We start from the raw sequence: 72,089 nt of genomic DNA on the forward strand, positions 1-72,089 counted from the left end.
ACCTTAAATTGAGCAGCTGGGGTCTGGTGTTTTCGCCCAGATTAACAGATGAAGAGTTGTGTTAAAAGAGCTTGTGGTTTTTATGCACTGAGATGAGAGGTGCGGTGAGAACGGAATGCCGGTCTTCCTGTAGTGCAGGGTGCTCGTCTTCAGCAGAGACAGAGAATGATGCATGTTAGGCCCCTTATCGTCAACCCCCCCTTCCTCAAATCATCTACGCAGTTACACTTACATACTTAAATATTTTGCCCATTTAAAAAAAAAGAGATTCAACTACTAGATGCTTCACCAACTAGACAATCTGTTGGCAGGTGGACAGGAAATCTGTCAAGACATACTGAGAGAGAGAGAGGGAGAGAGAGAGAGAGAGAGAGAGAGAGAGAGAGAGAGAGAGAGAGAGAGAGAGAGAGAGACATGAGGTCTGTGAGAGGCCCAGGGATGTTCACCTCAGCAGGTCTCATGCAACACTGAGCTGCTCCTCCACACTGGCCCCTCCTCTATCTCTGACCTATATCACATTCTCTTTAAAAGGCGACTAGCTGCTTCTCAGAATAGGGGGCTGTGATCAGTGCAAAGTAAAAACAGGAAATACTTAAGGGACGAATAACATCATGAGAATGACAATTTTGATTTAACTTTGTCTTTATAAGTGACCCCTACAATACAATACAATACAATCATCAACTGCCTGGTGTTTTGCCCTTTAAGGCCACCTTATTAGAAATGACCAAATCGCTAATATACACAACAGAGATCTAAGTTAAAAGAGGCCAAAAGAGGCAACTACTCTTCTGCGGCCATTAAACAGTTGTGTTTTGACTTCTAACTCCTCCATTCTAACCACACCCTTACTAGCTAGCTAGCTAGCTAGCTAAACAATTAATCATAATTACCCTGCATGAATCTATAGGTAGCTAAAGTTAACCAACTAGTTAGGTTTAATGCAAATGGGTCTGAGATACGAATAATATTACCACACAGATCATACACATAACAATAGTTAGCCAGCCAGCTAACATTAGCTAGCTAGCTAACAGTACGCTTTAATTTGCAATGAAAACTACTTTCTGACAAATTTAGAAATGTATAATATCAGAAAATGTAGCTAGCTAGACTATCTTACCCAGTCCCCAATCACTGCCCTGGGAAATTAGAATATTTTATTTTAGACCAGAGGAAAGAGTGCCCCCTCCAACACCACTTCTGGCTGCATCTGGTCTCCCATCCAAAGACCGACCAGGACCAACTCTGCTTAGCTTCAGAGGCAAGCCAGTAGTGGGATGCAGGGTGGTATGCTCTAGTCCTTAATCAAAACATATTTGCCGGATAATTGTTTGGTTCTCTTTGAGAATGTATTTGAGCCTACTGTATCATCAGTCCTGCTTCGAACAGTGACATGTGAAGTTATATGAAATTCCTGAATAAACCCTATAGGTGTACCTTGACTCAAATGTATGAAAAGATCCTCTGTAGGTGTCAGCTTCCGCTCCTTTTTTGCAGTTTGTACTTAATTTTCTGACTGACATTATAAATGTGATATGTGCATCAACCACAGTGAGACAGTGATGACCTGATATGATTTGTTATTGGCTCTGACACCCAGACAGATCTGCAGGCTTTGATCATGAGCTAAAATGGTTAGGGCAACGGCTATGGTTAATGTTAGGGCTATGGTTAACGTTAGGGGTAGGGAGAATAGGATTGGGCTCTGGGGTAGAGGATGGACCAGTGAGCAACACATCACTGGGCCTCTCATAGATTAACAACGGGGAATGACATGGTCCTCTCTCTCTCTCTCTCTCTCTCTCTCTCTCTCTCTCTCTCTCTCTCTCTCTCTCTCTCTCTCTCTCTCTCTCTCTCTCTCTCTCTCCAGATTTACAGTCCACCTGCCACCACATCAGTGAGGTTGGTTAAGCATTTGAGTGTACATGTGTGGGCGATTTCTTTTGGGGGGGGGGCGATAAGGGGATGTGAGACAGAGACACTGACCAACCGTCAGTTTCCATTGCGGTAGACTTAACATGCATCATTCTCTCTCTCTCTCTCTGCTAAAGACAAAAATACCTGCACCACAGGAAGACTGGCCTTCAGTTCTCAATGCTCACCACACCTCTCAGTGCATCAAAACCACACATGTTCTTTTCACACCTCCCTTCATCTGTTCATCTGGATGATAAACACTAGAGCAGACCCCTGCTGCTCAATTAGATGTTCAAAATATAAATGTAAAAAATACCAACAAGATAAAAGTATTTCCCGTACTATAAAGCATTCAAAAAGACCACAAAGTACAGATACCTTGTAACTTAACAACAACAAAAAGTATAATTAATTTATTGATTTGCCAACTCTTTCCCTTCATGAAAAACAACTTCAGTCAGTATCAATGTTCACAGTGATATTTATTCATGCTTATACACTGTGCTTAAGTTGTAAATCGGGACATGCCGGGGCTCTGAAGTACAGGAACGGATAAAAGTAAAGCATCTTTGTAGTAAAGCAGTGCATGCATATCATCACATTTGCGCAGTGGCATAGAGCAAGTAGAGGTACTAACAGAAGTTGTAAACATGGGTAGAATTTAGCCTTTTATACAGGTAACCACATTTCATGCAATTCTATGTCAAATGTATATGATTGGAGAGTTTAGCAGAATCTTTTTTAATACCACACAAATTATTGAAATTACAGGATACTTTGACACCGAAAAACTGAGAATCTAAGTGTCACGTTCTGACCTTTATTTCTGTTGTTTTTGTCATTATTTAGTATGGTCAGGGCGTGAGTTGGGGTGGGCAGTCTATGTTTGTTTTTCTATGATTTTGGGCCTTGTCACGCCCTGGTCAAAGTATTTTGTGTTTATCTTTATGTATTTGGTCAGGCCAGGGTGTGGCATGGGTTTTTTGTAATTGTGGTGTGTTTGTCTTGGGGTTTTGGTGGTGGTATTGGGATTGTTGCTTAGTGGGTTATCTAGCAAAGTCTATGGCTGTCTGGAGTGGTTCTCAATCAGAGGCAGGTGCTTATCGTTGTCTCTGATTGGGAACCATATTTAGGCAGCCATATTCTTTGAGTTTGTCGTGGGTGATTGTCCTTAGTGTCTTTGTTCCTGTCACTGTGTTAGTTGACAAGTATAGGCTGTTTCGGTTTTCGTTACGTTTATTGTTTTGTAGTGTTTGTGTTATTTCGTGTTTACGTTTGTTTGATTAAAATATGGATCGCAATCTACACGCTGCGTTTTGGTCCGACTCTTCTTCATCACCACTAGAAAACCGTAACAGGCCTAGTATGGTTCTCAATCAGAGGCAGGTGTCATTAGTTGTCTCTGATTGAGAATCATACTTAGGTAGCCTGGGTTTCACTGTTTGTTTGTGGGTGATTGTCTATGTTAGTTGCTTGTGTCAGCACAGGGCTCATTTATAGCTTCACAGTCGTTATTTGTCTGTTTTTCTATAGTTTGTATTCAGTGTTCAGCGCTTTCTTTTATTAAATATTCATCATGAACACATACCACGCCGCATTTTGGTCCTCCGATTCTTCTCGCCTCTCCTCTTCAGATGAGGAGGACGACGGTGACACTGAGGTCAATAAAAACGACCTTGTCTTGAATCCATCAATAGCTTAGACCTAGGTGTGTGGTGACATGTATTGTACAATATGAGGAGGAAATTATAGTCTTAGAAAAGCTTTCCACTTCCACTGACTCACCCAATGATGCACAGCTCACTGCTGGTGATAGGCTTTAGGCACGAGAGTATTGGCTATCTCTCTTGTTTGCTCAATAGGCCAATTTGGAAGTTGATCAAATATTTTGGTAGTCTACAGTCAGATTAGAGTCTGCTCTTTTAAGAAGGAGCCATTTGCTTTCCAACCTGTGTTTTCCTGGGGATTGTATTCAAAATACTGCAAATGGCTTGTTCTAGCTGCATGCTGTTAACTGACGGATTTTCAGGGCGATCCCGGGCTATATACCTTGTGATTGGGCTACATAAACACAATCCACAGCTAGGCCATTTTTTAAAGGAGTCCTCTGTGGCTAAATTATAGGCTTACCCCTGGAGTATTGTTCTGAATTATTTGATTTCTGTCTGAACAGCCAGCAGTAATTATATACCATTGGCAAAAAAAAATTGGTGAATCAGAGTTGCTGCATCTCCTCCAACACCCTTACCGATTCTATAAGGAAATAAATAATGAAGAGCAATGCAGGAGAGATGAGAGTTGCAGGCTCATGTCTATCAGAGCAGAGAGAAGTAGAGAGACCATAGAAAGTGAATCTCATTCTAGTTCTGAGAGAGATACAGGTGCACTTCTCTCTCTCACCACAATAACTGTCACGCGTTGGTCTCAAACATAGGCTATAATGCGCTAACCATAAACTCGGGCCGACCTAACACTAATTCATTCTTGAATAAATTCTTAGAATATCAGGTGCGAGCTGAAAATCTACGTTTTCACATTACGTATTTTTTTAGAGGGCAGGAGAATTACTTTGATCGCTCTTATTAAAAAAAAAATGTTTTCATCATGTAGAGGTACCAGATCAGCCAAATAGGTTCTGAGTGAAACAGTCCACAACTGAGAGGTGTTTAATTTGAGCCGGATCCTGCTGCTTATTAACACTGCTTATTCAATAGGTGCAAACACATGCAGTGGCGTCAGTTCAGCTAAACCTGGGGAATGGCAAAATGGGGGGGGGGGGGGGGGGGTTGGAAGTTGACGCTCATTTACTGCATTTCAACACAATTTATAAACTCTAAAATGTTATTTGGAAAACAGCAAAAACAAAAACAAATGACCCAGGGAATTAATTATCACTGCAAATGATCAATGATAAATTGATGTTCACTGATCATGAAAAGCATGCAGTGTACTTGTTGTATAACTCTGATGATAGAGCTAAATGTGCATGGAATAATCAAACATTTGTAAGTCTGACTATGCTCTTTAAGAGGTGATGATTTTACAACCAAATAATTAGCATTTATATAACAATCCCTTTAAAACAGCATGCAGTTGTCATTGGTTTTAGTGGAGCTGTGGGCCTCCTTGCCAACCAGCAGGTTAAATCAAGCACTGTACACCTTATTGTGATGTTTTATTGAAAGCGACCTATACAATGTCAAACACTGTATTATATACTCAATCTCATCATAAATTGACTTAAACCTTGTGGAACAGCACATACAGTGCAATGTGAAATAGATGCATAATGCACGCTATCAAGTCACAACAAGGCCGACATCCATAGTTTGGAGAAGATATATTTTCACCATAAAATTGCACCTTTATATTTAAAGGATTTCATGCATCTAGAATCGCATTTCGCAACCACTCTTAGCAAAACACACAGTTCTGAACAATGCGAGCCTGAGCGTGAAGGCCTAATCAGAGACGTTTCTTCTCCATTTGCACAGGAAAAATGTGGCCTTTTATAAACACATTTCATGCAATTCTACTACATTTTATACGACTGAAGACATAAGCAAATTTTTTTTTAAACGAAACACATTAGTAGCCTATTCTGCTGACACTGACAACAGATCATTAAAAATGACCTTGCCTTGAATGCCTCTAATCCGGCCTGCAAGAAAAGGGAGACACAAATTGTACAATATGATGTCCATCTAGCCTGAAGGAGGAAATTATTGTCCCCAAACAACTTTCTAGTGGTACTGATCCAATGATAAAAACAGTGAATATGCTCGTGCTCACCGAGGATATGGCCTCCGCTAGTGCCAATAACATAAACTACTGTTCGCTCAATTGGTAGAGACAGATTAGTCTTTTAATGTGTTCTCTTTTCAGCAATAGCCATTTTCTTTCTGAACTATGTATTTCTTATGATTGTATTTAAAAATAACGCGATAGGCCTAGGCCTATATATCAGCTTTTCACTGAGTGCCACAACTCAACTCAACAATAAGCAATTTGTTAGGCTGTTTGTCTTGCCACGTGCACTGCTCAAATGACAGGCTTAAAACAATCTACAGCCCATTTTTTAAATAAGATGATTCTCTCTGACCAAATCATGCTCTCTGGTGTTGTATTTTGAAAGATTTTATTATGTCTGTTTTATGAGTAATTATATCGATAATTATGCCAACATCAATTTGGAAGCAACCGGTGCATAAAACAGATGGTGGCAAGGCTTAAATGGCCGAGTTCAAATGCGACATCAAATTCAAAGAAATGGCTGACCAGCAAAGGAAACTGTCTGGCACTGTCTCTGCTTTCTTAAAGTGAGAGAAAGGCACACATGCTGGCAGCTTCTCCCCTAGCAATGATCCGCATGGTCTGAAAGCCAGCCAGGCAATATGCTAAACATCCCTTGTATTTTAATCGGAATTAGAATGATTTTAGTCCACTTTTTTGTAGCCTACTTTTACATGTTTAACGCGATACCCACTACTCTACCCGCGAACTGCGCCGTTCTTTGATATCTACATTGCGCGCGAGGTTGATGGAAACTCTACATTTTCACTTTGTCACACTAGCCTAGGGTTGACAAATCAGAAGTCTTTGCTGTACGATTGGGCCAATGGCCAAATAACAAGTATCCTGCTCCCGACTCAATGTACAGAACATAGAACACGTAGTTCAGGAGTGACATTCCACAGATTCTAAATAGATGTTGAACTGAAACCCAACTCCTATTTACAATTCCCTATTGACCATTAGTACCATATTTAGTTTAGTACTCTCGTCCTCTCAAACTCTCAAACTGCGTTGTGTATTTATCTTCAAAATATTCTTATACATGTATTTCAATCGCTGTGTTAAAATATACATAACACTACATTTACATTACACTTTAGTCATTTAGCAGATGCTCCGATCACATATTACTACATTACATAATACAGTAAATAATACAATGCAAAATACAATACAAAATATGAAAATCTCTGTGTCTCTCACAGTACCCGTAGTGCTGTAAGTTCTTTTTTCTTCTTCTGGTTTTTGAATCTGTTTTTGGTACATGAGGTGGCTAAGAGTTCCCTGCAGTCATTACTCTAATACTCTGTTCTGAACCTGGGGACTGCGAAAATAACTCTGGTTGCATCTCTTGTGTGGTACCAATGAGAGTTTGAACTGTCTGCCAACTGCTTGGTACCTTCAATATATCAACACCTCGCGCAAAGACCAATAGTGATGCAGTTAATCTCTCCTCAACTTTGAGCCAGGGGAGACTGACATGCATGTTGTTGACATTAATTCTCTGTGTACATCTAAGTACAATATGTGCTGCTCTGTTGTGGACCAACTGCAATTGACCTTTGTCCTTCTTTGCTGCACATGACCACACAACTGGTCAGTAATCCAGGTTCAACAAAACTAGGGCCTATAGGACCTGTCTGGTTGAGATGTGAAGAAAGCAGAGCAATGTCTTATCATTGACAGACCTCTTTCCCCTTTTAAGCAACCATTGAGTCTATATGTTTTGACCATGACAGCTTGCTATCTAGGGATTCATTTTTTATTTAACTATGCAAGTCAGTTAAGAACAAATTCTTATTTACAATGACGGCCTAAACCAGCCAAACCCAGACAGCGCTGGGCCAATTGTGTGCTGTCCTATGTGACTCCCAATCACAGCGGATTTTGATACAGCCTGGATTCGAACCTGGGTGTCTGTAGTGATACCTGTAGCACCGATATGCCTTAGACCACTGCACCACTCGGGAGCCATGACCAATATGACCAATATACACTGCTCAAAAAAAGAAAGGGAACACTAAAATAACACATCCTAGATCTGAATGAATGAAATATTCTTATTAAATACTTTTTTCTTTACATAGTTGAATGTGCTGACAACAAAATCACACAAAATGTATCAATGGAAATCAAATTTATCAACCCATGGAGGTCTGGATTTGGAGTCACACTCAAAATTAAAGTGGAAAACCACACTACAGGCTGATCCAACTTTGATGTAATGTCCTTAAAACAAAATGAGGCTCAGTAGTGTGTGTGGCCTCCACGTGCCTGAATGACCTCCCTACAATGCCTGGGCATGCTCCTGATGAGGTGGCGGATAGTCTCCTGAGGGATCTCCTCCCAGACCTAGACTAAAGCATCCGCCAACTCCTGGACAGTCTGTGGTGCAACGTGGCATTGGTGGATGGAGCGAGACATGATGCCCAGATGTGCTCAATTGGATTCAGGTCTGGGGAACTGGCGGCCACATGAGGTCTAGCATTGTCTTGCATTAGGAGGAACCAACCGCACCAGCATATGGTCTCATAAGGGGTCTGAGGATCTCATCTCGGTACCTAATGGCAGTCAGGCTACCTCTGGCGAGCACATGGAGGGCTGTGCGGCCCCCCCAAAGAAATGCCACCCCACACCATGACTGACCCACCGCCAAACCGGTCATGCTGGAGGATGTTGCAGGCAGCAGAATGAAATTGAAATTCAATTTTGATGTTGTGCACTATTATCAGTTTCTATTTGGTTGATTTTGCCCATTCATTGTCACATTACTGCCCTGGGACCAAAAAGCATAATCAGTGCTCGAACTTCCCGTTGCGCTGGTCTGGAGCAATGAAGCAGTGACGCAGGGTACTGTACTAAACCACAAATTACCTCTAAGTCCCGCAGCATAATCTCAAAACTTTTAGTTGAGCAACCACTGTATAGGATGTTTAGGGTTGAGTGAGTGATTTGTCCCAAAAACAAGGCTTTTAGTTTTGGAGATATTTAGCACCAGCCTATTGCTAGTTACCCACTAAAATATTTACTGGAACTCTATGTTAAGGGTGGCAGTAATTTATTTTTACTGTCGTAGCAAACGTGTATACTGTTGAGTTGTCAGCATACATAAACAAGCAGGCTATATTTAAGGTCAGTGAAAGGTCATTATTAAAAACAGAAAAAAATAATGGACCTAGCCGGCTGCCCTGTGGTACACCATACTCAAACGGATTTGCATTAGAGAGAGTTCCATTTTTAAAAATTATATAGGTAACGCTCAATCCATGATAGGGCTGTAAATGAATAACACCTACGTTTTTTCAGCAATAGGTTATGGTCAATGATATCAAAATCTGCACCGAAGTTTACCCAACAGCTGCCACAATCTTCTTATTTTCAATTTCTTTCAGCCAATCATTAGTAATTTGTGTCAGTGTTGAGTGCCCTTCCCTATAAGCATGCTGAAAGTCTGTTGTTTATCTGTTTTCTGTCAAATAAAATAGTATTTTTTTTTTTTATAGTTTGCATCAACACCAGTAACATGCTGATTGTTTGAACCATTAATGGGTGTTTTTCTATTCTTGAGCAGTGGAATTACCTTTTCCTCTCTCCAGGCCTAAGGGCACACAACGTCTGCTAGGCTTAGTTGAAGATGAGGCAAATAGGATTTGTAATGTATTCTGCTACCAACCTCAGTAATTACCATCCAGGTTGTTGGAATCAGGTAAATAGTCATGATTACACTAACTACAGTGCTTGTCTCATTATTTGGTCCGTTATGCATGAATATGAAGGCTCAGTGTCTGTTGTTTGCATGTCATGCTTAAGTTTGTAAATATTGTCAACAAAAAAGCTATTTAACCTCTATGGGATATGTGGGATGCTAGCGTCCCACCTGGCCAAAAGCCAGGGAAAATGCAGAGCGCCAAATTCAAATTAATTACTATAAATATCAAACTTTCATTAAATCAGACATGCAAGATAGCAAATTAAAGCTACACTTGTTGTGAATCCAGCCAACATGTCAGATTTCAAAAAGGCTTTCTGGCAAAAGCAAACGATGCGATTATCTGAGGATAGCACTTCCGTAAACAAAGAGAGAAACCATATTTTAACCCTGCAGGCGCGACACAAAACGCAGAAATAAAAATATAATTCATGCCTTTGACGAGCTTCTTTTGTTGGCACTCCAATATGTCCCATAAACATCACAAAAATTGTCATTTTGTTAGATTAATTCCGTCGATATATATATCCAAAATGTAAATTTATTTGGCACGTTTGATCCAGAAAACACCAGTTCCAACTTGCGCAACGTGACTACAAAATATCGCAAAAGTTACCTGTAAACTTTGCCAAAACATTTCAAACTACTTTTGTAATACAACTTTAGGTATTTTTTAACGTAAATAATCAATAAAATTGAAGATGGGATGATCTGTGTTCAATACAGGAGGAAAACAAACTGTAGCTAGCTTTCTGGTCACGGACCTCTATCTAACAGTACACTTCAAGTGACCCTCGTTCAAGATGGCCGTACTTCTCCCTTACACAAAGGACAAACCTCAACCAATTTCTAAAGACTGTTGACATCCAGTGGAAGCAATAGGAACTGCAAGAAGGTCCCTTAGAAATCTGGATTCCCAATGAACACCCACTGAAAAGAGAGTGACCTCAAAAAAAAGAAATCTGAATGGTTTGTCCTCTGGGTTTCGCCTGCTAAATAAGTTCTGTTATACTCACAGACATAAATAAACAGTTTTAGAAACTTCAGAGTGTTTTCTATCCAAATCTACTAATAATATGCATATCTTATCTTGGGGATGAGTTGCAGGCAGTTGAATTAGGGCAAGCATTTCACCCGGATGTGAAAATACTGCCCCCTGTCACCAAGAAGTTAAGTGGTATCAAAGGGCTTTGTGATGAACAAGCCATCTGCCTCAATTAAGCATTCTTTATATAATTAATCTTTGTTCCATATTACAGTATAGTTTCTTTCTTCTTTATGTTTAGCTTAGTTAAATGCTTTCTCAATTTACTGAATGTTTGCCAATCTGCTATGTTGTCAGACTTATTTGCTCTTCCCTTTGCCTCATCCCTCTCAGCCATACAGTTTGGGGAGTTGGCAATTCTAATAGTCAGTTTCCTGATGGGTGTATGCCTATCAGTAACCGGAAGAAGCAATTTCATAAATGCAGCATCAGGTTGTCCCTCATTACACACATCAAACCAACAAAAAAAGCTCTTGTACACTCAGAAAATAAGGAACTATCTAGAACCTAAAATTGTTCTTCGGCTGTCCCCATAGGATAACCCTTTGAAGAACCCTTTTTGGTTCCAGGTAAAACTCTTTTGAGTTTCAAGTAGAACCCTTTACACAGAGGATTCTTCATGGAACCCAAAAGAGTTCTCCCTGGAACCAAAATGGGTTCTCCTATGGCGACAGCTGAAGAACCCTTTTCATCACTTACACCCAATTTTAGTCCCAGTTGTCACGATTGCTGTCATCGTGGAAATGACCGGACCAAGGTGCAGTATGGTGAGCGTACATTTCTTTTATTGATAAATGTTGCCAACAAGACAAAGAACAAGGAAACGACCGTGATGCTTACTTAAGCTATAATGCCACTAACAAAGACAACTACCCATCAATACAAAAGGAAAAAAGGCTGCCTAAGTATTATTCCCAATCAGAGACAACGATAGACAGCTGTCCCTGATTGAGAACCATACCCGGCCAACACATAGAAACAAAGAACATAGAGTTTCCCACCCGAGTCACATCCTGACCAACCAAACATAGAGAATAAAAAGATCTCTACGGTCAGGGCGTGACACCAGTCTACATATGGCTGTTGTATTCTGATCACTAGATCCGATGGGTGTGGATACTGCTTCAGAGCAGATTTCTGCCAAATGAGTAAATATGTGGATAATACACGTGTAGGATTTAGTTCCTCTTCTGTTTGTAATTACATTGGTAGGTTGACAGACAACCTGAACAAAATTGCAGGCTTCGGTTACAGCTTGAAGCTTATTTTTGAGTGGACAGCTTGAAGACAACCAGTCAATATTTAGGTCACCCAGAAAATATAACTCTCTGTTGATATCGCATGCATTATCGAGCATTTCACAAATATAGTCCAAATACTGATTTTTTGCACTCTGTGGTTTATTGCATCTTCCTAAGAAAATAAGCTTTAGGTGAGGAAAATGAACCTGTAGCCATATTACTTCCACATCATCTCAGCCTAACAGGAATATTTGACTCGTTTCAGGAAACTAGACATATTTCATGTGTCACTACTTACCAGTAGAGCCATTTGAGCCTAGTTGGTTTAGCCACAGAAAAAGTAATCAACCTTCCCGCTAGCCAGTATTGGCTGAGATAATGAGTGGGTTGGATTTGCCGAGAGATGAGTTTGGATTGGTCAGCCATGTAGCACACTTCTGTCTATAACGTGAGCTGGTCAGTATGTGTAGGTAATTATTTCTTATGCTGCTTTTTTGGCAGACATCACGTAGTAGAACTGCGTAGTAGAAGTTTTGCTCTCCACTTTCTGGAGGACAGCGTTTTGAAATCAGCGGAATTAGAGTTCCAACATTTGATTGCAAATATGCAGACAGATTCGAAAAGAGAACACATAGAAGGCTGTTGTATTACATCTTCAAACTAAGGGCAACCATGGCATCTGTGACAGAGAGGGAGAAGCGTCCATTCATGTATAGTAAGATAGTCTAGTTAGCTACATTTTCAGATATTACACAGCGACAGGTAGCCTAGTGGTTAGAGCATTTGGCCAAACCTGTTGTTCTGTCCCTGAGCAAGGCAGTTAACCCACTTTTCCCCGGGCGCTGAAGACATGGATGTTGATTATGGAAGCCCCCCCCCCCGCCGCACCTCTCTGATTCAGGGGGGTTGAGTTAAATACTCAAAACACATTTCAGTTGAATGCATTCAGTTGTACAACTTTCTAATTTTGTCAGAAAATTGTTTTCATTCCAATTAAAGTGTACTGTTAGCTAGCTAATGTTAGTTGGCTGGGTTGCTAGCTAACATTACTGTGGTGTATTAGCGACACTTAGTGGTGCAATACCAGCGGAGCACGAGGAGTCACAGGAGGAGCAGAGGAAGGCTATGCTTGAGTCAAGTCGATACATTACAACTGGCGACGAAGATATGGAAATAAAATAAACCTTATCCACTCAAGAAGCTGGGTTAGCGCAGGAAAAGTGAATTTGTAAAGGGACTTTTCATGAAAACCTAGCCGTTCAGTTAACACAGCTAACCAGCAAACAAGTGTGCTAGGTAACAAAAGAAGCTAAGAATAATGGCACTGAGTTTACCTTCTCTCTCACCATTTGATCTGCATTCCGACCCAGCCAGTGTTGGTTTGCGATGGGCGAAATGTATTAATAGTTTCAAACTGTTCATCACTGCTTCAGGAGTCAACGATGCAGCACGAACACGAGCTCTTTTATTGCACTTGGGAGGTTAGGATGTGCAGGATATATTCACCACATTAGATGGCGCGGGGGAAGACAAGGACTACGAGATCGCGTTGACTAAGCTAAACGAGTACTTCACTACACAAAAAAACATTCCCTACGAGAGACATTTGTTTAGGCAAGCTGAACAAGCGCAGGGGGAAATCAGTGGACACGTTTGTGAGGAAACTGAAACAGTTGGCTGCTACATGTGATTGTGGAGATTTCAAAGACGATTTCATAAGGGACCAAGTGATTGTCAAGTGTCACTCAAATGTGTTGCGCAAACGTTTTCTGTGCGAGAGGGACCTCACTCTCACCACTCTAATGGATATAGCTATAAAAGCAAGCCATCTAATGATGACCAAACTGTTAAATGCTTCAGATGTGGTCAGGAGGGCCATACTGGGCGGGTATGTTCCATCACACAAGGTAAACTATGCAGAAAATGTGGCAAAGATGGACATTTCTCCAAAATGTGCAGCACAAAGATAAAACTGATTGTATCAAGTCAAGTCACAAACACACCTGCTATACAAAATGATAAAACAGACACATGTGAATTCCAACTGACGGAGATGGAGTTCTTGGGCCACGTTCCCTCGAAGAACGGCAGTACAGTAAAAGGTGGAAGCGGTGCAGAACACACGCAGACCGACAAACGCTACTGAAGTAAGGAGTTTCTTTGGACTAGTAAACTACTGTGGCAGATTTATCTGGCAACCACATCCGGAGCGCTGAGAAGACTCACAGAGCATCATGCAACATTCTTTTGTGAAACGGTGGATACAACCACAGTTAGGACAATGGACTACAAGTGACAGAGACACAAACCGGGCAGAGCCTGATACACTGCCAAGACAAGTGCCTGCACCTGACAAGGCCATTCAACTACAGCCTTGACCCCAAAGACTCAAGACAACAAGTTGTGCGTCTGAAGGGCTATGTTAGATAGACATGTTGCCAAAATGGAGCAGAATAATCTCCGTTACAGTCTCAATGTCAGGGCAGTCTACCCCAGAAAAGTTCTGGCAAGAATTCTTGTCAAATAAACATAGCTAACAAAAGAGTTCCAGCAATGTAACCAGAGTTGTTGTTGGTAGTTTAAAGAAAGTAAACATTACAGTATGTTGTTGTTGGAAAATATGTTAATACTGACTACAAGAGATATTTTATTTTGAGTACTAGACAATGTTTTGCTATGTTATAATGCATAGATCTGCAGTTTACAATGGTTAGTCAAACATCTAAGAAGACGAGGGATGTATAGTGTATTAGCGACACCTAGTGTTGCAATACCAGCAGGGCACGAGAAGTCACGAGAGAAACAGAGGGAGGCTATGCTTGAGAGACCAGGAATAAAGTACAAGTCAATGATTCCCGAGTCTGAGTCAAGTCGATACATTACGTGCATTATCTGTGTAGCAATAGTATTTGTATCTCAGAGCCATTTGCATTACTAGTTGTAGCCTAATGTTAGCTAGCTAACATTGAACCTGGTTGGTTAGCTACCTGAATATTCATGCAGGGTAGTAACGTTATGAGTTGGGATTATGGTTAATTGTTTAGCTAGCTAGCTACATGTCTAAACAAAAGACTCCACTATACAATTAACCATTTCAATAGAATGTCCATGATGTCACTGTGACAACTGTCAATTGACATATCTGGTATATTCGCTCTAGCTATATACTCCGATTTCAGAGCACTATCGTCTGAGAGTGCAGAATAACTGACGAATTTACGAACGCTCAACACCTGTTGAATATGTCCAGGGTCAGTAACTCAATTAAATTGTTGTCAGCAGCACAGTTTCAGTCACTCTGAATGACATAAAAACAGCCAACCAGCTCTCATTTGTGTCTGGAACTAGCTAGCCAACATTAGCCAGTTAGCTTGGGTGCTTGACTGTTGTTAGGTCAGAACACTCGGATTAACCCTATTCCTCGGCCAGAGCATCCGGTATGTGCTCTGAAGGCTCCAAGAGCGAAACACTCCGAATTTACAAACGGACAATCTGACAACGCTCTGAGTTTACGAACGTCCAGAGCACACTCTGGCACTCCATATTGAATTTATGAAGACACCCGTAGTGTAAACCAGTCTTTAGTCTTTAAATCTTTGGTTGTATAGTACACGGCCTCACATGTGAATCCTTAAAGCGATGGGTTTAGAGGGTGTGAACGATGCTGAATGGGTGTAGACAAAGAAGAGCTCCCCAGTAGGTGTATAAAAATATTCAAGGGCCATTTTCTAAAAAGTGAGGTTACAAGGTTATCAACTTTCAAAGAATAATTACTTTCCCATTGTTCCTCAACTGTAGTGTATGATATACCATTTTGTAGCTCTCTCTACTTTTCTCCAATGTAAAAAACACCATTTCAAATGTTTCTACATAGGACCAAATCGATCCGGTCGGTCACATATGACTCTGGCCACATAGCAACACCTCCTTCATTTGCATTCCTATCTTTCCTGTATATGCTATAACCATGTATAGCTGCTACTGCATCGTCAAAGGAATTATCTAATTGTGTTTCAGAGATGGCCAGAATATGAATGTTTTCTGATGTTAGTAAGTTTTCAATTTCATGAATTTCATTATTAAGTAGATAATAATAATTTTGTGCAAATAAAACGAGTTAGTCAGACCCATTGGGCTAAAGATGAACCAGCCCGCCCATCTGGCATTTGCACGAAATGCCAGACGGCCAGTCTGCCCCTGGGTCCTGCCAACTGTAAGAGTTCCTAAGTTTAGTGATCAACTTGGTGCAGTCAGAAGAGTGCCCCCTAATTGTTAACTACCACTAACTCCAGCCAATACTTACCCACTCTAGGGGGTCTCCCGACCAATACAATTATTAGATCCAATGCAATTCATCATCATTGAGAAAACAGATTCAGATTTGGAATATATGCTCTCATACTCTCTTTTTTTCAAAGGTTATTACTTTAAAATGGATGAAATATGTTTGACCAGCTGGTCTACTGAAATAAATGTTATACATTTTGAGAATTTACAATTGTATATTTTGAGAACCTCTATGATTGATAAACATCAGTCTACAATTAAAATATCTTACCCATTCTCTCTCTCAACCCAACTATTAAATTGTGGTGTATGCAGCTGTTTGGTTGTCACACTATGTCCCGCCCATTATCAGAAATTACATTCGTCTCCCTTATTTGAAAATTCAGTCCTTCCTTAATGGTATCTCAATGCAGACCTACACACAGAATGGCGCGTATATATGTATCAGCTCTGGTCCTCTACGGCTTCAGTTTCTCTATCTTCAGTTCAGATTTTAATAGATTTGGTCATTCAAATAGTTGTGACTGTGTCTAGGTGTGTATGTAGTATATGTGTGCAAAAATGATTTTGTGTGTGAACAATAGCTTTTTATTAAATCACACCAGATATACTGTACATTCCATGAGAATTACACGGAAAGTTATGTTTCTAAATCTGTTTTCTCTCCTTCAGGTTTGACCCCTGTCATGTTGGTCTCTCCGCCACTCTCAGTGGTGGTCCATCCTGGGGATAATGTCACCCTACAGTGCACTGATGTCCTTAAAGGACCAGGACACGTTGCCTGGTTCAAACAAGTCAACGTCTCAGAGCCTCTGTGCATCGCATCTATGTACAGCTCTCAGCCGTATGTCAAGCATCACAATGGTTTTCAGCCCAGCCATATGGAAATGTTCATCAGCAATAGAACAATCGACCTCAAAATCACAGAGGTGGATGTAGCTGATTCTGGTCTGTACTGCTGTGGAATGTACAATCAGTACTTCATCTTCACCAACATGACTGTCCTGGTGGTTCAAGGTAATCTTTTCAATTATTTCTCAGCTGTGACTACTGGATGCAATGAAATGTTGTGCTATAGGGATGCACATAAAAGAGTTGGAAACAAGTTAGCGTTCAATCAACTTTTATGTAGCTGGAATATTAAACTCTATTAAACTCTCCTATTCATCCAAAAGGTTACAAGGATTCTGACAAAGAGCCAGAGCAATGTCCTGAAGGTATGCTTAGTCTGTTATTGTATGGTGAAAATCATTTAAAACATCAATTTCAACCCATATCTTGGATCTGAGCTAGTAATTGTTAGATTAATGGGGTCTAGTTTATCTATTGGTCTGGTAGGACAGGATGATGATGGAACCATGTACCTCCTTACCCTGGTTGTGATCCTGGGTGTTGTGACTGCTGTTCTACTGATAATCATCCTCATCCTGGTCCTCAAGATCAGACGAGACACAAACAGACACAACACAGGTAGAAGCCGATTTCATGATAATATGCGACCTGTGAACTACACTTCAAATGTGAACGTTTTCCCATTATATACTGCACACTGACAATCAGAAGAGACAGTGTGCTCACTAGAATGGAATGATCCATTAATCCGTTCTCTCGTCTCTCTTTTATATCATATTCAGGACCTGATTCTCAAAGACAACCACAAAATGATCAGGTAAATACTGTATCGTTAAATACTCTATTTTCAATGACATTATTTTGTAAGCAATTCAGAAACAGAAAATTACAACTGTAGCCTATTTCATGATGTTTGCAAATCTACAGAACCAAGATCCAGATGCATTGAATTATGCCACCCTGAATTTCACCTCCAAGAAGAGGAAGATGGAGAGGAGAAGAGAGAAGGAGCTGGACCCCCATGTAGTGTATGCTGCTACAAGATGACAAAGTGGAGGAGGATGGAAGTTTGGTTGGCCATATCTTTGAATACATTGATTTGCCATATCTTTGAATACAAGTTTAAATCTTGCTACATTGAATATGTGTAGTTGTATTAAATGGATTGATGGATTTAAATGTAAATCAATCAATCTCTGCAGTGTACGTTTGTTAGTTGTCCCTCGGGGCTACTGTAGACCTCTCCAACTAAGTTAGGCCACACAGCTCCGTAGTACAGGAGGATAGAAGATGAGAAAATTGTTTGGCCGTATCTTTGAATACATTGATTTGCCATATCTTTGAATACAAGTTTAAATCTTGCTATATTGTATGTGTAGGTAAATTAAATGTTTTGAAACGTAAATCAGAAAATAACTCTGGAGTGTTTGTGAGTCGTACCTCAGGGCCACTGTAGCCTTCTCCAACGCAGTTAGGTCACACAGCTCAGTGGTACAGGGTGTGGTTAGAGAGGAGTTAGAAGTCAAAACACAACTGTTTAATAGTCACAGGGGAATAGTTGCCTCTTTTAGCCTCTCTTAACTTAGATCTCTGTTGTGTGTGTTAGTGAATTGGTATTTTTTTATAGGGTGACCCTGAGGTCCAAAGTACCCAGCAGTAGACAATTGCATTGTATTGATCACTTATAAAGACAAATGAAGAGTTAAACCAAAATTGCCTTTGTCATTGGTTTTCACCCTATATTATTTCCTGTCTTGGTTTTGCACTGATCACAGCCCCTTATTCTCAGAATATGATGGGGGGTCTTAGGTAGAGGAGGGGCCAGTGAGCAGCTCATGAGACCTGCTACGGTGAATATCCCTGGGCCTATCATCATAGACTCTTTCTCTCTCAGTATGTCTCACCAGATTTACAATCCAATTGCCAACACAACAGCATGGTTGGTTGGTGAAGCATTTAATTGTTGAATCCCTTTTTATAACGGGCAAAATATTTAAGTGTCTAAATGCGGGGGTGAAATCCAGTGGAAATGTTTTTGGGGGATTCAGTTCATTTGCATGGCAAAGAGGGACTTTGCAATTAATTGCAATTCATCTGATCACTCTTCATAACATTCTGGTGTATATGCAAATTGCCATCATACAAACTGAGGCAGCAGACTTTGTGAAAATTAATATTTGTGTCATTCTCAAACTTTTGGCCACGACTGTTTGCATGGCATGGCTGTATGCTCAATTCTATACCCCTGTCAGCAACGGATGTGGTTGAAATAATCAAATCCACAAATTTGAAGGCGTGTCCACATTCCTTTGTAAATACAGTGCGTTTGGAAAGTATTCAGACCCCTTGACTTTTTCCACATTTTGTTTTGTTAAAGACTTATTCTACAATGGATCTAAAAAAAAATTGTCAATCTACACACAATACCCTATACTGACAATGCAAAAACTGTTCAAAAAAATAATTATAGCAAATTTATTACAAATAAAAAACTTTGTCTTTGTGTAAGGCACATACTCTATTTCTTCAAGTCACCTCTCCATGGAAACGTTTTGTCCTCTTTCAGATGTGTCGATATCATGCCACTCACACCAACCTACATGCAGGGAACCAGTTTATAGGTACTTGCGGTCTGCAAGATGGGGCCGTATCCATGCTTTCGTCAGGTCTGCTGGCCTTGTACACACGGGACTCTGCAACCTGCTCTCTTTGTCTCATTGTTGTTTTCAGAAGGATGTCTACTTGGTGTAAGACTTTTTTTCTTACAATCTTTACTTGTTGTTAATGTTGCCACTGAGAGTTTGCAGCCATGAAGTTACTTGGATATGTGTCTATTATCTGATCTGAAATCATTTCCAAACCACAAGGAACTGCTAATGAACTCTATTTGAACCCCCTGGGTTAACCGTCTCATGTGTGATACAGCACCGTCTATTCTAGATCGTAGAGGCCAGGGGGGAGGGACCTGTTTGTAATGATGTCATGGGAGAATTTTCAGTACTTTCTCAATCAGACAGTTTTTGTGAAGCGCAAAGACTACTGCCGAGTCCTCTGTAAGACAACCAAAAGAGGAGGAACCTCCTTCTGATAGATTGCCTCCTATGAGAACAACATTAACCAGAGAGTGAAACAGAGTAAATAACATGTCATGTAGTGGTTGGCTGAAGCTTTCAATAAGACACGCACTCTCGGGTGTTACACTTCAGTTATTGGATGTTTCAGTGAATCATAGGCAATCAGACTAACATACAATTTACTTGTTTTATCTTGTCATCTGATGTACTGGAACTGTTAAATTACTTGGTCAAAAGAGTATTTGTTAACTTAAGGGGCCCTTGATTTATTTTAACCTGTGCCCTGGAGACAAGATAGCTTAAATCACGTGCACCTAAATAAGTGACTGTTAGAACACAAATGGTAAACAAATTGAAAATACAATTTTCACACAGGTCTGGCCAGAGTGAATGTGAGAAATACAATTGACAATTACTTGCAAGACCATTCAGGAGTCAGGGTACAATACAAGACCAATAGACGTCTGAATGAGACGTCAACAAAAATGACGCGTCCAGTTTGACCAATCAACAATAACCCCATTGTTGAAGTGTTGTACACATGGTTAGACATTCTCCACTGAAGATGACACCTTCAAAGATGTCTATGATATTGTCTATGATATTTCTCGCCCTTAAACAAATGGGTAAGTCACATTTTTATATTTCTCTGCTTGTGTGATGTGTACAATGAAAAAATACATTGGGTATAAATATTACAGTCGATGTCAGGCAATCCACATTGAATGATTGCATTTTTAAGTATGTGATGGCTAATATACAGTTGAAGTCGGAAGTTTACATACACTTAGGTTGGAGTCATTAAAACTCGTTTTTCAACCACTCCACAAATTTCTTGTTAACAAACTATAGTTTCAGCAAGTCGGTTGGGACATCTACTTTGTGCATGACACAAGTCATTTTTCCAACAATTGTTTACAGATAGATCATTTCACTTCTAATTCACCGTATCACAATTCCAGTGGGTCAGAAGTTTACATTCACTAAGCTGACTGTGCCTTTAAGCAGCTTGGAAAAATTCCAGAAAATGATGTCATGGCTCAAGAAGCTTCTGATACGCTAATTGACATAATTTGAGTCAATTGGAGGTGTTTCTGTGGATGTATTTCAAGGCCTACCTTCAAACCCAGTGCCTCTTAACTTGACATCATGGGAAAATCAAAAGAAATCAGCCAAGACCTCAGAAAAACAATTGTAGACCTCCACAAGCCTGGTTCATCATTGGGAGCAATTTCCAAACGCCTGAAGGTACCACATTCATCTGTACAAACAATAGTACGCAAGTATAAACACCATGGTATCACACAGCTGCGTCCCTGCAGATCCAGGTTTGATCCCAGGCTGTGGCACAATTGTCCGCGTTAGGGGAGGGTTTGGCTGACCGGGTTGTCCTTGTCCCATCGTGCACTAGCCACTCCTGTGGTGAGCTGGGCGCACTGCACGCTGACACGGTCGCCAGGTCTACTGTGCTGGCGGGGTCGTGTTTCGGGGGATGCACGGCTATTGACCTTCGCCTCTCCCGAGTCAGTACGGAGTTGCAGCAATGGGAAAATACTGTAACTACCAATTGGGGAGGAAAAATTGTACCAAAAAAATACAATAAAAATATTATTTAAAAAAATAAGATTTAATTACATTATATTTATTTTCCAAAAGCAAGACAGTTCTACAGCAGTCCATGTCTAAATCTGTCCAGCCAAGAGACTCAGTGACTCTGAACTGTACAATACAAACTGAGACCTGTGAAGGAGAACACAGTGTATATTGGTTTAGAACACAGTGTATATTAGCTCAGGCGAATCCCATCCAGGAATAATTTCCTCCCATGGAGACAGGAGTGATCAGTGTGAGAACAGCCCAGAGGCTGGGTCCCCTACACAGAGCTGTGTTTACAACCTCCCCAAGAGGATGCTCAGCCTCTCTGATGCTGGGACTTACTACTGTGCTGTGGACTCATGTGGGGAGATACTGTTTGGGAATGGGACCAAGCTGGATGTTGAGTGTGGTCACTCTGATGATCCACAGATGAGAATCCTGGTCCTTCTCTCTGTCATAAGAACTGGAGGTCTCCTCTGCTGTCTGACCATCTTCATCATAATCTACACCACCAGGAAATATATCAATTTAAGACAAATGTTGATGGACTTTTTGCAGTAAATGTTGGAAATATCATCACAAAGTATTGAAAAGTAGTATTTATTGAGTCGTTTCATATGGCATTTCTTTAAATGAATGGCCTGTGACCTTGTTGATTAAATTGTACTTTTGAAATCCATGTATATGTTGCTTCTTTTAGCATTAAGAAATATATATTTTGACAACTGATACTGAATAAAATCGACTTGTTCCTTCTCTTGTGTTCTGAACATAAAGTATGTCAGTATGAATGTGTGCAGAGGGCTTCTGCAGACCCAACCTACTGATAAATGCTAAACCCACCCATGGATGTACCCACACAGCGAGATGTTCACAGGTACCTGCACTCTGTGGTTTGCTGTGAGCACAAAACAAGGCCGTCTCTATGCTTTGGACAGGCCTGCTGGCCTTTTACACACTCTGTGCCTCTATGTGGTTTTCAGCAGGATGTCTATGTGGTGTCACTGTTTTCTCTCATTCTTTCATTGTTGTTCACAACCATGACAATTAGCAACACAGTCCACATATGTACTGTATGTCATGTAGCCTGTATCTTGTCGCTTGCAAGATCATAGGTTTAATTAATTCAAACTACAGTCATTTGTTTACAGAGTTTAAAGTAGAAATTGTATCAATGTAGAGCGAAGAGGCCTAACCACGAGTTACACCCCTACTAAATGCTCAACTAGAAGGTTACCCTTGAGTTAGTACATGAATGACAGGGATAAGACTGACTTTCATTCTGGAGGTGTTTCCTCCACATACCCTCACAGTAATGCTCCACCCCTGTTCACCTTACAAATCAGTATATGTTCTATGTATAACAGTCCTCCTATAGGTCATGCTTGTAACTGTTGCATGGGGTGGGGCTAAATCTATCTAAGGCACACAACTGAGTTTAATAACATGAGGATACAGGTTTATGTATGTGTAATGTATGCTTGAAAATGTATTGCATGCATACCAGATAACATCATTTTAACCCACTTTAATAAGAGACATTCAAATATTCTATTTTCACACAGTATTGGACATATTTGATTCAGTTGGTGCCCACATAGCAAACAATATAATGTTAAAAAATAAATAAAAAGTCATTATCATCTAGACACCACAAAGTGTGTATGCTTCACCTACCCTCAATAAAATATCCTATACAATAAGCATTGGTTCGCTTTGCATGGATTATATGAGAGATTTTCACTTACGAAGACCATGGTTGGCTGAATAAGGTGTTAACAAAAATGACATGTTCAGTTTGACCAATCACCAATAACCCCATAGTTGAAGTGTTGTCTGCATTGGTGGACTTTTTCCACTCAAGACACACGTTGTGAAGAGGACATACTGGCACTTCTTGTAGATATGAGGAAGTTATATTTTTTTCCATAGATATTTTTTAGTGAGGTGAAGTGACTGTGTGGTGATAGAAGCCCTAGTGGATGACAGTCTCATTGCATGCATCACAAATTAGTCTCTTGATGTTGACCACAGTAGCTGTAGTGACAAAGAATAAGGGATGCCAAACTAAATTTGTAGAAAATCTATAAGGATAAGAATATAATACAATCTTTGTCTGATTCAGTCCAGCCTGTGACTCTGTACAATGCGAAGAAGATTGTCCTTTCAGAATAAGGCGTCAACAAAAATTATGCGTCCAGTTCGACCAATCACCTGTAACTCCATTGTTGAAGCGTTGTCTACATAGGTGGACTTTTTCCACCAAAAACAGGTTGTAAGGAGGATGACAACTTCAAAGAGGATCACACTGTGTCTGGTAATTCCACTTCTTGTAGAGATGGTTAAGTCCAACTTTTATTTATCTCTGCTTATGAGATGTTCGCCCTTGATTTGGATGCTTGAGATATCATATGTAATACTTTACAGATACTTTGAATATTCTATGTTGTATTTTGGGTATGTAACATAAAATACACTACACTACCAAAAAAATAAAGGGAACACTTAAACAACACAATGTAACTCCAAGTCAATCACACTTCTGTGAAATCAAACTGTCCACTTAGGAAGCAACACTGATTGACAATACATTTCACATGCTGTTGTGCAAATGGTATAGACAACAGGTGGAAATTATAGGCAATTAACAAGACACCCCCAATAAAGGAGTGGTTCTGCAGGTGGTGACCACAGACCACTTCTCAGTTCCTATGCTTCCTGGCTGATGTTTTGGTCACTTTTGAATGCTGGCGGTGCTTTTTTATTTTACCTTTATTTAACTAGGCAAGTCAGTTAATAACAAATTATTATTTTCAATGACGGCCTAGGAACGGTGGGTTACCTGCCTGTTCAGGGGCAGAACGAGGATTTCAGCTCAGGGATTTGAACTTGCAACCTTCTGGTTACTAGTCCAACACTCTAACCACTAGGCTACCCTGCCACTTTCACTCTAGTGGTAGCATGAGACAGAGTCTACAACCCACACAAGTGGCTCAGGTAGTGCAGCTCATCCAGGATGGCACATCAATGCGAGCTGTGGCAAGAAGGTTTGCTGTGTCTGTCAGCGTAGTGTCCAGAGCATGGAGGCGCTACCAGGAGACAGGCCTGTACATCAGGAGACGTGGAGGAGGCCGTAGGAGGGCAACAACCCAGCAGCAGGACCGCTACCTCCGCCTTTGTGCAAGGAGGAGCAGGAGGAGTACTGCCAGAGCCCTGCAAAATGACCTCCAGCAGGCCACAAATGTGCATGTGTCTGCTCAAACGGTCAGAAACAGACTCCATGAGGGTGGTATGAGGGCCCGATGTCCACAGGTGGGTGGGGGTTGTGTTTACAGTCCAACACCGTGCAGGACGTTTGGCATTTGCCAGAGAACACCAAGATTGGCAAATTCGCCACTGGCACCCTGTGCTCTTCACAGACCTCATCAGGAGCATGCCCAGGCGTTGTAGGGAGGTCAGACACACTACTGAGCCTCATTTTGACTTGTTTTAAGGACATTACATCAAAGTTGGATCAGCCTGTCATGTGCTTTTCCACTTTAATTTTGAGTGTGACTCCAAATCCAGACCTCCATGAGTTGATACATTTGATTTCCATTGATACTTTTTGTGTGATTTTGTTGTCAGCACATTCAACTATGTAAATAAAAAAGTATTCAATAAGAATATTTCATTCATTCAGATCTAGGATGTGTTATTTTAGTGTTCCCTTAATTTTTTTGAGCAGTGTATATTGTTCATGTTCCTTAAATAGATGTGGTAGCTGGTACTGAATCCTCATCCATACTTCAGGACTGTGGTCTCGTATCAGCCAACGTTGGAAACACAGTGATTGTGCACTGCTTCTATAACGGCCACATAGCCATGCATTTCTCCTGGTACAAGCAACCCTTGGGAGTTAAGCTTAAACTCTTCTCAACTGTCTAAGTTTGACAGGAACGCAACATTTTAACATCAGCTTAAGGATAACCCTCGGTTTTCAGTGGAAAATGGCCCAAAAAAGAATCACCTAAGGATCTCAGACATGCAGCTCTCTGATTCAAGCACATACTACTGTGGAAGCACTTATGTCAACAAGGTGGAGTTTGTAGAAGGAGCCATTCTCATAGTAAAATATTTTTTTTTGTAAAACTGAATTTACAGATATATGGTGTAAATATGAGGTAATACCTTAATCAGATGAGATGTTTATTTAAACAATGTTGAGTTTGAACACTTTCTACAGTAATATTATAGAGATTCAATGCATTTATCGATCTTGTCAGGATCAGGGTCCAGAAACATGACTGTACTCCAGCAGCCTGTGTCTGAGTCAGTCCAGCCAGGAGACTCTGTGACTCTGAACTGTACAATAAACACTGAGACCTGTGTAGGAGAACAGTGTCTATTGGTTCAGACATGGCTCAGCAGAATCGCGTCCAGGAATCCTTTACTCCCATGGAGACAGGAATGATTAGTGTGAGAAGAGCCCTGATGCTGAGTCTCCTATACAGAGCTGTGTCTACAACCTCCCCAAGAGGAACCTCCGCTTCTCTGATGCTGGGACTCACTACTGTGCAGTGGCCTCATGTGGGGAGATAATGTTTGGGAATGGAACCAAGCTGAACATTCAAGGTAAATAAAAATTAAATAAAAAATCACTAACAGACACAACAGAGTTCTAAGATAAGAGAGGCTAAAAGAGGCAACTACTCTGCGGCCATTAAACAATTGTATTTTGTCTTCTAACTCCTCATTTGTAACCACACCCTGTACCACTGAGCTGTGTGGCCTAACTGAGTTGGAGAGAGCTACAGTGGGCCTGAGGTACAGCTCACAAACATACACTGCAGAGACTAATTGATTTACATTTCAATAAATTTAATATATCTACACAGATAGAAAATAGCATGATTTAAACTTGAATTCTAAGATTTGGCAAATCAATATTTTCAAAGATATGGACAACCAATTTTCCTCTTCCATCCTCCTCCACTTTGTCATCTTGTAGCAGCATACACTACATGGGTGTCCAGCTCCTTATCTTCCTCTTCTTGGAGGTGAAATTCAGAGCGGCATAATTCAATGTATCTGGATCTTGGTTCTGTAGATTTGCCAACATGTTATTTTCACGATTGCTGAATTGCTTATATTTCAGTTTTTAATCATGCACTATTTACCTGTCCAGTATTACCTGATCATTTTGTGGTTGTCTTTGAGAATCAGGTCCTGAAAATGATATAAAATGAGACGAGAGAATGGATCATTCTTTTTAAATGTGCACACTTACTCCTCATGGGAAAAACATCCACATTTGAAGTGTAGTTCACAGATCCCATATTATCATGAAGTGGGTTCCTACCTGCGTTGTGTCTGTTTGCGTCTCGTCTGATCTTGAGGACCAGGATGAGGATGACTATAGGTAGAACAGCAGTCACAATACCCAGGATCACAACCAGGGGAAGGAGGTACATGGTTCCATCATTATGCTCTCCTACAATACAGGTAGTTCCATTACACTACCACCCATCACAACCAGTGGGAAAAGGTTCATTGATCAATCATCCTTTCCTATAAAAAAAATGTCATTTAGAATCACAAGTATAAAAACTATACACCATAATCAAACAATTATTAGCTCAGATTAAAGATATGGGTTAAAATTGATGTTTTAAATGATTTTCACCATACAATAACAGACTAAGCATACCTTCAGGACATTGCTCTGGCTCTTTGTCTGAATCTTTGTAACCTTTTGGATGAATAGGAGAGTTTAATATTCTGACTACAATAAAAGTTGATTGAACATTGCCTTGTTTCCAACCCTTTTATGTGCACACTTGTAGCACAAATTTTCCTAGCATTCAGTTGTCACAGCTGAGAAATCGTTTAAAAGATTACCTTGAACCATCAGGACAGTCATGTTGGTGAAGACGAAATAATGATTGTACATTCCACAGAAGTACAGACCAGAATCAGCTACATCCACCTCTGTGATTTTGAGGAAGAATATTCTATTCCCAAATAACATTTCCACATGGCTGGGCTGAAAACCATTGTGATGCTGGGCATATGGGTGAGAGCTGTACATCGACGCGATGCACAGAGGCTCTGAGACGTTGACTTGTTTGAACCAAGCAACGTGCCCTGGGACTTTAAGGACATCAGTGCACTGTAGGGTGACATTATCCCCAGGGTGGACCACCACTGAGAGTGGCGGAGAGACTGAGATGACAGGGGTCAAACCTGAAAGAGAGAGAGAACAGATTTATAAACACACATTTCTGTGAAATTATTACAGAATATACATCTGGTGTGATTTAATAAAAAGCAATTGTTCACATGCAAAATATTTTGCACACTCACACATATACTACACACACACACACACACACAAACAGTCCCGACTATTTGAAAGACCAAATCTATTAAAATCTGAACTGAAGATAGTAACTTACAGAAGCTGTAGAGGACCAGAGCTGGTACATATATTCGTGATGTGGAAGTAATATGACTACAGGTTCATCGTCCTCACCTAAAGCCTATTCTTGTAGGAAGTTTCTATAGACCACCGAGTGCTAAAAGTCCATATTTGGACTATATGTGTGAAATGCTCAATAATGTATGTAATATCAGAGGTATATTTTCTAGGTGACCTAAATATTGACTGGTTGTCATCAAACTGTCCTCTCAAAATGAAGCTTCAAGTTGTAACCGATGCCTGCAATGTGGTTCAGGTTATCAGTCAACCAACCAGGGTATTTACTAATGTGGCAGATATCTGCTCTAAAGCAGAATCCACACCCATCAGATGTTGTTATCATAATATAATAGCTACAGTGGGGTGAACAAGTATTTGATACACTGCCGATTTTGCAGGTTACCCCACTTAACAAAGCATGTAGAGGTCTGTAATTTTTATCATAGCTTCACTTCAACTGTGAGAGACGGAATCTAAAACAAAATCCAGAAAATCACATTGTATGATTTTTAAGTAATTCATTTGAATTTTATTGCATGACATAAATATTTGATCACCTACCAACCAGTAAGAATTCCGCCTCTCACAGACCTGTTCGTTTTTCTTTAAGAAGCCCTCCTGTTCTCCACTCATTACCTGTATTAACTGCACCTGTTTTAACTCGTTACCTGTATAAAAGACACCTGTCCACACACTCAATCAAACAGACTCCAACCTCTCCACAATGGCCAAGACTAGAGAGCTGTGTAAGGACATCAGGGATAAAATTGTCGACCTGCACAAGACTATATGTTGAAATTCCAAGATTCCAAAGTGTGGTACTAAAAATGTGTATAAGCGATCATACAAGAGGTTTTGAAATGATTACTATGTCTAAGATATTAAAAATATTTGCTGGTGTGATGTGTGTAATGAGGAACAACCTGATTCCACACTTGAAGCACTTGTAAAATTGCAACTTCCGGTTACTGATAGGCATGCACTCATCAAGAAATGGACTTTTAGAACTGCCAAATCCTCATGGATAGATGATGAATTGAAAAACTCTATGGCTTAAAGGGACGAGGCAAAGGGAATAGCAAATAATTCTGACAACATAGCAGATTGGAAAACATAGCAGATTCCCACTGGGAATGTGATGAAAGAAAAAAAAAGCTGAAATAAATCATTCTCAAAACACATGCAAGTCAGCATGGCATTGTCCTCCATTGTCCTCCAGCATGGCATTGTCCTCCAGAAAGTAGTCTCTCTACTTAAACCCAACTATTTTTAGGGAAGTAATGCTTTTGAGGGCTGTAGAAATACTTTTGCAATTGTCCAAAGCTACATATTTCCAAACATCTGCAGAAGCAAATATGATATATATATACAGAACAGCAAAGCCCCCAATCTTTTATAGACAGAATCCTGACATGACAGACCAAGCAGGACTCTCTCAGCCAATCATGACTAGCCAGGAAGGATAATTTATTTCTCTCTGTATAGCTCAGAGCTCATAACTGAACATCTTTATTCATATTAACAGATCCAATACAAGTTTTTAAATAAGGTTCACATGTTCAAGAAGGCATTTCTGCAACAACAACAAATATATATATATTTATTTATACAGTGCATTCGGAAAGTATTTACACCCCTTGATTTTTTCCAGATTTTGTTACTTTGCAGTCTTATGCTAAAATGGATTAAATTTAACATTTTCCTCATACCCCATATTGACAAAGTGAAAATAGTTTTTTAGAAATGTTAGCAAATTTGTTACAAATAAAAAACTGAAACAAGTTATATACATAAGTATTCAGACCCTTTGCTATGAGACTCAAAATTGAGCTCAGGTGCATCCTGTTTCCATTGATCATCCTTGAGATGTTTCTCCAACTTGATTGGATTCCACCTGTGGTAAATTCAATTGATTGGACATGATTTGGAAAGGTACACACCTGTCTATATAAGGTCACACAGTTGACAGTGCATGTCAGAGTAAAAATCAACCCATGAGGTTTAGGCACAGATCTGGGGAAGATTACCAACACATTTCAGCAGTATTGATGGTCCCCAAGAACACAGTTGCCTCCATCATTCTTACATGGAACCACCAAGACTTTTCCTAGAGCTGGCCGCCCGTCCAAACTGAGCAATCGAGAAGGAGAAGGGCCTTGGTCAGGGAGGTGACCAAGAACCCGATTGTCACTCTGACAGCACTCCAAAGCACTCATCTGTGGAGATGGGAGAACCTTCCAGAAGGACAACTATTTCTGCAGCACTCCACCAATTAGGCTTTTATGCAAGAGTGGCCAGACGGAAGCCACCTTTCAGTAAAAGGCACATGACAGCCTAAAACACATGAGAACCAAGATTCTCTGGTCTGATGAAACCTATATTGAACTCTTTGGCCTGAATGCCAAGCATCACATCTGGAGGAAACCTGGCACCATCCCTACGGTGAAGCATGGTGGTGGCAGCATCACCACCATGTTTTTCAGCGGAAGGGATTGGTTAGTCAGGATCCAGGGAAAATCGTGCAAAGTACAGAGAGATCCTTGATGAAATCCTGCTGCAGAGCACTCAGGACCTCAGGACCTTGGCACACAGCCAAGACAACATAGGACAAGTTCGGGACAAGTCTCTGAATGTCCTTGAGTGGCCCAGCCAGAGCTCGGACTTGAACCCGATCTAACATCTCTGGAGTGACCTGAAAATAGCTGTGCAGCGACGCTCCCCTTCCAACTTGACAGAGCTTGAGTGGATCTGAAGAGAAGAATGGGAGAAACTCTCCAAATACAGGTGTGCCAAGCTTGTAGCGTCATTCCAAAGAAGACTCGAGGCTGTAATCACTGCCAAAGGTGCTTCAACAAAGTACTGAGTAAAGGGTCTGAATACTTATGTGAATGTGATATTTCAGTTTTGTATTTTTTTAAACATATGCTAACATTTCTAAAAACCTGTTTTTGCTTTGTCATTATGGGTTATTGTGTGTAGATTGGAGAGGGGGGAAAAGCAATTGAATCAATTTTAGAATAAGGCTGTAACTGTCATGTTCTGACCTTAGTTCCTTTGTTTTGTCTTGGTTTTAGTATGGTCAGGGCGTGAGTTGGGGTGGGCAGTCTATGTGCGTTTTCTATGATTTGGCATTTCTGTGTTTGGCCTGGTATGGTTCTCAATCAGAGGCAGGTGTCGTTAGTTGTCTCTGATTGAGAATCATACTTAGGTAGCCTTTTCCCAGCTGTGTGTCGTGGGTGATTATTTTCTGTTCTGTGTTTTATTTCACCATTCAGGACTGTTCGTTTGTCATTTTATTGTTGTTTTTATTTCAGTGTTCACTATTCTTATTAAAAAACAAGATGAACACTTACCACGCTGCACTTTGGTAGTCTCTTTCATACGACGACCGTTACAGTAACCTTACAAAATGGGAAAAAGTCTGAATACTTTCTGAATGCACTGTATTTCAAACAGCCCTACTTTGAATTAAGAACTGACAAACGCCTCAGTTCCAGTCACTGGTCACATTTAAATTCCACACTATGAGGTTGGAATAATACTGTGTAATTGTGAAAATTATATAATGCCGTTTTAGTGTAAGAGCTGTTTAAGATGTTTTAAATGTCAGCCAGTTTTGGTGGGATGGAGCTTTGTCCTGCCTGGTGACATCACCAGGCTGTGAGTTAGGTAATAGATCAATACAAGAAAGAGTTCCTGACCTCTCCACCAAATAACAGCTCGTTTTCAGTCCCCACTGAGACTACTCCCAGACAGTCCTAGCAATATTATTCTGAGAAATGTATTTTGTTATGAAGCAATTTTTGTTTATTTTCATTGTAAACAATCAAAGTAAGGTACGTAATTAATTGTTATCCATCAATTATTGTATATTGAGATAAAAATTGCTGCATTGGACCCTGAGATGACAGAGATTTTCATGAAGACAAATAGTTATTAATATGATACTTTTTTCCCCTGAAAAGTGAGAGAAAATGTACATTGTATTCTTGAATGATTTATGGTATGGGAAATGCTTTTAGCTTGTTTTTTTATTCTTCAAACACTCTATACTCTACACCTTAAATTGAGCAGCTGGGGTCTGGTGTTTTCGCCCAGATTAACAGATGAAGAGTGGTGTGAAAAGAGCTCATGGTTTTGATGCACTGAGATGAGAGGTGCGGTGAGAACAGAATGCCAGTCTTCCTGTAGTGCAGGGTGCTCGTCTTCAGCAGAGAAAGATGCATGTTAAGCCCCTTATTTATGACCCCCCCCCCCCCCCCGCCTCAAATCACCTACGCATTTACACTTACATACTTAAATATTTAGCCAATTTTTAAAAAAAGAGACTCAACTACTAGATGCTTCACCAACTACATACACTACCTGAGGGCCATCTCATCTCTCCGTGTTAGTCTGTGAGAGGCCCAGGGATGTTCACCTCAGCAGGTCTCACACAACACTGAGTTGCTCCTCCTCACTGGCCCCTCTACCTCTGACCCGTATTCTCCTTAAAAGGCGACTAGTTGCTTCTCAGAATAGGGGGCTGTGATCAGTGCAAAGTAAAAACAGGAAATACTAAAAGGACGAATAATATCATGAGAATGACCATTTTGATTGACAATGACAATACAATACAATTGTCACCTGCTGGGTACTTTGCCCTTTAAAGCCACCTTATTATAAATAACTAAATCACTAATATACACAACATAGATCTAAGTTAAGGGAGGCCAGAAGAAGCATCTACTCCTCTGCAGCCATTAAATGGTTGCATTTTGACTTCTAACGCTTCCTCTCTAACTACACCCTTACTAGTGGAGTCTTTTGTTTAGACATGTAGTTAGCTAGCTAGCTAAACAATGAACCATTATGCCAACTCATAACGTTACTACCCTGCATGAATCTACAGGTAGCTAAAACTAACCAACTAGTTAGGTTCAATGTTAGCTAGCTAACATTAGGCTATAACTAGCAATGCAAATGGCTCTGAGATGTAAATAATATTACTACAGAGATCATACACATAGCGTTAGTTAGCGAGCCAGCAAGCTAACTAACTTTAGCGAGCTAGCTAACAGTACGCTTTAACTTGAAATGAAAATGACTTTCTGACAATAAGAAACGTATAATATCTGACAAAATAGCTAGCTGGACTCTCTTACCCATATACATGGATGAATGCTTCTCCCTCTCTGTCATGGATGCCATGGTTGCCCTTAGTTTGAAGATGTAATCCAGAGACAGGTGCTTTATACAACAGCCTTCAGTGTAAGTTGACTGAGAACACTTTCTCATTTACAGCAATGACCTGGGGAATAGTTACAGGGAGAGGAATGAGCCAATTGGAAGCTGGGGATGATTCATTGGCCATTATGGTATGAGGGGCCAGATTGGGAATTTAACCAAGACACCAGGGTTAACACCCCTACTCTTACAATAAGTGCCATGGGATCTTTAGTGACCACAGTTAGTCAGGACACCCGTTTAACATCTCATCCAAAAGACTGCACCCTACATAGGGAAAATGTCCCCAATCACTGCCCTGTGGAATTTGAATATTTTATTTTAGACCAGAAGAAAGAGTGCTCCCTACAGGCCCTCCAACACCACTTCTGTCTGCATCTTGTCTCCCATCCAAAGACCGACTAGAGCCAACTCTACTTAACTTCAGAGGAAACAGCAGTGGGATGCAGGGTAGTATGCTTCTGGCCCTAAATCAAACCGTATTTGCAGGATAATTTCTTGGTTCTCTTTGAGAATGTATTTGAGCCTACTGCATCATCAGTCCTGCTTCGAACAGTGACCTGTGAAGTTATATGAAATTCCTGAATAAACCCTATATGTCACGTTCTTTCAAAATCGAACCCAGAAGCAGACCAGGACAAGGAGAGTAGGAAGAAGGTGAGTATTTATTTACAAGTGAATGAGAATGGGTAGATATATCCAGGTGGCGTAGCGGGCAGCGGTGGTGAGTTGATGGGAGTAAATAGGTGGATCCAATGGGGTAGCGGAATCCTCGGACGACCAGGCGGGAATGGGGTAAATGATCCAGGTGAGTAACTGAAGACAGAACAAACGGAGGTAAGATTAAGGCAAGCAATACGTAAAAAAACAACTAAACAAATTCTATCCAACTTGAGGCTGATTCTCTGGCACAACATACTGTTCATGGCTAACGATCCGGCAGGGAATGGATGTCAGGTCCGGGCTTATGAAGAGGAGAGATGATGATCAGGACCAGGTGTGCAGATAGCTGATGGGATACAGGTGCGGGTAATCAGAACTCCCAACTGGCTACATTGCCCGGCAACCAGACAGGGTGTGTTCCAGGACGCCGGAAAAAACACTCCAGGACAGAACACAGGCAAAAAAACAGACTCAGGAAACGGGATTCGTGACACTATAGGTGTACCTTGACTCAAATGTGTGAAACAGTCCTCTATAGATGTCAGCTAATGCCAATTTTTTGCTGTTTGTACTTCATTGTCTAAGTGCATCAATCACAGTGAGACAGTGATGACCTGATATTATTAGTTATTGGCTCTGGTCATGAGCTAAAATGGTTAGGGCTATACAGCTATGGTTAAGGTTCTGGTTAACGTTAGGGAGAATAGGATTGGGCTCTGAGGTAGAGGAGGCACCATTGAGCAACACATCACTTCCTGTGGAATGAGTGACAGGAAGGAGCAGCTCGGTGATGAGTGATACCTGCTGAGTTGAACATCACTGTGCCTCTCATAGACTAACACCGGGGATGACATTCTCTCTCTCTCTCTCTCTCTCTCTCTCTCTCTCTCTCTCTCTCTCTCTCTCTCTCTCTCTCTCTCTCTCTCTCTCTCTCTCTCTCTCTCTCTCTCTCTCTCTCTCTCTCTCTCTCTTCTCTCTCTCTCTCTCTCTCTCTCTCTCTCTCTCTCTCTCTCTCTCTCTCTCTCTCTCTCTCTCTCTCTCTCTCTCTCTCTCTCTCTCTCTCTCTCTCTCTCTCTCTCTCTCTCTCTCTCTCTCTCTCTCTCTCTCTCTCTCTCTCTCTCTCTCTCTCTCTCTCTCTCTCTCTCTCTCTCTCTCTCTCTCTCTCTCTCTCTCTCTCTCTCTCTCTCTCTCTCTCGATTTACAGTCCACCTGCCAACACATCAGTGAGGTTGGTTAAGCATTTGAGTGTACATGTGTGATTTTAGGGGGATTGGAGATAAGGGGATGTGAGACAGAGACACTGACCAACTGTCATTTTCCATTGCGGTAGACTTAACATGCATCATTCTCTCGCTCTCTCTGCTAAAGACAAGAATACCTGCACCACAGGAAGACTGGCCTTCAGTTCTCAATTCTCACCACACCTCTCAGTGCATCAAAACCACACATGTTCTTTTCACACCTCCCTTCATCTGGATGATAAACACTAGAGCAGACCCCTGCTGCACAATTAGATGTTCAAAGAATACATAAAAAAATACCAACAAGATAAAAGTATTTCCCGTACTATAAAGCATTCAAAAAGACCAAAGTACAGATACCTTGTAACTTAACAACAACAAAAAGTATCATTTATTTATCGATTTGCCAACTCTTTCCCTTCATGAAAAACAACTTCAGTCAGTATCAATGTTCACAGTGATATTTATTCATGCTTATACACAGTGCTTAAGTTGTAAATCGGGACATGCCGGGGCTCTGAAGTACAGGAACGGATAAAAGTAAAGCATCTTTGTAGTAAAGCAGTGCATGCATATCATCACATTTGCGCAGTGGCATAGAGCAAGTAGAGGTGCTAACAGAAGTTGTAAACATGGGAAGAATTTTGCCTGTTGGAAGTTGATCAAATATTTTGTCAGTTCAGCTAAACTTAGGGTATGACAAAATGGGGAGGGGGGGGGGATTTTTTTTCTACACCATTTATAAACTCTAAATAGCTATTGGGAGAACAGCAAAAACAAATGACCCCAGGAATAAAATGTCAAACACTGTATTATATACTCAATCTTATCATAAATTGACTTAAACCTTGTGGAACAGCACATACAGTGCAATGTGAAATAGATGCATAATGCACGCTATCAAGTCACAACAAGGCCGACATCCATAGTTTGGAGAAGATATATTTTCACCATAAAATTGCACTTTTATAATAAAGGATTTCATGCATCTAGAATCACATTTGTCAATCACTCCTACAAAGCAGACAGTTCTGAACAATGCGAGCCTGAGCGCCTAATCAGAAACGTTTCTTTTCCATTCAATGCACAGGAAAAATGTGGGCTTATATAAACATATTTCATGCAATTCTACTACATTTTGTGTGACTGGAGACATAAGCTACATCTTTTTGTAATACAAAACAAATTAGTTACTCTGCTGACACTGACAACTACTTTTCGCTCAATTGGTAGAGACAGATTACTCTTTTTAATGTGTTCTCTTTTCTCATTCTCTTTCTGAAATATGTATTTCTTTTACGATTGTATTTTGAAATAATGCTAGATAGGCCTAGGCCTATATAACAGCTTATCACTGACTACCACGACTCAACAATAAGCAATTAGTTAGGCTGTTTGTCTTGCCACGTGCACTGCTCAAATGACAGGCTTAAAACAATCCACAGACCATTTTCTAAATAAGATGATACTCTGTGGCCAAATCATGCTCTCTGATGTTGTATTTTGAATGATTTTATTTATTTCCGTGTAGGCACGAGTAATTATATAGATAATTAGCTAAATGTGACATCAAAATCAAAGCAATCAGCGAACTTCCTAAAAGGCTGACCAGCCTGTCTGGCACTGTCTCTGTTTTCTTAAAGTGAGAGAAAGGTGCACAGGCTGGCAGATTCTCCCCTAGCGATGCTCCGATGCTCCGGATGGTCCTAAAGCCAGCCAGGCAAAATGCTAAACATCTGTTGTATTTGAATCAGGATTAGAATGATTTTAGTCTACTTTTTTGTAGCCTACTTTTACATGTTTAACTGTGATACCCTGCCATACCCAACAGACGGCCGTGTACGTTGGGATTTGGTGAAGCAAGTAACTACATATACTCTACTGACATTGGCCTTAGCTTGATCTATTTCCTGGTGGTGTAGATGATGATGAAGATGGTCAGACAGCAGAGGAGAACCCCAGTTCTTATGATGGAGAGAAGGACCAGGATTCTCATCTGTGGATCAGCAACTGAAATAGCAAGAATTCTCTGGCTAGGTTACTATACGATGCTGTTGCACTTTATTTCTATTTTGTGGTACTTTTATGATATATCATATTAAGTAATTTACAAAAGATTGTCACTTAAAAAAAACATACCTTCTTCACAGTGCTCTGTTTGGTCCTTTTCAGAATCTTTGTGATCTTTTGGACGATTAGGAGAGACAAATATTCCCGCTGTTATTCCCACCGTAGTACGATAGATAGTATTATATTTCCAACATTTTCTCAATAATATCTCTGATAGCTCAAATACATGTTAGTGCAGTTGGAGTCATAGCAGACAAGTTGGTGAAAAGATTACCTTGGACCTTCAGAACAGTCGCATTGGTGAAGATGATGTGTTTATCAAACATTCCACAGAAGTAAACACCAGAATCAGCTACATCCACCTCTGTGATTTTGAGGAAGATTTTTCTATGGCTGATGAACATTTCCATATGGCTGGGCTGAAAACCATTGTGATGTTGGACAGTTGGCTCAGAGCTGTACATAGACGCGATGCACAGAGGCTCTGAGCCATTGTCTTGCTTGAACCAGCCAACATGTCCTGGAGCACCAGTGACACCCGTGCAGTGAAAAGTAACATTATCTCCAGGTTGGGCTACCACTGAGGGAGGAGGAGAGGCAGACACAACAGGGGTCAGACCTGAAAGAAAGAAGACAAAGGTTTAGAAACAATCCCAAACTTAGAACTTTCTGTTCACTCATGCACTACTATACCTAAACCTAGTCTCAACTATGAATCACAAAATCATAATGACTTAGATAACTCACACAAGCCGTAAATGACAAGAGCTAATACATTTATGTGTACCATTCTGTGTTTAGATCTACACTGTCAGACCATGAAGGAAGGACTACATCTTGAGATTAATGTAATTTGTGATTAGGGGCGGGACATGGTGTGAGAGCCATAGCTGCATACAATGACCAGAGATAATTATTGTCATACCACTCCACTGATTTTCCACTTGAACATTTGGTTTGAGAGAGAGAGAATGATAAGATATTAGTTATAGACTTTAGTTTATCATCATAGAGGTTCCTAGAATTGAACATTTTAAGTTGGTAAAATCACATTTAAATAAAGGGTCTGGATTACAGTAAATATAAAAATCTGTTTTCACAGTGAACAGTTGGGTCTAATCATTCTATTGGGCATTCCCCCTGGGGTGGATTACAATTGGCTGGAGTTGATTGTTGTTAACCAATAGGTGTCTCTCCTCTGACTGCACCAAGTAGATCACTGAACTGAAGAACCCATGCGGTTGGCAGGATAATTGTTTTTAGTCACACTATAGTATACCTTAAAAGGTATTCTAAGCTTTTCTGCATTATATTTGATCATAGAAGATAAACACAGCACTGTCAGCCCAACAGGACGCTCAGGTCTGTCTATCTGGCCTCTTGGATTCCTGGTTGAAATTCTACTTGAGAATGTAACAGAGAATGCTTGTTATGATCAAGATCATGATGATAACAACCAAAACAAATGTTATGTAGTTCAGCAATCAGGTTTGATTCTATTTAATATAATATATATGTTTCAAATGAAGGAATTGGTAAGGTTGCTGACCAAAACAAATGTTATATTTAACCTCACTATGGTAGGGGGCACTATTTTCACCTCCGGACGATAAGCGTGCCCAAAGTAAATAGCCTGTTACTCAGGCCCAGATGCTAGGATATGCATATAATTGGTAGATTTGGATAGAAAACACTCTAAAGTTTCTAAAACTGTTCAAATTATGTCTGTACGTATAACAGAACTGATATGGCAGGCGAAATCCAGAGGACAAACCATCCACCCCCAAAACAATGTCAGCCTACCTCTATTTTCAATGGCTATGACTTTAATTATAAGGTCAAGTTCTCCCAGATCGCAGTTCCTATGGCTTCCACAGATGTCAACAGTCTTTAGAAAGAGTTTCAGGCTGGTTTTTGGAAAAATGAGCCAGAAATGGTAGTTTATCTAGGTGGCTCCCATTTTGGCTGTAGTGTTTCCTAGCACATGGAGGAAAGAGCGTTCTTTCTTATTTATCTCCGGTAATGAACATACTATTCTCCATCTTAAATTTTGTCGTTTATTTGCATATTATGATACCTAAGGTTTGATTATAAAGGTTGTTTGACTTGTTTGGAAAAGTTAATTAGTAACGTTTGGGATTAATTTTGTATGCATTTTGATGGAGGGAAACTGAGTGGATTATTGACTGAAGCGCGCCAGCTAAATTGAGTATTTATGGTTATAAAGAAAGACATTATCGAACAAAGGGACCATTTGTGATGTAACAGGGACCTTTTGAAGAAGATCAAAGGTAAGGCATTTTTATATCGCTATTTCTGACTTTCGTGTCACACCTGCCTGGTTGAAATATGATTTTCATGTGTTTGTATGCGGGGTGCTGTCCTCAGATAATTGCATGGTTTGCTTTCGCCGTAAAGCCTTTTTGAAATCAATCACAGTGGCTGGATTAACAAGAAGTTAAGCTTTATTTTGAAGTATAACACATATTTTCAAGAATGTTAAATATTTGAATTGAGTATCGAATTTCGCGCTTTGCAATTTCACTGGATGTCGGCCAGGTGGGACGCTACTGTCCCATGTACCCTAGAGAGGTTAATAATACCTTTACCTATATTTGGTGCCCCGTGTGAAGAGACAATTATATTATAATTAAAAAAAAACATTTTATACAGCGTGTTATTTACAGATCAGGTTGCTAAAATATAATAATGTAACTAATAATAAAATAATTTCTATGGGGGAGATTATGTGCCAAAGTTTACCTGACCGACAGGTGCGGTTGGTAATTTATCAATTCAGATTAAAAACAGGAAGGATAAAAATGACATGAAGTACAGTATACAAGCCATCTTATTAACGCAGTACATTTTCCTCTTACATGGACACATCGAACATTACTGTGAAAAATAACAGTAAGTCAATTAGTAGCTATTAATATGCATGTCAGATGCAAATTACAAGTCTTTCTATACCTCTGGGTCCTTTGTTCCTTTCCTTGCATATTCCCCATGACAGTAGAATGATCACAATCACAACCAGCGCCAGAGCGGTAAGAGTCAGGGGAAAAGCATATTCTGATACCAAAGGATTTGATGATTTCAATCTGCTCATTTTCAATAAATGTTTTATTGGAAGATTATCAGGTAATAGTACACTTTATCTTACAATACAGGTTACACATATGCATGCCATACAACTCTATAAATGGTCAATTGGTCAAGTAAGTGAAATAAATTACCTTCAATGTCCAGCTTGGTCTTGTTCCAAAACAGTATTTTCCTGCATGGCCACAGGACAGTATTAAGTCCAGGCATCAAAGAGGCTGAGGTTCCTCTTGGGGAGGTTGTAGACACAGCTCTGTGTAGGAGACCCAGCATCAGGCATCTTCTCACGCTGATCACTCTTGTATCCATGGGTGTAAATGATTCCTGGATGGGATTCTCCTGAGCCATGTCAGAACCAATAGACACTGTTGTCCTGCACATGTCTCAGTGTGTATTGTAGTTCAGAGTCATAGAGTCTCTTGGCTGGACTGACTTAGACTTAAGGTGCTGAATGAGATGCTGGGTCCTGGAATCTGCACCTTTTGCAATAAAGTCAAGGCTCCATATGAATTTCATAATTTCCACATATATTAAATAATAATGATATTCCACATATGATTAAACTTCTGTGTTACTTACCATCATACTGCAAGAACACACTCCCAAATATCACCGTTTCATGATCCTGTGTAGCAAAGTAACACATCCCAATATCTTACTGCCTTGCATCTGAAATGGTCAGAACAAAACATACAGATATGGATATAACAACTGTTCCCTGTAGGAGAGAATGAAGTATATCATTCTATGGGGAGTCAAGGACCAATAATAGAGTGCATTTGGAAAGTGTTCAGACCCCTTCCCTTTTCCACATTTTGTTACATTACAGCTGTATTGTAAAATAGATTTTTTTAAATCCTCATAAATCTATACACAATAACCCATAATGACAAAGTGAAAACAGGTTTTTAGCAAATGTATTACAAATAAAAAAATAGAAATACCTAATTTACAAAAGTATTCAGACCTTTTGCTATGAGACTCAAAATTGAGCTCAGGTTTCCGTTTATCATCCTTGAGATGTTTCTACAACTTGATTGGAGTCCACCTGTGGTAAATTCAATTGATTGGACATGTTTTAGAAAGGAAGACTGGAAATAGAAGAAGTCTGGAAGACTCTTCATAGAGCTAGCCGCCCGGCCAAACTGAGCAATCAGGGGAGAAGGGCCTTGGTCAGGGAGGTGACCAATAACCCGATGGTCTCTCTGACAGGGCTCCAGAGTTCCTCTGTGGAGATGGAGAACCTTCCAAACGGACAACCTTCTCTGCAGAACTCCACCAATCAGGCCTTTATGGTAGAGTGGCCAGACAGAAGCCACTCCTCAGTTAAATGCACATGAAAGCCCACTTGGACTTTGCCGAAAGGCTCTAAAGGACTCTCAGATCCCGAGAAAAGATTCTCTGGTCTGATGAAACGAAGATCGAACGCGTCGGCCTGAATGCCAAGGTTCACGTCTGGGGGAAACCTGACACCATCTCTACAGTGAAGCATGGTGGTGGCAGCATCATGCTGTGGTGATGTTTTTCAGCGGCAGGGACTAGGAAACTAGTCAGGATCGAGGGAAAGATGAACGGAGTAAAGTACAGAGTTCCTTGACAAAAACCTGCTCCAGAGAGCTCAGGATCTCAGACTGGGGTGAAGGTTCACCTTCCAACAGGACAATGACCCTAAGCACACAGCCAAGACAATGCAGGAGTGGCTTCGGTACAAGTCTCTGAATGTCTTTGAGTGGCCCAGCCAGAGCCCGGACTTGAACCCTAGACTTGAATCTCTAGAGAGACCTGTAAATAGCTGTGCACAACGCTCCCCATCCAACCTGACAGAGCTTGAGAGGATCTGCAGAGAAGAATGGGAGAAACTTGCCAAATACAGGTCTGCCAAGCTTGCAGTGTAATACCCAAGCTGTAATCGCTACCAACGGTGCATCAACAAAGTACTGAGTAAAGGATCTGAAAACGAATGTAAATATAATTTTAAAAAATACATAAATTGCAACAATTTCTAAAAACGTGTTTCGTTATGGGGTATAATGTGTAGATTGATGAGGAGAAAAACAAATGTAATCCATTTCAGAATACAGCTGTAAAGTAACAATTGTGGAAAAGGTCAAGCGGTCTGCATTCTTTCCGAATGTACTGTCTTCACCTGAAGAAAACAAAAACCACGCCCCTTGAGCCTACGAACGCAGAGCCCGCCCACAGAAGCCCAGCCTTCCTGGCTATAACACCAGGGCTCACTTTAATTTCTTCAATTCAGTACCACTCTTGGACAAGGTCAAACACCCTGATGGCGCGGGGTCAAAATATGTTATATCTCATTCTCTCCTTCAGAGATCAGCTACTTATATTCATAACTTTACTTTTCTTTTCAGTCGGTCACTCGGTAAAACATACTATGGGGACACACAATCCCGCCCCAAGCCGGCTCAGAGGCACACAGCAGCCCAAGCACACAGAGGTCCCACAGATGCCAAAAGTGGTTTTAATACTTACCCAAGAAGCCTGAACTGTCAAAGCCACATACAGGGAACAAGTACCTGCTGCAACTTTGCTGTAGGCACTGAAACGCTGCAGCCCAAGTCCATAGACACCACAGTTACAGAATCTGGGTACTCGCATGCTACCATTGCAGACCAAGGCTCAAACCCACAGGGAACTGTGGTAACACGGACATAATGCTGACTAACTTCAGCCATGACTATTTCCATAGACCCTACCGGTTTCAAAAAGACTCCCATGAGTTTGGAATGACTGAACTCACACAAGGAACTGCAAGTCCAAAAGAACAGGCCGCTTTCTGTGACTTGATAATTCGCATTAGAAAACCCTTTTGCAATTATGTTAGCACAGCTGAAAACGGTTGTCTTGATTAAAGAAGCAATAAAACTGGCCTTCTGTAGACTAGTTGAGTATCTGGAGCATCAGCATTTGTGAGTTCGATTACAGGCTCAAATGGGCCAGAATCAAATAACTTTCTTCTGAAACTCATCCATCTATTCTTGTTCTGAGAAATTAAAGATATTCCTTGTGAGAAATTAGCAAGAAACTGAAGATCTGGTACAACTCCGTGTACTACTCACCTCACAGCGCAATTTGTTTTTCTTCTTCAGGATCTGGAATGTTTTTATTGCTAGCTTGAGGTGGCATAGAGTTCCATGCAGTCATGGATCTATTTACAACTCTGTTCTGGACCTGGGGACTGTGAAGAGACCTCGAGTTGCATGTCTTGTGTGAAACCGATGAGTGTCTGAACTGTCTGCCAACTGCTTGAGCGGACAGTTCGGTACCTTCAACACATCAACAACTCGCACAAAGACCAATAGTGATGCAGTCAAACTCTCATCAACTTTGAGCCATGCGAGACTGACGTGCATGCTGTTGACATTCACCCTCTGTGTACGTCTAAGTGCAATATATGCTGCTCTGTTGTGGAACAACGTCAATTTGCCTTTGTACTTCTTTGCCGCACATGACCACACAACGAGTCAGGAGTCCAGGTTCAACAAAACTAGTGCCTGTAGGACCAATTTGGTTGATTGAGATGACAAGAAAGCTGAGCAATGCCTTAATGGTGGCAGTTATTGTTTTACTGTCATAGCAACATAACATGTATACCAGACCTGGGAAATTATTTTCCATGGAGGGCCACATTAGAATATATTTTTGCCATCACGGGCCAGAATGATATTACAGGATTATACATCATGTGTTTGACTGTGTTGACAGATATATCTACTGTAAATCACATCCAGGTATGCTACTTATTTTACCTTTTTTAACATGCACAGAAATAAATAAAGTATTTTTTATTAAACATGCAATGAACTACACCGAGGGAAAAATACACTGTGCATTCAGCACCACGGACAGAACTCTTGTTAACGGGTGTGCACAAAAACACTAGAAAGAGAGAGAGCTCAACAGTACATGTAAACTACTCAATCAGTGTGAGGAGTGAAGCCTCTGATGGGCATTGACTAGAGCAGTGAAGTCGGGTATAGTTTCTGATGTCGCTATGCGCAGGATTGCTGAGAGGTGAGAGTCAGTAAGAGATGGTCTGTGCCTTGAATTGGTATATTTCATCACTGAAACTACATAGGTTGCCAAAACAGTACAAACATCTTCTGAGCATGACTCCTAATAGTTGGAAAGCTTTGTTCATCGAGAGACGCATAGAACCTCGTCAGTGACATTGTTTTGAATAGTTCTCAAATCACTGCATCAGACTAAAGCTCGATAAGCTCAAGTTGCAGGTCAGTGGGAGTGTTATCCACATTGAAGGTGAAAGGAAACCAACAGCATGTTATTTTCCAAATCCCCAAAAACGACAAGAAAACTCACCGTTCAAAGCATGCAGCAGCGATGTCTACTTCTCCCGCTGGTCATCTGATAGGGAACAGACTAGTAGTGGCGGAACGTGGGTGAGATTGTGGGCTTGAAGGCTTTGACAAGGCTGTACATCTGATGTGCAAAAAGGCCCTTCCCTTGTAGTTTGGAATTCCATGTCCATGGTGAAGGCAAAATCAGCCAACCATTCTTTATCTTGCAGTTAAGGGAAATCCACATCTTTTCCCTTCATTTTCAAAAACTCAGCAATCTCCGACTTCACACCCTTTTAAGCACCTTCCCCAAACTCAGTCATCTCACGTTTGTGTGGTAGGAGAGAACTGCATGACCCGACTGTTTCTTCCAGCAGTGAGACAAACTGTATGTGTTTTAAAGAGTTTGCTCTTATGAAGATTACCACTTCAGTGACTGTATCCTCAACATGGCTCATTTTCAGAACACATTTACAGAGCACCTCCTGATGAATAATGCAATGCAGGAAAATCCTTTTCTGATCTGGGTTCAGCTCAGCTACTTGATCATGTATCCTTTTCAAAAGGCCAACGTTTCTTCCTGTCAAGTTTGGTCACCCATCAGTGGTCACACAGGATAACTTTTCAAAACTCAGTCCCAGCTTTGCCACACTTATTAACCTCCTCCAATAAATATTTCCCTGTGGTTGTGCTCTTCATTGACTGCAATGAAGCACGCTCCTCTGTAATTTCAAAGTCTGGGGTTATGCCTCGTAAGAATATCAACAACTGAGCCGTGTCACCTGCATCACCGCTCTCATCCAGGGCCAAGGAGAAATAGGTGAAATCCTTGACCTTGTTTTTCAACTGTTGTTGCATATTCTCTGCGATGTTCTCAACATGATGTGTCACTGTTCATCTTGACAGGGATACATTTTCAAACAGCTCTTTCTTGTCGGGCAAAGTATTGCTGCAGAGTCAATTAAACATTCTTTAATGAATTCTCCCTCGGCGAATTGCTTGCTATGTTTAGCAATTTTGTGGGACAGTACATAGCTAGCTCTCGCAATTCCGTTGTTTGCTGAATGCACTTTTGTGAAAAGTCCGTTCTGATTTTGTAACTGAGAAAGCAAATCTTTCAATGCACTTGCCTCCTGCTCAGAAGACATATTCCTATATTTCTCTGCATGCTTTGTCTGGAAGTGTCGGGATAAGTTGTAGTCTTTCAAGACAGTGATGCTCTCTTTGCACAATGAGCACACAGCTTTCCCTGATAACTCAATAAAGAAATATTTCGATGTCCACTCTTGCTGGAACACCCTAAATTCATTGTCTACTTTCGTTTTCTTTGAAATCTATGAAAAACTCTATTTTGCGCAATTTCTAGCTAGCTACTATTTGTAACTGTGATGTGTGTGTCAGCCTGTCAGTCACTGTCTGTCCTTGTGCAGTTGTTATTTATACGTGTCTTCAAAATAAATGTCCCACAAGCGGTGGGAGTTAAATCATTAAACAAAGGTGAGTATTGATTGGGCTTTTAATTTGAATAACTAATACGTTTTTCAAAACTTTACTATCGCAAATTCTTAATGTGATCTGAGCATGATTCCACGGGGCATATTGAATCAGGTCGCGGGCCACATATGCCCCCGGGCCAGCCTTTGCCCAGGTCTGGTGTATAAGGTTGAGTTGTCAGCATACATAGACAAGCAGGCTATATTTAAGGTCATTGGAAGGTCATTATTAAAAACAGAAAACAATAATGGCCGTGGTGCCCTGTGTTACACCATACCAAATTTGCATTAGAGAGATAATGGTCAATGCATGACAAGGCAGAGCCTGTAAAAACCTACGTTTTTTCAGCAATAGGTTGAAAGTAGTCAATGATATCAAAAGTTGCACCTAAGTTTTACAAAACAGCTCCCACAATCGTATTATTCATTTCTTTCAGCCAATCATTAGTCATTTGTGTCAGTGCCAAACATGTTGAGTGCCCTTCCCAGTAAGCATGCTGATAGTCTGTTGTTTTTCTGTTTTCTGTTAAATACAATTATATTTGGTCAAACAGGATTTTTAAAAGTTTGCATCAACACCATTAACATGCTGATTGGTTGGCTGTTTGAACCAGTAAATGGTGTTTTTCTATTCTTGGGCAGTGGAATGACCTTTGCCTCCCTCCAGGCCTAAAGGAACACACCGTCTGCTAGGCTTAAATTGAAGATGAAGAAAATAGAATTCATAAAGTATTCCGCTGCCAACCTCAGCAATTTACCATCCTTGTTGTTGGTACTAGGTGGTTTAGCCTTATTTATAAATATCAATAATTACACTAACTACCGTGCTTGTCTTTCATTATTTGGTCCATTATGCATGAATATGAAGGCTCAGCATTTGTTGTTTGCATGTCTTTCCTAAGTTTGTAAATCTTGTCAACAAAAAAGCTATTAAAGTGGTTGTAACGATGTGCGCTGAGAGTCGGGAAGCAAGTTCAGGGAGTGAGTGTTTTAATAAATAAACGTAACATAATACAAAACAAGTAAACACGAACTGCACACAGACATGACACAGAAACAGAAACAATGACGCCTGGGGAAGGAACCAAAGGGAGTGACAAATATAGTGAAGGTAATCAGGGAAGTGTTTTTTTATTGTTTTGTGTCAGAGTAATGACGTCGGATCGGGAACTTCTACAGGCTCTCATGCCTCAACCAGATTGCCAGGCTTCCCTGCCTCAGCCGGCTCGTCAGGCTCTCATGCCTCAGCCGGATCGCCAGACTCCCCTGTGTCGTGTCTTTGGCTATGCCGGATTAAGTGATATGACATGCTATTCTATAAAATAATTTATCCATAATTAATATTACCTGATTGAGCTAATCATGTAAATGTAATTAACTAGAGAGTCGGGGCACCACAAAATAATATTTATAGAGCTGTTATGTTCTGAATAAACTCTTAAAGACCTAGTAATATTTTACATCAAAAGCAGTCAATATTAATCGCCACCTTAATTCAGTCTCATCTGAAAGTTGTAAATTGAACCCTGGCTAACAAGTTGAATCAGCAATACAAAATTGGGTTGAATGATTTATTTACTAATTACCTAACTATTCACACAGAATTACACATACACATAATTAATCATAACTTGATTACAAATTACGTCATAAAGGAAAACGTCTCTAGCAGGCGGAACTGATATGACAGCTTGTTACACAAAAGAAAAGGGGCTGGGTTTGAGTGAAAGAGCGGGAAGACTGAGTAACAAAGGAAGAAGCCAGATGGCCGGTCCGCCCTCGGCTCCTGCCAACAGTAAGAGTTCCTAAGTTAAGTGATCTACATGGTGCAGCCAGAAGAGTGCCCCCTATTGGTTAACCACCACCAATTCCAGCCAATACTTACCCACTCCAGGGGGTGTCCTGACCAATACAATTATTAGATCCAGCATACTTGGAATATATACTCTAATACAGACTCTTATTACTTTAAAATGAACAAAATATGTTTAACTAACTGGTCTACTGAAATACATTTGATACATTTTGAGTATTTACAATGAAACATTTTGGGAACCCCTATGATAATGATATAAGTCAGTCTGCAATTAAAATATCTTATCGTTCTCTCTCTCAAACCAAATGCAAAAGTGGAAAACCAGTGACTTGTTAATAATCTGTGGTGTATGCAGCTATATGGTTGTCACACTATGTCCTGCCCATTATCAGAAATGACATTCATCTCTCTTATTTGAAGATTCAGTCCTTCCTTAAAGGTATCTCAATGCAGACCTACACACAGAATGGCGCGTATATATGTACCAGCTCTGGTCCTCTACGGCTTCTGTAAGTTTCTCTATCTTCAGTTCAGATTTTAATAGATTTGGTCATTCAAACATGTGTGACTGTGTCTAGGTGTGTATGTAGTATATGTGTGCAAAAACATTGTTGTGTGTGAACACTAGCTTTTTATTAAACCACACCAGATATACATTCCATAAGAATTACACGGAAAGTTATGTTTCTAAATCTGTTTTCTCTCCTTCAGGTTTGACCCCTGTCATCTTGGTCTCTCCGCCACTCTCAGTGGTGGTCCATCCTGGGGATAATGTCACCCTACAGTGCACTAATGTCCTTAAAGGTCCAGGACACGTTGCCTGGTTCAAACAAGTCTACGTCTCAGAGCCTCTGTGCATCGCGTCGATGTACAGCTCTCAGCCATATGTCAAGCATCACAATGGTTTTCAGCCCAGCCATATGGAAATGTTCATCAGCAATAGAACAATCGACCTCAAAATCACAGAGGTGGATGTAGCTGATTCTGGTCTGTACTGCTGTGGAATGTACAATCAGTACTTCATCTTCACCAACATGACTGTCCTGATGGTTCAAGGTAATCTTTTCAATTATTTCTCAGCTGTGACTACTGGATGCTATGAAATGTTGTGCTATAGGGATGCACATAAAAGAGTTGGAAACAAGTTAGCGTTCAATCAACTTTTATGTAGCTGGAATATTAAACTCTATTAGACTCTCCTATTCATCCAAAAGGTTACAAGGATTCTGACAAAGAGCCAGAGCAATGTCCTGAAGGTATGCTTAGTCTGTTATTGCATTTAAAACATCAATTTTAAGCCATATCTTGGATCTGAGCTAGTAATTGTTAGATTAATGGGGTCTAGTTTAACTATTGGTCTGGTAGGACAGGATGATGATGGAACCATGTACCTCCTTACCCTGGTTGTGATCCTGGGTGTTGTGACTGCTGCTCTACTGATAATCATCCTCATCCTGGTCCTCAAGATCAGACGAGACACAAACAGACACAACACAGGTAGAAGCCGATTTCATGATAATATGCGACATGTGAACTACACTTCAAATGTGAACGTTTTCCCATTATATACTGCACACTGACAATCAGAAGAGACAGTGTGCTCACTAGAATGGAATGATCCATTAATACGTTCTCTCATCTCTCTTTTATATCATATTCAGGGCCTGATTCTCAAAGACAACCACAAAATGATCAGGTAAATACTATATTGTTAAATACTCTATTTTCAGTGACATTTTGTAAGCAATTCAGAAACAGAAAATTACAACTTCAGCCACTTTCATGATGTTATACAGAACCAATATCCAGATTCATTGATTTTATGCTGCCCTGAATTTCACCTCCAATAAGCGGAAGATGGAGAGGAGAAGAGAGAAGGAGCTGGACACCCATGTAGTGTATGCTGCTACAAGATGACAAAGTGGAGGAGAATAGAAGTTTGGTTGGCCATATCTTTGAATACAAGTTTAAATCTTGCTACATTGAATCTGTGTAGTTATATTAAATGGACGGAAATTGATTTAAATGTAAATCAATCAATCTCTGCAGTGTATGTTTGTTAGTTGTCCCTCAGGGCTACTGTAGCCCTCTCCAATTAAGTTAGAGCTCCATAGTACAGGAGGATGGAACGGGAGGGAAATTGGTTGGCCATATCTTTGAATACATTGATTTGCTATATCTTTGAATACAAGTTTAAATCTTGCTATATTGTATGTGTAGGTAAATTAAATGTTTTGAAACGTAAATCAGAAAATAACTGGAGTGTTTGTGAGTTGTACCTCAGGGCCAATGTAGCCTTTTAGGTCACACAGCTCAGTGGTTCAGGGTGTGGTTAGAGAGTAGTTAGAAGTCAAAACACAACTGTTTAATGGTCACAGGGGAATAGTTGCCTCTTTTGACCTCTCTTAACTTAGATCTCTGTTGTGTGTGTTAATGAATTGGTATTTTTTTTTTAATAGGGTGACCCTGAGATCCAAAGTACCCAGCAGTATTTGTCACTTCTGAAGATAAATAAAGAGTTCAACTTAAATTGCATTTGTCATGATGTTATTCGTCCCTTAGTATTTCCTCTCACTCTCGCTGTTGAATCTCTTTTTTAATGGGCAAAGTATTTAAGTGACTGTAAATGAGGGGATGATTTAAGGGGGTCAGACAGTGATCAACTGTTATGAGCCTTATCTCTCTCTCTCTCTCTCTCTCTCTCTCTCTCTCTCTCTCTCTCTCTCTCTCTCTCTCTCTCTCTCTCTCTCTCTCTCTCTCTCTCTCTCTCTCTCTCTCTCTCTCTCTCTCTCTCTCTCTCTCTCTCTCTCTCTCTCTCTCTCTCTCTCTCTCTCTCTCTCTCTCTCTCTCTCTCTCTCTCTCTCTCTCTCTCTCTCTCTCTCTCTCTCTCTCTCTCTCTCTCTCTCTCTCAATGGCTTTATTGGCATGGGAAACATGTGTTAACATTGCCAAAGCAAGTGAGGTAGACAACATACAAAGTGAATATATAAAGTGAAAAACAACAAAAATGAACAGTAAACATTACACATACAGAAGTTTCAAAACAGTAAAGACATTACAAATGTCATATTATATATATATACAGTGTTCTAACAATGTACAAATGGCTAAAGGACACAAGATAAAATAAATAAGCATAAATATGGGTTGTATTTACAATGGTGTTTGTTCTTCACTGGTTGCCCTTTTCTCGTGGCAACAGGTCACAAATCTTGCTGCTGTGATGGCACACTGTGGAATTTCACCCAGTAGATATGGGAGTTTTTCAAAATTGGATTTGTTTTCAAATTCTTTGTGGATCTGTGTAATCTGAGGGAAATATGTCTCTCTAATATGGTCATACATTGGGCAGGAGGTTAGGAAGTGCAGCTCAGTTTCCACCTCATTTTGTGGGCAGTGAGCACATAGCCTGTCTTCTCTTGAGAGCCAAGTCTGCCTACGGCGGCCTTTCTCAATAGCAAGGCTATGCTCACTGAGTCTGTACATAGTCAAGGCTTTCCTTAGTTTTGGGTCAGTCACAGTGGTCAGGTATTCTGCCGCTGTGTACTCTCTGTGTAGGGCCAAATAGCATTCTAGTTTGCTCTGTTTTTTTGTTAATTCTTTCCAATGTGTTAAGTAGTTATCTTTTTGTTTTCTCATGATTTGGTTGGGTCTAATTGTGCTGCTGTCCTGGGGCTCTGTAGTGTGTGTTTGTGTTTGTGAACAGAGCCCCAGGACCAGCTTGCTTAGGGGACTCTTCTCCAGGTTCATCTCTCTGTAGGTGATGGCTTTGTTATGGAAGGTTTGTGAATCGCTTCCTTTTAGGTGGTTGTAGAATTTAACAGCTCTTTTCTGGATTTTGATAATTAGTGGGTATCGGCCTAATTCTGCTCTGCATGCATTATTTGGTGTTCTACGTTGTACACGGAGGATATTTTTGCAGAATTCTGCGTGCAGAGTCTCAATTTGGTGTTTGTCCCATTTTGTGAAGTCTTGGTTGGTGAGCGGACCCCAGACCTCACAACCATAAAGGGCAATGGGCTCTATGACTGATTCAAGTATTTTTAGCCAGATCCTAATTGGTATGTTGAAATTTATGTTTCTTTTGATGGCATAGAATGCCCTTCTTGCCTTGTCTCTCAGATCGTTCACAGCTTTGTGGAAGTTACCTGTGGTGCTGATGTTTAGGCCAAGGTATGTATAGTTTTTTGTGTGCTCTAGGGCAACAGTGTCTAGATGGAATTTGTATTTGTGGTCCTGGTGACTGGACCTTTTTTGGAACACCATTATTTTGGTCTTACTGAGATTTACTGTCAGGGCCCAGGTCTGACAGAATCTGTGCATAAGATCTAGGTGCTGCTGTAGGCCCTCCTTGGTTGGTGACAGAAGCACCAGATCATCAGCAAACAGCAGACATTTGACTTCGGATTCTAGCAGGGGGAGGCCGGGTGCTGCAGACTTTTCTAGTGCCCTCGCCAATTCGTTGATATATATGTTGAAGAGGGTGGGGCTTAAGCTGCATCCCTGTCTAACCCCACGACCCTGTGTGAAGAAATGTGTGTGTTTTTTGCCAATTTTAACCGCACACTTGTTGTTTGTGTACATGGATTTTATAATGTCGTATGTTTTACCCCCAACACCACTTTCCATCAGTTTGTATAGCAGACCCTCATGCCAGATTGAGTCGAAGGCTTTTTTGAAATCAACAAAGCATGAGAAGACTTTGCCTTTGTTTTGGTTTGTTTGATTGTCAATTAGGGTGTGCAGGGTGAATACATGGTCTGTTGTACGGTAATTTGGTAAAAAGCCAATTTGACATTTGCTCAGTACATTGTTTACATTGAGGAAATGTACGAGTCTGCTGTTAATAATAATGCAGAGGATTTTCCCAAGGTTACTGTTGACACATATTCCACGGTAGTTATTGGGGTCAAATTTGTCTCCACTTTTGTGGATTGGGGTGATCAGTCCTTGGTTCCAAATATTGGGGAAGATGCCAGAGCTAAGTATGATGTTAAAGAGTTTTAGTATAGCCAATTGGAATTTGTTGTCTGTATATTTGATCATTTCATTGAGGATACCATCAACACCACAGGCCTTTTTGGGTTGGAGGGTTTTTATTTTGTCCTGTAACTCTTTCAATGTAATTGGAGAATCCAGTGGGTTCTGGTAGTCTTTAATAGTTGATTCTAAGATCTGTGTTTGATCATGTATATGTTTTTGCTCTTTATTCTTTGTTATAGAGCCAAAAAGATTGGAGAAGTGGTTTACCCATACATCTCCATTTTGGATAGATAATTCTTCGTGTTGTTGTTTGTTTAGTGTTTTCCAATTTTCCCAGAAGTGGTTAGAGTCTATGGATTCTTCAATTGCATTGAGCTGATTTCTGACATGCTGTTCCTTCTTTTTCCGTAGTGTATTTCTGTATTGTTTTAGTGATTCACCATAGTGAAGGCGTAGACTCAGGTTTTCCGGGTCTCTATGTTTTTGGTTGGACAGGTTTCTCAATTTCTTTCTTAGATTTTTGCATTCTTCATCAAACCATTTGTCATTATTGTTAATTTTCTTCGGTTTTCTATTTGAGATTTTTAGATTTGATAGGGAAGCTGAGAGGTCAAATATACTGTTAAGATTTTCTACTGCCAAGTTTACACCTTCACTATTACAGTGGAACGTTTTACCCAGGAAATTGTCTAAGAGGGATTGAATTTGTTGTTGCCTAATTGTTTTTTGGTAGGTTTCCAAACTGCATTCCTTCCATCTATAGCATTTCTTAATGTTACTCAGTTCCTTTGGCTTTGATGCCTCATGATTGAGTATTGCTCTGTTTAAGTAGACTGTGATTTTGCTGTGGTCTGATAGGGGTGTCAGTGGGCTGACTGTGAACGCTCTGAGAGACTCTGGGTTGAGGTCAGTGATAAAGTAGTCTACAGTACTACTGCCAAGAGATGAGCTATAGGTGTACCTACCATAGGAGTCCCCTCGAAGCCTACCGTTGACTATGTACATACCCAGCGTGCGACAGAGCTGCAGGAGTTGTGACCCGTTTTTGTTGGTTATGTTGTCATAGTTGTGCCTAGGGGGGCATATGGGGGAGGGAATGCTGTCACCTCCAGGCAGGTGTTTGTCCCCCTGTGTGCTGAGGGTGTCAGGTTCTTGTCCGGTTCTGGCATTTAGGTCACCACAGACTAGTACATGTCCCTGGGCCTGGAAATGATTGATTTCCCCCTCCAGGATGGAGAAGCTGTCTTCATTAAAATATGGGGATTCTAGTGGGGGGATATAGGTAGCACACAGGAGGACATTTTTCTCTGTTAGGATAATTTCTTTTTGAATTTCTAGCCAAATGTAGAATGTTCCTGTTTTGATTAATTTAATGGAGTGAGTTAGGTCTGCTCTATACCAAATTAGCATACCCCCTGAGTCCCTTCCCTGTTTCACACCTGGTAGTTTGGTGGATGGGACTACCAGCTCTCTGTAACCTAGAGGGCAACCAGTGGGTCCATCTCCTCTATACCAGGTTTCTTGCAGGATGACAATGTCTGTATTACCGATCTCTCTCTCTCTCTCTCTCTCTCTCTCTCTCTCTCTCTCTCTCTCTCTCTCTCTCTCTCTCTCTCTCTCTCTCTCTCTCTCTCTCTCTCTCTCTCTCTCTCTCTCTCTCTCTCTCTCTCTCTCTCTCTCTCTCTCTCTCTCTCTCTCTCTCTCTCTCTCTCTCAGACAAGCAACCTGCACTACAGGAAGACTGGCATTCACCTCTCAGTGCATCAAAACCACACGCTCTTTTCACACCTCTCTTCATCTGGACGATAACTCCGGACCTCTCCCCCTCAGTTAAATGTGCTAAGTACACTCTTTTAAAAAGTCCTATCTAGAACCTGATAGGGTTATTCGGCTGTCCCCATAGGAGAAGCCTTTGGAGAACCCTTTTTGGTTCCAGGTAGATCCCCTTTGGGCTCTATGTTGAACCCTCTTTAAAAAGGGTTTTAGCTGTAACCAAAAAGGGCTATCCTATTGGGACAGCTAAAAAAACACTTTTGGAAACAAACATTTTTTCAGTACCCTGATCTGCACACAATACCCTATAATGACAAAGCAAAAACATATTTTTATAAATGCTTGCAAATGTATTAGAAATAAATGACTGAAATATCAAATCTATATGCCAAAACACTACAAGCTTGGCACACCTGTATTTGTATAGTGCATTTTGTTACGTTACAGCCTTATGAAAAAAAAATCCCTCATCAACCTTTCACACAATACCCCCTAAAGACAAAGCAAAAACAGGTTTTTGAAAATGTTTTCAAATGTAAACAACAGAAATATCTTATTTACACAAGTATTCAGACCATTTGCTATTGAGCTCAGGTGAATCCTGTTTCCATTGATCATCCTTGAGATGTTTCTAAAAATTGTTTGGATATTCAGAGACTTGTCCCAAAGCCACTCCTGCGTTGTCTTGGCTGTGTGCTTAGAGTCGTTGTCCTGTTGGAAGGACTAATCCTTTACTGCCTTTGCAGCAGCTAACAGGGATCAATGACAAATACAAATACACCCATGTAGACAGGAGTGATCAGTGTGAGAACAGCCCTGATGCTGAGTCTCCTTACACAGAGCTGTGTCTACAACCTCCACAAGAGGAACCTCACCCTCTCCGATGCTGGAACTTACTACTTTTGTAATGCTCGTCTATGGTGGAAGAAGAGGAGGACCAATGCCCAGCGTGGTAAGTGTCCATATTGATAATTTATGATCATGAACACAAAAACAAGAAAACGAGAATGAACGAAACAGTCCTGTTCGGTGAATACACAAAACAGAAAACAATCACCCACACCACACAGGTGGGAAAAACAAAATAACTAAGGTCAGAACGTGACAACTGTGCTGGATGTTGAGTGTGGTCACTCTGATGATCCACAGATGAGAATCCTAGTCCTTCTCTCTGTCATAAGAACTGGAGTTCTCCTCCACTGTCTGACCATCTTCATCATCATCTACACCACCAGGAAATACATCAAAGATAGATGTTGATCGACTTTTTGCATTAAATGTTGGAAATTTTATCCCTATGTATTGAAAATGAATATTTATTGAGATTTCTGAGTTGTTTAATATTGCTTTTTTTTAATCTAATGACCTGCGACCTCGTTTAAAAAGTTGGATGTCAGTTGAATAAATAGCTCTTCAGAAATCCCTGAGTATGCTTCTTCTTTTAGTACTAATAAATATCCATTTAAACAACTGACTGACTAAAATAGACTTGTTTCTTCTCTTGTGTTCTGTACATACAGTATGTCTGTATGAATGTGTGCAGAGGGCTTCTGCAGACCCAACCTACTGATCAATACAAAACCCACCCATGCATGCACCCACACAGCGAGATATTCACAAGTACCAACCTGCACACTGTGGTCTGCTGTGAAAACAAAACAAGGTCGTCTCTATGCTTTGGACAGGCCTACATACCCTGTGTCTCTATGTGGTTTTCGGCAGGATGTCTATGTGGTGTCAGTCTGTTTTCTCTCATTCTTTCATTGTTGTTCACAACCATGACAATTAGCAACACAGTCCACTTATATACTGTATGTCATGTAGCTTTTATACAAAACATTACCAAAGGTATGTGGACATCTGCTCTTTGAAAATCTCATTCCAAAATCATGGGCATTAATATGGAGTAGCCTCCACTCTTCTGGGAGGATTGTCCACTAGATGTTGGAACATTGCTGCGAGGACCTGCTTTCATTCAGCCACAAGAGATTTAGTGAGGTCGGGCACTGATGTTAAGTGATTAGGCCTGGCTGACAGTCAGCGTTTCAGTTCATCCCAAAAGTGTTCGATGGGGTTGAGATCAGGGCTCTGTGCAGGCCAGTCAAGTTCTTCCACAACGATCTCGACAAACCATTTCTGTATGGACCTCGCTTTGTGCACGGGGGAATTGTCATACTGAAACAGGAAAGGGCCTTCCCCAAACTGTTACCACAAAGTTGGAAGAACAGAATCATCTAGAATGTTATTATATGCTGTGGCATTAAGATTTCCTTCATTGGAACTAAGGCGTCTAGCCTGAACCATGAAAAACAGCCCCAGCTCATCAATCTTCCTACACCAAACTTTACAGTTTTCACTATGCATTCGAGCAGGTTGCGTTCTCCTGGCATCCGCCAAACTCAGATTCGTCCGTCGGACTGTCAGATGATGAAGCGTGATTCATCCCTCCAGAGACTGCGTTTCCACTGCTCCAGAGTCCAATGGTGGTGAACTTTACACCACTCCAGCCAATGCTTGGCATTGCGCATGGTGATCTTAGGCTTGTGTGTGGCTGCTCGGGCCATGGAAACCCATTTCATGAAGCTCCAGAGGAACAGTTCTTGTGCGATCATTGCTTCCAGAGGGAGTTTGGAACTCGGTAGTAGGTATTGCACTCGGCGGTTCCGTTCTGTGAGGCCATTCTATTGCCAATGTTTGTCTATGGAGATTGCCTGGCTGTGTGCTCGATTTTATACACCTGTCAGCAACGGGTGTGGCAGAAATAGTAGAATCCACTAATTTGAAGGGGTGTCCACATAATTGTTTAAATATAGTGTATGTATCTATGCAGAATGAAGGACTGCAATTCATGTATCGTTCAATAGGATGCAGCAGTGTACTATTATGGAAGTCCCCATGACTGCCTCAGCAATAGAGTTGGCAGCAACTTGTAGAAGTTGTCAAAAAGTTGACTAAGATGATGAACAATCATTGAACTCACTTTCCTGTGGAATCTCATGAGTCTAGTAGAAATAGTGGTCCAACAAATTATACAATAGACAATATTATTCTGAAGTCACGTCATCTGGATTTTTGGGGGGCATTTTTTCTAACCTTAACCTAATTCTCCTGACCTGCCACATTAATACTCCGAACCTGCCATGTCAATTTACTTAACCTGCTGCGTAAGTTCTCCTAACCTGCTACAAAAAAGTCTGCAGACCAGTCCTGAGAACAGCCTTGGTTTCCACTATTGCGATACAGCCTCAAACTGGCTTGCCTGCTCTTTCTCTTCACTAATAATGCCAGTGTGTTCAGTCTTCAGTGAGTGTGTTCAGTCTTCAGCGTTTTTCTAGCCTATTCATCAAATATAGGCCCTGCTTTACTGAAGTTGCTAGACACTGCAAGCCAAGAAATTGCGATATACAGCATTCCATTGCGAGTCACACCCACCTACACACAGAGAACCAGATCACAGGTACACTGCGGTCCGCTCTAAGCAAGATGAGGCCGTATCTACCCTGCTACCTGCACTCTGTGTCTCCTTGTGGTTTTCAGCAGGATGTCTATTTGATGTAAGTTTGTTGTTCTTACAATCTTTACTTGTTGCCACTGACAATTTGCAGCCGTAAACCTACTCTATGTGTATAGTTATCTGAAATCAGTTCCAAACCACAATGACCTGCTAATGAACTCTGTTTCAAACGTCTGAGTTAACAATCTCAGTCCAGGTTGGGAGGGACAAGTTAGTGATGATGTCATGGGAGAATTTTCAGTACATTCGCAATCAGACATCTATTGTGAGGCACAAGGACTATTGCAGGGTCCTCTGGAAAGAAGACCAAAAGAGGAGGAACCTCCTTTTGATAGATTCCCTCCTATGAGAACAACATTCACCAGAGAGTGATTGGCTGAGGTTTCCAATCAGTGATGCAGTGGATGTTTCTGTGAATATAGGGAATGAGAGTGCCATGCAATTGATTTGTTTTATCCTGTCATCTAATTAATTGACTTGGTCAAAAGAGTATATGTTATCTTTAGCGGCACTTATGTAATGGAGACAAGATAGCCTACATCAAATGCACCTAAAAAAGTGACTGCGAGAACACAAATGGTAAACAAATTGAAAATACAATTTTCACACAGGTCTGACCAGAGTGAATGTGAGAAATACAAACCACAATTTCTTGCAAGACCATTCAGGAGTCAGGGTACAATACAAGACCAAAGGTTGTCTGAGTGAGGCGTAAACAAAAATGACGCGTCCAGTTCGACCAATCACCAATGACCCCATTGTTGAAGTGTTGTACACATGGTTAGACTTTTTCCACTCAAGGTGACACCTTCAAAGATGATCGCACCGTGTGTGATATTTCTCCTCCTTAAACAAATAGGTAAGTCAAATTGTTTTATTTCTCTGCTTGTGTGATGTGTACTATAAGATTTTTTATTGGGTACTGATATTACAGTCGATTTCAGGCAATCCACCTATCATGATAGCATTTTTAAGTATGTGCTGTCTAATATATGTGAGTAGCTAAGCAATTTTAGTTGTTGTGTGTGTTATAGATCATGTTCCAGCTGTAGCACAATCCCCAGCCATTCGTCTCATATCACCCAATGTTGGAGACACAGTGACTTTGCACTGTTTCTATGAGGGTGACATGGCAGTAACATTCTCCTGGTACAAGCAACCCTTTGGAAATATTCCTCGCGTCATGTCAACATTTTTTTATAAGTATGACAGTGGCGCTACATTCTACCATGAATTTAAAGGTAACCCTCGCTTCTCAGTGGAAAGTGACGAAGGAAAAAAATCACCTAAGAATTTCAGACATGGAACTCTCTGATTCAGCCTTATACTACTGTGGGAGCGCTTATGGAAACAAGGTGGAGTTTGGAGAAGGAACCATTCTCATTGTAAAAGGTACAGAGAGAATTCTTATATTCAGATAGTTAAAAATCTTAGATTATACACAATGAGTGTAGAATAATAGCTAAAGGAAATTGAATTATTGTGACAATCAAATAAAAGGTTGATGTCCTCGCCCTCGCGGAAATGTAATTAGCATAATACACAAAAAACACAAATCCTTCAGTTTAAGAGATATAGAGATATCTGTTTTTTTTTGCATGGGATGAGTCTCAATCCACTGCAACTGCCTATCTCGCTCTTCCGCATCTGTGGTGAAAGGTGACGGAGCTAGAGCGGTGTTTGTCAGACCATGAGACATTCTGAAAATCCGTCTTCTCACAAAATCGTCTGTAGTGTTCGATCGGTTTGGCCTACAAACGGTTATGGCCTACCCCTCTACGGAACGATGGGACAATACTGTACTACCAATTGAATATCACGGAATTGGGGAGAAAAAGGGAGAAAATAATAATAAAATAATAAAATAATAACAAAAATAAAAAATATTCACTTATTTTCAGGTTCAGAGTCCAACAGTAAGACAGTTGTACATCAGTCTGTCTCTAAATCAGTCCAGCCAGGAGACTCTGTGTCTCTAAACTGTACGATACACACTGAGACCTGTGCAGGAGAACACAGTGTCTATTGGTTCAGACATGGCTCAGGAGAATCCCGTCCAGGAATCATTTACACCCATGGAGACCGAAGTGATCAGTGTGAGAAGAGCTCTGAGGCTGAGTCTTCCACACAGAGCTGTGTCTACAACCTCCCCAAGAGGAACCTCAGCCCCTCTGATGCTGGAACTTACTACTGCGCTGTGGCCTCATGTGGGGAGATAGTGTTTGGGAACGGGACCAAGCTGGACATTGACCGTAAGTGACATTGTGTTTTGTTATAATCTAGATTGCAGGCAAGGTGTCATTCAGTTACTTTAGTTTTTCTATGTCATTCAGATATCTTTGTTTTTCTATATCGTTCAGAAATCTTTGTTTTCTGTATCGTTCAGATATCGTTTTTCTATGTCATTCAGATATCTTTGTTTTTCTATATCCTTCAGATATCTTTGTTTTTCTATATCCTTCAGATGTCATTGTTTTTCTATATCATTTAGATATCTTTGTATATGAGAGAATAAAATATGACTCAGATCAGGCCGAGTCTTGTTGGTGTCTCTAACATTGTCATAGCTTTATCCCTCAGTGTCTCAGTGTCTCCATCCCTATTTGATATTTCACAGATGGTTGTAAGGAGGACCATCTTCTGTTCATGTATTGCCTTGGCGTAGCGTTGGGTCTGTGTGTCCTCCTCCTCATTGTCCTTACTTGTGTTTTGTACAAGATGAGCAAGTGCATAGGTAACCAATTTTATTGTGCAAGATAGAGTATGCATTAGTTGACATGTTTTGGTCAAAATTGGTCATAGTCTCTTCATTGTATGATGATGATGATTATATTGATTAATGTGTTTGATTAAAAGGAACCCACCTTCAGCCAAGTACTCCTGCAGTCCCCAGTCATGATAACCAGGTAACCTGATCTAACACTTGTTTAGTTGTTGCTGAATCAATGTATTTTTCCTTCAATCAAAATATGAAAATATACATTTTATTAGAAATTTTATTTCACAATACCACAATGTTTAGTCTAATACCAAATATTGGATTTACATTTTTGCTATTCCTCTCAGGATCAAGGTGTTGACACACTCCATTACGCCGCTCTGAACGTCGCCCACAAGAAACCAAAGTCCGGGAGACAGAGGAGCGCCATGGAGACAGACACTGTGTACTCTGGGGTGACTCCAAAACATGGACAGAAACGTGAACTTTTCCTCTTTAATAACTTGAATTGATTTTGTGTGTTCGACACTGTATGTATAATTATGTTTTTTTTAGTGTGTTACAATGACTTGTAATCTGCCAAGCTCATTTTCACATTGATACTGTTGTTCAATTTTGATTGAATAAAACATTAAACTGCTTTCATAGAGAGGAATTGTTTGTTTAGCATTCATATTTTTGTCGTTACATTTCTACACTTTCACCCACAGATTCAGCATGCAACAACCATAGCAAGCCGATGATCAATGTAAAAAAAAATGGTTGGTTGCATAATAACTGTAAATATGTATCTATTGCTGGTGTTTTAGCCTCTCAAACTGTCTTCTTTTAGCTGTATCCTGTATCACAGCTCTCTGTGGTGTTCTGACTGCCCTAAATAGATGTTCCATTCACGTAAACTCAACTCTAACCCCCAGCAATGACCGTCAATCCTAACCACGCTCTCTTTACACACCTCTGTGCATCCAAACAACAAAGATCCATTTCACTAAGAACACAATTCTGCCTCTTCATGACAGTGGCGTTCAGACTTTTTTTTCATGAGCATGGCCTTATTTCTATTACAACATATTGGGTGACTGTCATTCACCCAGTTCAATGTAACAGCGATTGGTTTAGGCAATTACATGGTACTCAAATTGTCTCTATACCCATCATGAGGTTGCTACAACCTAGCATATGAACGAAAGTTTACAACGTAGGTGCGCACAGGTCGAGAGACACATTTGAGGTGATGGACAGTGACACATGGACAGATAGTGACATTCAATACGCCTTGCACACTCTTGCCTTCATCTAGCTGAACAAGGAGAAAATCATTAGTCCAACAGTTGCAAATGAGAGTTTCTATTGGACGAATTCAAGTATGTCAATCCACTCTTTGTTCTGTTTGCTACCATTTAAGAAACGTTTTTCAACAGAATCACTTGTGGACTACACACAGCCTACATTGTTGTCACCATATTAGCTAAAGTAACGTCATAGTCAGCATAGCTAATAGAACTAACGCGTTAGTAAACTAGCTACAATCATGCATTAACGTTACAGTGTACGGCAGTGTGGGCCCCGGTGACAATAAATTATTAAAACCAAAAGCTTACCTTGACTTGGAAGATTGGAAGAGTTCCAGTATTGTGTTGGATAGTCATAGCCAGCTAGCTAACATAGTATCACTCTGTTTGAGCAGGGTGTATCAGTAGGCTAAACTAGCTAAAACTGGCGAGTGTAGAGAGTATAGAGATATTGTTATCCACGTCGGCACCAACGATGTTAGGATGAAACAGTCAGAAATCACTAAGCGCAACATAGCTTCTGCGTGCATATCAGCTAGAAAGATGTGTCGGCATCGAGTAATTGTCTCTGGCCCCCTCCCAGTTAGGGGGAGTGATGAGCTCTACAGCAGAGTCTCACAACTCAATCGCTGGTTGAAAACTGTTTTCTGCCCCTCCCAAAAGTTAGAATTTGTAGATAATTGGCCCTCTTTCTGGGACTCGCCCACAAACAGGACCAAGCCTGACCTGCTGAGGAGTGACGGACTCCATCCTAGCTGGAGGGGTGCTCTCATCTTATCTACCAACATAGACAGGGCTCTAACTCCTCTAGCTCCACAATGAAATAGGGTGCAGGCCAGGCAGCAGGCTGTTAGCCAGCCTGCCAGCATAGTGGAGTCTGCCATTAGCACAGTCAGTGTAGTCAGCTCAGCTATCACCATTGAGACCGTGTCTGTGCCTCGACCTAGGTTGGGCAAAACTAAACATGGCGGTGTTCGCCTTAGCAATCTCACTAGGATAAAGACCACCTCCATTCCTGTCATTACTGAAAGAGATCATGATACCTCACATCTCAAAATAGGGCTACTTAATGTTAGATCCCTTACTTCAAAGGCAATTATAGTCAATGAACTAATCACTGATCATAATCTTGATGTGATTGGCCTGACTGAAACATGGCTTAAGCCTGATGAATTTACTGTTTTAAATGAGGCCTCACCTCCTGGCTACACTAGTGACCATATCCCCCGTGCATCCCGCAAAGGCGGAGGTGTTGCTAACATTTACGATAGCAAATTTCAATTTCCCCCCAAAAAAATGACATTTTCGTCTTTTGAGCTTCTAGTCATGAAATCTATGCAGCCTACTCAATCACTTTTTATAGCTACTGTTTACAGGCCTCCTGGGCCATATACAGCGTTTCTCACTGAGTTCCCTGAATTCCTATCGGACCTTGTAGTCATAGCAGATAATATTCTAATCTTTGGTGACTTTAATATTCATATGGAAAAGTCCACAGACCCACTCCAAAAGGCTTTCAGAGCCATCATCGACTCAGTGGGTTTTGTCCAACATGTCTCTGGACCCACTCACTGTCACAGTCATACGCTGGACCTAGTTTTGTCCCATGGAATAAATGTGGTGGATCTTAATGTTTTTCCTCATAATCCTGGACTATCGGACCACCATTTTATTACGTTTGCAATTGCAACAAATAATCTGCTTAGACCCCAACCAAGGAACATCAAAAGTCGTGCTATAAATTCACAGACAACACAAAGATTCCTTGATGCCCTTCCAGACTCCCTCTGCCTACCCAAGGACACCAGAGGACAAAAATCAGTTAACCACCTAACTGAGGATCTCAATCTAACCTTGCGCAATACCCTAGATGCAGTTGCACCCCTAAAAACAAAAAAAATGTCTCATAAGAAACTAGCTCCCTGGTACACAGAAAATACCCGAGCTCTGAAGCAAGCTTCCAGAAAATTGGAACGGAAATGGCGCCACACCAAACTGGAAGTCTTCCGACTAGCTTGGAAGGACGGTACCGTGCAGTACCGTAGAGCCCTTACTGCTGCTCGATCATCCTATTTTTCTAACTTAATTGAGGAAAATAAGAACAATCCGAAATTCCTTTTTAATACTGTCGCAAAGCTAACTAAAAAGCAGCATTCCCCAAGAGAGGATGACTTTCACTTTAGCAGTGATAAATTCATGAACTTCTTTGAGGAAAAGATTATGATTATTAGAAAGCAAATTACGGACTCCTCTTTAAACCTGCGTATTCCTCCAAACCTCAGTTGTCCTGAGTCTGCACAACTCTGCCAGGACCTAGGATCAAGAGAGACGCTCAAGTGTTTTAGTACTATATCTCTTGACACAATGATGAAAATAATCATGGCCTCTAAACCTTCAAGCTGCATACTGGACCCTATTCCAACTAAACTACTGAAAGAGCTGCTTCCTGTGCTTGGCCCTCCTATGTTGAACATAATAAACGGCTCTCTATCCACTGGATGTGTACCAAACTCACTAAAAGTGGCAGTAATAAAGCCTCTCTTGAAAAAGCCAAACCTTGACCCAGAAAATATAAAAAACTATCGGCCTATATCGAATCTTCCATTCCTCTCAAAAATTTTAGAGAAGGCTGTTGCGCAGCAACTCACTGCCTTCCTGAAGACAAACAATGTATACGAAATGCTTCAGTCTGGTTTTAGACCCCATCATAGCACTGAGACGGCACTTGTGAAGGTGGTAAATGACATTTTAATGGCATCGGACCGAGGCTCTGCATCTGTCCTCGTGCTCCTAGACCTTAGTGCTGCTTTTGATACCATCGATCACCACATTCTTTTGGAGAGATTGGAAACCCAAATTGGTCTACACGGACATGTTCTGGCCTGGTTTAGATCTTATCTGTCGGAAAGATATCAGTTTGTCTCTGTGAATGGTTTGTCCTCTGACAAATCAACTGTAAATTTCGGTGTTCCTCAAGGTTCCGTTTTAGGACCACTATTGTTTTCACTATATATTTTACCTCTTGGGGATGTTATTCGAAAACATAATGTAAACTTTCACTGCTATGCGGATGACACACAGCTGTACATTTCAATGAAACATGGTGAAGCCCCAAAATTGCCCTCGCTAGAAGCATGTGTTTCAGACATAAGGAAGTGGATGGCTGCAAACTTTCTACTATTAAACTCGGACAAAACAGAGATGCTTGTTCTAGGTCCCAAGAAACAAAGAGATCTTCTGTTGAATCTGACAATTAATCTTAATGGTTGTACAGTCGTCTCAAATAAAACTGTGAAGGACCTCGGCGTTACTCTGGACCCTGATCTCTCTTTTGAAGAACATATCAAGACCATTTCGAGGACAGCTTTTTTCCATCTACGTAACATTGCAAAAATCAGAAACTTTCTGTCCAAAAATGATGCAGAAAAATTAATCCATGCTTTTGTCACTTCTAGGTTAGACTACTGCAATGCTCTATTTTCCGGCTACCCGGATAAAGCACTAAATAAACTTCAGTTAGTGCTAAATACGGCTGCTAGAATCCTGACTAGAACCAAAAAATTTGATCATATTACTCCAGTGCTAGCCTCTCTACACTGGCTTCCTGTCAAAGCAAGGGCTGATTTCAAGGTTTTACTGCTAACCTACAAAGCATTACATGGGCTTGCTCCTACCTATCTCTCTGATTTGGTCCTGCCGTACATACCTATACGTACGCTACGGTCACAAGACGCAGGCCTCCTAATTGTCCCTAGAATTTCTAAGCAAACAGCTGGAGGCAGGGCTTTCTCCTATAGAGCTCCATTTTTATGGAACGGTCTGCCTACCCATGTCAGAGACGCAAACTCGGTCTCAACCTTTAAGTCTTTACTGAAGACTCATCTCTTCAGTGGGTCATATGATTGAGTGTAGTCTGGCCCAGGAGTGGGAAGGTGAACGGAAAGGCTCTGGAGCAACGAACCGCCCTTGCTGTCTCTGCCTGGCCGGTTCCCCTCTTTCCACTGGGATTCTCTGCCTCTAACCCTATTACAGGGGCTGAGTCACTGGCTTGCTGGGGCTCTCTCATGCCGTCCCTGGAGGGGGTGCGTCACCTGAGTGGGTTGATTCACTGTTGTGGTCATCCTGTCTGGGTTGGTGCCCCCCCCCCCCTTGGGTTGTGCCGTGGCGGAGATCTTTGTGGGCTATACTCAGCCTTGTCTCAGGATGGTAAGTTGGTGGTTGAAGATATCCCTCTAGTGGTGTGGGGGCTGTGCTTTGGCAAAGTGGGTGGGGTTATATCCTTCCTGTTTGGCCCTGTCCGGGGGTGTCCTCGGATGGGGCCACAGTGTCTCCTGACCCCTCCTGTCTCAGCCTCCAGTATTTATGCTGCAGTAGTTTATGTGTCGGGGGGCTGGGGTCAGTTTGTTATATCTGGAGTACTTCTCCTGTCCTATTCGGTGTCCTGTGTGAATCTAAGTGTGCGTTCTCTAATTCTCTCCTTCTCTCTTTCTTTCTCTCTCTCGGAGGACCTGAGCCCTAGGACCATGCCCCAGGACTACCTGACATGATGACTCCTTGCTGTCCCCAGTCCACCTGGCCATGCTGCTGTTCCAGTTTCAACTGACCTGAGCCCTAGGACCATGCCCCAGGACTACCTGACATGATGACTCCTTGCTGTCCCCAGTCTACCTGGCCATGCTGCTGCTCCAGTTTCAACTTCCACCTGACTGTGCTGCTGCTCTAGTTTCAACTGTTCTGCCTTATTATTATTCGACCATGCTGGTCATTTATGAACATTGAACATCTTGACCATGTTCTGTTATAATCTCCACCCGGCACAGCCAGAAGAGGACTGGCCACCCCACATAGCCTGGTTCCTCTCTAGGTTTCTTCCTAGGTATTGGCCTTTCTAGGGAGTTTTTCCTAGCCACCGTGCTTCTCCACCTGCATTGCTTGCTGTTTGGGGTTTTAGGCTGGGTTTCTGTACAGCACTTTGAGATATCAGCTGATGTACGAAGGGCTATATAAATAAATTTGATTTGATTTGATTTGATTTGATTTGCTAGCTAAGTAAGTGAAACTGAAAAGTGAACAAAAAAAAATCCTTCATTTTGGAATAAATTAATTTGTTCAAAACTGTTCAATTATTGTCTTTCTCTCTCTTTGAGTCAACTACTCACCAGATGTTATGCACTACAGTGCTAGCTAGCTGTAGCATATGCTTTCAGTCTCAGATTAATCCTCTGATCCTTTGATTGGTTGGACAACATGTCAGTTCATGCTGCAAGAGCTCAGATAGGTTGGAGGACATCCTCCGGAAGTTATTTTAATTACTGTGTAAGTCTATGGATGTGGGTGAGAACCATGAGCCTCCTAGGTTTTGTATTGAAGTCAATGTACCCATAGGAGGACGGAAGCTAGCTGTCCACCAGCTACACCATGGTGTTACCCTACTGAGTGCTGTTGAAGCTACTGCAGACCTTTGCGAAATCGTTTTTTAAAATCAATTATTTGGTGATTTGATTATATTTAGTATAGTTTTATCTAAAAAATTATAACTTTTGAAATGTTTTTATTCTTATGAAATCCCTTCCTCCACTGAGGAATTACCACTGCTCCATGAGATAAGTAAACTAAAAATAAACTTAGCGGAATATACTTTGAACAGAATTGATATGGTTAAGAGACTGATTTCAAATATGACAATGTTCACATTGTAACTGAGCAGTTTATTGACAAAATGTGAATTGGTATAAGTGCACCTTGCAGAACTGCAATCCGTTTCTTTTTCAACAGGGAGCAGCAGTGAACGTGGAAGTCCCCGTAACTGCCTCAACAGTAGAGTTGGCAGCAACTTGTAGAAGGGTTCAAAATGTCCACGAATTTGATGAAGTATCATTAACAGCGTGCTTTTCTGTGATAGTTCATGTGTCCAGCCTAAATAGCAGTCAAACTTATGCCAAAAATGTAAATTACTACTAACCTCAACATAGTTATAACAAAGTATAGCTCAGTAACAAGGAGCAACAATGAAACCGGTAGTAGAGTGATCTATGTATGATGAAGACAATGACTCATTTGTTTGAGTGTGTAGTTTTGTCATTGAGTTCCAGGGAGTCTTTGCATAAGTAAGGCACACAACCTATTGTTTTCAAGTCATATCTCCTTTGAAATGTCTTGACCTTCTTTTAGACATGTTGATAGCATGACACTCACATCCACCCACACATCTAACAAGTTCACAGGTACTTGCGTTCTGCTCTAAATACGAGGCCTTATCTAGACTTTGGTCCGGCCTGCTGGCCTTGTACACACAGGACCCTCCTACCTGCTATCTGTGTCTCTGTGGTTTTTAGCAGGATGTCTATCTGTTGTTTTCACATGTGTTACTGTTGCATGTGTTACTGTTACTGTTATTAGTCGTCACTTGAGCCGAATACAACAGTGAAATGTGAAATGCTTACTTACGAGCCCCTAACCAACAGTGCAGTTTAAAAAAAATAAGACTAAGAGATAAAAGTCACAAGTAATTAAAGATTAGCAGTTAAAAAATAACAATATATACAGGGGGGTGCCGGTACAGAGTCAATGTGTGGGGGCACCAGTTAGTTGAGGTAGTATGTACATGTTGGTAGAGTTATTAAAGTGACTATGCATAGATGACAACAGAGAGTGGCAATGGTGTGGAGAACGGGGGGGGGGGGGGGGGGCAATGCAAATATACTGGGTAGCCATTTGACTAGATTTTCAGGAGTCTTATGGCTTGGGGGTAGAAGCTGTTTAGAAGCCTCTTGGACCTAGACTTGATGCTCCGGTACCGCTTGGACCATTTAGCAGATGTTATTGCAGGTGTAGAGAAATGTTTGTCTTCCTAGCTCCAACAGTGCAGTAATATCTAACAATACACAACAATACACACAAATCTCAAAAGTAAAAGAATGGAATTAAGAAACATAGAAATGTTGGTAAGATTAAAGTATGCATGATGGGATGTATAGACAATATGGACAGTATATGGATATAATATGTAGTATATCGGAAGAATAGAATAGAATAGTATATCTCCAGCAATAGTTCATTAGGATAGGCCTTGACTAGTATACTGTATACAGTGCATTCGGAAAGTGTTCAGACCCCTTGACTTTTTCCACATTTTGTTACGTTACAGCCTTATTCTAAAATGGATTAAATTGTCATTTTTTCCTCATCAATCTACACACAATACCCCATAATGACTTAGCAAAAACAGGTTTGTGGAATGTTTTTCAAATTTATAAAAAATGTAAAACTGAAAAATCACATTTACACAAGTATTCAGACCCTTTACTCAGTACTTTGTTGAAGCACCTTTGACAGCGATTACAGCTTCAAGTTTTCTTGGGTATGATTCTACAAACTTGGCACACCTGTATTTGGGTAGTTTCTCCCATTCATCTCTGCAGATCCTCTCAAGCTCTGTCAGGTTGGACGGGGAGTGTCACTGCACAGCTATTTTCAGGTTTCTCCAGAGATATTCAATCAAGTCTGGGCTCTGGCTGGGCCACTCAAAGACATTCAGAGACTTGTCCCGAAGCCACTCCTGCGTTGTCTTGGCTGTGTGTTTAGGGTCGTTGTCCTGTTGGAAGGTGAACCCCAGTTTGACATCTTGAGCGCTCTGGAGCAGGTTTTCATCAAGGATCTCTCTGTGCTTTGCTCTGTTCATCCTACCCTCAATCCTGACTAGTTTCTCAATCCCTGTAGCTGAAAAATATACCCACAGCATGATGCTGACACCACCATGCTTGACTGTAGGGATGGTGCCTGGTTTCCGACGTGACACTTGCATTCAGGACAAAGAGTTCAATCTTGGTTTCATCAGACCAGAGAATCTTGTTTCTCATGGTCAGGGTCCTTTAGGGGCCTTTTGGCAAACTCCAATGTGCCTTTTACTGAGGAGTGACTTCCGACTGAGAACTCTACAATAAAGGCTTGATTGGTGGAGTGCTGCAGAGATGGTTGTCCTTCTGGAAGGTTCTCCCATCTCCACAGAGGAACTCTGGAGCTCAGTCAGAGTGACCATCGGGTTCTTGGTCACCTCCCTGACCAAGGCTCTTCTCCACGATTGCTCAGTTGGGATGGGCGGCCAGCTCCAGGAAGAGTATTGGTGGTTCCAAAATTCTTACATTTAAGGATGATGGATGCCACTGTGTTCTTGGGGACCTTCAATTCTGCAGAAATGTTTTTGGTAACCTTCCCCTGGTCTGTGCCTGGATAAAATCCTGTCTCGGAGCTCTACAAACAATTATTTAGATCTCATGGCTTTGATTTAGCTCTGACATGCACTGTCAACTGTGGGACCTTATATAGACACGTTTGTGCCTTTCCAAATCCAATCAAGTCGTAGAAACATCTCAAGGATGATCAATGTAAACAGGATGCATCTGAGCTCAATTCCGAGTCTCATAGCAGAGGGTCTGAATACTTATGTAAATAAGGTATTTCTTTATCCTTTTCTTTTTTTTTGCAAAAATGTCTAAACTTGTTTTCACTATGTCATTATGGGGTATTGGTTGTAGCTTTTTATTGAATCCATTTCAGAATAAGGCTGTAACGTATCAAAAAAGGTCAAGGGGTCTGAATACTTTCAGAATGCACTGTATATATGAAGTGGGTAAAACAGTATGTGAACATCCTTTCAAATGGCCAGTGTTCCATTAATAAAGTGACCAGTGTTCCATGACTAGGTACGTACTGTAGTAGGGCAGCAGCCTCTAAGGTGCATGGTAGAGTAACCTGGTGGTAGCTGTCTAGTGACAGTGACTAAAGTTCAGGGCAGGTTACTGGCCGGGGGCCGACTAGTGGTGACTATTCAACAGTCTAATGCCCTTAATATAGAAGCTGTATTTCAGTCTCTTGGTCCCAGATTTGATGCACCTGTACTGACCCCGCCTTCTGGATGGTAGCGGAGTGAACAGATCGTGGCTCAGGTGGATGAGGTCCTAGATGATCTTCTTGGTCTTCCTGTGACACCGGGTACTGTAGATGTCCTGGAGGACAGGCAGTGACCTCCGGTGATGCGTTGGGCAGACCGCTTCACCCTCTGGAGAGCCCTGAGGTTGCGGACGGTGCAGTTGCCATACCAGGTGGTGATACAGCCCAACAGGATGCTCTCAATGGTGCATCTGTAAAAGTTTGTGAGGGTCTTATTGGCCAAGTCAAATTTCTTCAGCCTCCTGAAGTTGAAGATGTTCTGTTGCGTCTTCTTCACCACACTGTCTGTGTAGGTGGACCATTTCAGATTGTCAGTGATGTGTACGCAGAGGAACTTGAAGCTTTTCATCTTCTCCATGTTCGATGGGGGCTTGTTCCCTCTGTTGTCTCCTGAAGTCCACGATCAGCTCTTTCATTTTGTTGACGTTGAGGGAGAGGTAATCTTCATGGCACCACTCCGGTAGGGCCCTCACCTCCTTCCTTTAGGCTTTCTCGTTGTTGTTGGTAATCAGTCCTACCACTGTTGTGCTGTCTGCAAACCTGAGGTTTCAGTTGAAGACGTGAGCGGCTGAGTATGCACCCTTGTGGGGCCCTTTGTAGGATCAGTCTAGTGGAGGTGTTGTTGCCTACCTTCACCGCCTGGGGGGTGGCCCGTCAGAAAGCCCAGGACCCAGTTGCACAGGGTGGGGTTCAGACCCAGGGCCTCGAACTTAATGATGAGCTTGGAGGGCACTGTGGTGTTGAAGGCTGAGCTGTAGTCGATGAACAGCATTCTTACATAGGTATTCCTTTTGTCCAGATGGTATAGGGCAGTGTGCAGTGCGTCATCAATTGCGTCATCCGTGGATCTGTTGGGGCGGTATGCAAATTGCATTGGGTCTAGGGTGTCGGGTAAGGTGGAGGTGATACAGTATGATCCTTAACTAGCCTCTCAAAGCACTTCATGG

General features: G+C 41.0%; 1 protein-coding gene and 2 pseudogenes across 1 annotated transcript; 2 read left to right on the plus strand and 1 right to left on the minus strand.

Moving 5' to 3' along the window:
• Nucleotides 1–23,803: 23,803 nt before the first annotated feature.
• Nucleotides 23,804–26,211, plus strand: LOC109879298 (uncharacterized; annotated as a pseudogene).
• A 9,343-nt stretch (nt 26,212–35,554) lies between these two features.
• LOC109888182 (uncharacterized) lies at nt 35,555–40,981 on the minus strand. Its single transcript, XM_031832260.1, has 5 exons — nt 40,864–40,981; nt 40,419–40,763; nt 37,454–37,798; nt 37,249–37,293; nt 35,555–37,119 (listed from the first exon to the last, which is right to left on the minus strand). Exons 2-5 carry the CDS (start codon nt 40,663–40,665, stop codon nt 37,013–37,015), a joined length of 744 nt encoding a protein of 247 aa, XP_031688120.1. The 5' UTR covers nt 40,666–40,763; nt 40,864–40,981; the 3' UTR covers nt 35,555–37,012.
• A 17,898-nt stretch (nt 40,982–58,879) lies between these two features.
• LOC109879330 (immunoglobulin superfamily member 3-like) lies at nt 58,880–61,556 on the plus strand (annotated as a pseudogene).
• Nucleotides 61,557–72,089: the final 10,533 nt, after the last annotated feature.

The sequence above is a fragment of the Oncorhynchus kisutch genome, linkage group LG9, assembly GCF_002021735.2.
Source record: "Oncorhynchus kisutch isolate 150728-3 linkage group LG9, Okis_V2, whole genome shotgun sequence".
Lineage (NCBI taxonomy): Eukaryota > Metazoa > Chordata > Actinopteri > Salmoniformes > Salmonidae > Oncorhynchus > Oncorhynchus kisutch.

What these genes read in the sequence shown, in the direction of transcription:
- LOC109888182 (XM_031832260.1), bottom strand. Translation starts at nt 40,665, where the DNA reads ATGTGCAGGACAACAGTGTCTATTGGTTCTGACATGGCTCAGGAGAAT. An exon ending in GACCAAGCTGGACATTGAAG is followed by an intron (nt 37,799 to 40,418) that starts GTAATTTATTTC and finishes TCTTTCTTTCAG; the next exon opens with GTCTGACCCCTGTTGTGTCT. An exon ending in GACTGTTCTGAAGGTCCAAG is followed by an intron (nt 37,294 to 37,453) that starts GTAATCTTTTCA and finishes ATCGTCCAAAAG; the next exon opens with ATCACAAAGATTCTGAAAAG.